Raw genomic sequence first — 72,089 nt, forward strand, 5'->3', positions numbered from 1 at the left:
GGTTCCGGTTATATCGGTTCCGGTTCCTACCAGTTCCCGGTTCCAAAAATCCACAAAAATAACATCCCGGTCCCGGCCCGACCGGTTCCATCGGGTTCCAGTTCCGGTGCCGGTTCCGGTTCCGGTACCGGTTCCGACCGATTCTCCGGTTCATTTGCTCATCCCTAATTATGGTGTTGATCAGGAGGTTGAAGATAAATAATTTCTCATTCTTACTTTTTTTTTTTTTTTTTTTTTTTTTTTTCAGGATCATTAATCTATATTCATCTTTGATTTTAGGAAACATCAACTAAGATTCATATTTGATATTAGAAACAACAACCCTGATTCATCTTTGATTTTAGAGACATCAACCCATATTTATATTTGATTTAAAAAAATTATCCTTTTATATCTTTAGACCACTTCATTCTTACCTCCATCAATAAGAGCATTGGAACCAAAATGACTTAAGAACAATCATTGATGTTATCACATCTTGTGGAACACTATTCTTAACAAACACGAAGATCACATAATGGAGACATGGTAGAGACCAACAACCTTCGATGGATCAGGTACACGACGAGGGAAGACATATGGAAAAGACCGAGAATAGAGGCACGACAAAGCAATCGAACCAATTTAACCTTACATGTTTTGAAGGAAAATAATGAAAAAGGAAGAGATATACATAAGTATTTTGATAGTGGTAGGGGAACGGATGCATGAAGTCCAATTGATTTTCCGACAAAGAGATCTAGCATATAGGTTAGTTCATCCTTTATTTTTGCAATTTGGTTGTTGTGAAGCTTGATTGAAGGTCCTTCAAAGTGCTTGGTTCTAGTATGCCTGAATTATCATAGTTCTCATGAAAGTTTGAAATAGCGATGAGCAAGACTAAAATGGAAAAAATCCACCTATGTGTTTGAGAGAGAGCAATAATGTTTAAGGGTGGGGTGAGTAAAGTTGGGATTTCCAAAAGGCCTCGATTAAATCATACCACATAATTAGTTTATTAGAACCCAAGTGAAATGTTATGGCATGCTTTGGAACTTATGGCGATTTAGAAACAAAATATTATTTCACATGGAGGGTATTTCTGTCCATTATGGCCTGGAATGTATTAAGGCTATGACCTTCTATTGGGTTAAACATAGGGGCAATAAGGGTATATGTAGTTGGGAGGATTGGTTGACATCTCCATTTTATGATTTGTAATTTGCATTCACTTGTATGTCTTTCTTATTATTGGTCCCTCTTCTAGCTCCTTGCTAGGGGAGGGTTCCTTTCTCTAATAAAATATTTGCCGTTTCCAAAAAAAAGAACCCAAGTGAAAATTAGATGAATGAGGTCACATTCGAATGCTACACCGCGTGAGTGCTATTTGGTTTTATTGAAAATATAATAATAATAATAATAATAATAATAATAATAATAATAATAATAATAAATAGGAATTGTTTAAGAGACATAGTTATTTTAGACTATGTGGATAGATCAATAAAAAATCATGGTTTAGAGAAACTTGGATGCTGTTTGTTTTAAAAAAAACATTTTCTAACAATTTATTGTTGCGCCGCACAACACTTGGCTCTTCGCAGTTGTTCGTTTTTTATAAGACTTTTGACTTAAAAACTGTTGCGCGTGTGCTGTGTGGCGCAACACTTGACCATTTGCTTCAAACATCTTCACACCTTACTTTAACTTATTGCAACACTCTGCAGAAGTTAAAAAACAAACAAAATTTTTATTACATGCTGCAGCCGTGTGGTTTCACTCTTCTGTTACAAGGGTTGCATGTAATTGTGATTAAAATCCCATGCAATCCATTACATCATTAAACGTATTTATACAAATATACATCAATGGGCCAAGGGCCACATATGGGCTAATAATCTAAATACAGAGAGTATACATTAAAATATATACGTTAACAACCCCCCGCAGTTTGAACGAGGGTAGAACCACGAACATTCAAGCTGGACCGAAAATCAAGGAATAAGACCGAAGGAAGACTTTTTGTAAAGATATCCTCATATTGAGACTTGGAAGGAAAATGAAGCACACGAACCTGACCTGTAGCAACCGCATTAGCAACACCGCGGTACTCTGCCTCGGCACTAGACCTGGAGATAGTGTGTTGACGTTTGGAAGACCAGGAAAAGAGATTGTGTCCTAAAAATACACAATAAAGAGAAGTAGAACGTCGAGTGACAGGACAGCCAACCCAATCAGCATCCGAGTAGGCAATAATGTCTCGAGAGTGAGAACTAAAAATTTGAAGACCATGATCAAGTGTACCACGAACATAGCGTAAAATGCGCTTCAAAGCTGTGAAATGAGGCTCACGAGGATCATGCATGTAAAGACAGACCTGCTAAACTAAATAGGTAATGTCAGGCTGGGTGGACGTGAGATATTGAAGTGCACCTTCCAGACTATGATATAGAGTAGGGTCTTGGACAGGAGGCCATGAACCATCAAACTTAGCAGACAAGTTAGCAGGGGTAGATACAAACTTACAGTTTAGCATAGATGCACGATCTAGTATCTCCATGGCATATTTTCGTTGAGACAAAAATAAACCGTCGACATTTCTAGCATAAAAGATACCCAAAAAATAATGGAGATCACCAAGATCAGACATGAAAAACTCAGTCCCAAATATGGATGTAATATGAGACAAAAGTTGTGCAGACTTACCAGTAAGAACAATATCATCCACATAGAGAAGTAAGTATGCAATGTGAGTAACCTGTCTGTAGATAAACATAGATGAGTCACACCTGCTGTTAGTAAAACCAATGTGAGAAATAAATGTTGTGAAAGCACTGAAACCATGCCCTCGGTGCCTGTTTGAGACTATAAACTGATATCTGAAGAAGACATACATGATGAGGCCGAGATGGGTCACAAAAACCAGGAGGTTGTTGCATATAGACTGTCTCCTGAAGATGATCGTGAAGAAAAACATTTTTCACATCAAGTTGTCGAATAGGCCACTGATGAGTAACTACTATACTCAGGATGGTACAAATGGTGGTAGGTTTAACAACTGGGCTGAAAGTTTCATCACAATCAATTCCGGGTCGCTGACTACGACCATTTGCAACAAGACGAGCCTTGTAGCGAGAAAGAGTACCATTGGCAGTCAACTTCTTTTTAAAGAGCCAAATATAATTAATAGTGTTCGCATTTGTAGGACGAGGAACACGGGTCCATGTTTTATTTTCCATTAAAGCAGTATATTCTTCTTGCATAGCTTTGAGCCAGTTTGGATCTTCAAAGGCTTGTAAGTAAGTATGAGGAAGAGGAGACTCAGATTCCATATGAAGATTTAGGCGTTGAATAGGTTTTTTAATACCACGTTGTAGCCTAGTGACCATTGGATGTGTAGAGACAGGTGTATCAAGTGGAACATCGATTTCTGAATGAGGAGATGTAACATCATCAGTGACAACATTAGAAGGAGGATACCTATGACCAGATGGAATAGGAGAACTCTCAGCAGAAGAAGAGAGAGAGAGCCAAGAGATCGAGATGGAGAGTTAGGAGGGGGATTTTGTGAGTATTTGTAGATGATGATGACTCGGGAGTTATAATCGGAGGGTTGTGATCCTTGAGAAAAGAATACGAAGGAGCAGAGTTAGGAGTAATAGAGCCAAAAGGAAACACAGTTTCATAAAACACAACATGTCTGGATATGATTATTTTCTTAGAGTGAAGATCAAGACATCGATATCCTTTATGATTGGAAGGCTATCCAAGAAAAACGCATGGTGTAGATCGAGGAGAGAGTTTGTGATGAGACTCAACATGCGGGAAACATAGACATCCAAAAACCCGAAGGTGGTGATATGTAGGTATTTTGTTGTAGAGTTTGAGAAAGGGAGTGTCATTGGTAAGAATGGTGGAGGGAAGGATGTTGAGAAGGTGTTCTACCATATGTAAGGCTTCAACCCAATATTCAGGTGGAAGACGAGCATGAAAAACAAGGGTAAGAACAACATTGTTTATGGTGCGTATCATACGTTCCGACTTTCCATTTTGTGGAGATATGTGTGGACATGAAAAACGCATTTTAATACCATGAGTGTCACAAAGGTTTTGGAAATGTTGATTATTGTATTCACCTCCGTTGTCACATTGAAATTGTTGTCGGCATTAAATTGATTTTTAACAAGAGCATGAAAGCGAAGAAATTTGGAAAAAACTTCAGATTTTGCACATAAGGGATAAATCCAAACAAAATGAGAATAATTGTCAAGAAAGATTACATAATATTTAATACCACTATAACTTGCAACCGATGAAGTCCACACATCAAAATGTATTATATGGAACGGAATAATGAAACAAAATTTGAGATATTAAATGGTAATTTAACATGTTTCCCAAGTTGACAAGGTTCACATAAAGTAGAAATTTTATTTGAAGAACAGAAAATAAAACGATTACCAACTAAATGCTTGAAGACATGATGACCGGGATGATCAAGACGTTGATGCCAAATAAGCGGAGCAATAGTGAGAAGAGCTTGAGGAGATGGAGTAGTAACAGGATAGAGATCTTCGATGCTATCACATCACATGAGAACTTGTTTGGTTCATAAATCCTTCACAGAAAAACCAAACGGGTCAAATTCAATAAAGCATGAATTTTCACGGGTAAAGGAACGAACATAAATAAGGTTTTTAATGATTTGAGGGGTGATTAAAACAATTTTCAAAACAAGAGTACGATACAGATTTTGATAAGGAAGAGTGGAATGACCAACATTACTCACAGGTATTGAAGATCCATTACCAACTAAAACAGATGAAGAAAAACTACGCTTATTGGAAGTTTTAGTAAGTATACCTGCATCTTGATAGAGATGGGTGGTAGCTCCTGTATCTATGTACCACCCTCCGGTACCTGGATAAACCATTGAAGTGGTTTAGAATGCGTGTGGAATACTAGTTGGTTGTTGAAACATATGTGGAGGGTGGCTGATTAGCGCTTGAGGATGAGAGCTATAGGGAGCAGGTGGCCTAAAAAATTGATGATGTTGGGCTTGTTGCTGTGGCCCACCTGGAAGAAGGGCATGTGGGCTGATTGATGTTGGGCCAAAGGTTGTTGCAACCTTACTAATGGACTCAGTAGAAGACCATGTTGAGCATGGGCAGGATTCGACAGAAGGCACCAACCGTACCCCCAACCAGAAGGTGCAGTCGCCGGATGTTGTTGTGGACGTGAACCCCTACTAAACTTGTTGCCATTGCAACCCCTCGACCACCACGACCATTCCAGCCACCAGATCGACCGCCACGGTAATAGTTGCGCTGATTAGTTGAGTTGGAGTTGCCATCAGTGGCGAGAATGGTGGGAGAAGAGCCGTGGTCAGAATGTATGGGAGTGAGAGTAGTTTGTCGTTGCTGATCTTAATGTATTTGGCGTTCTTCAATCAATAACATGGACCGCATATGCATGAAGGAGGGTAGAGGATGACGATGTCGTATGGTAGTAGCAATGTAATTATATTTGGCAGACAACCCATTGAGAGCATAGGAAACGAGATTGATCTTAGGTTACCGAATTTTCCATATTATCAAGCAAATCAGCAAGAGACTTGATACGAGAACACTAATCACTGATAGAAGAGTCTTCTCGAGTGATGTTTTAGATCTCAATGTCAAGTTGGATGGAGGTAGTATCCTTATTTTCTCAGAAAAGTAGTTCCAATCGGTTCCAAACTCCATATGCAGAGGAGTTTTTCTTCATAATCATGTGGAGAAGAGGCTGGGACAGCGTGTTGTAGATCCAATATTTTACAATGGAGTCCAAACGTTCCCATTCTTCAGTGGGTTCAGGAGACTTTTTGGTGGTGGGAAGAAGATGTTTGGAGAGACCGTTCCCTTGCAATGGGTTTCAAAAAGCTCACGCCATATGTCGTAATTCATTCTTTCAAGATCAAGAACTAGGGGAACTGCATGTTTGATGTTAATGGAGGAAGAAGGTTTGTCAAGAAGAGAAGCAGAAGAGGACGAATCCTTGCCAATCATGATTGATGAAGTAGAGGGAGGGAAACATAATCGATAATAGGAACAAAAGAAGAGTCGATTCAGCGGCTAGGGTTCTCTGATACCATGTAATTGTGATTAAAAAATCTCATGCAATCCATTATATCATTAAACGTATTTATACAAATATACATCAATGGGCCAAGGGCCACATATGGGCTAATAATCTAAATAGAGAGAGTATACATTAAAATATATATGTTAACATTACAGTGGTGGTTCGCAGACTATAGATATTTTCGTTTCGAAAAAGCAAACGACACCCGAATCATAAACATATTTATGTTTCAGGCCACCTACCTATGCATGCATAAATTTTTTTTTGTACCCTAGAGGTGGACAAATATCGGTTTGTTTTTTTTGAAGCGAAATCGTCTTAAAAATCTGGGGATTTTTTTTTTGGGTTGGAAAACTGATTTAGGTCGGTTTTAAAAAAACGGTAAAAAACCCGATTTCAATCTTTTACAAAACATATCCCCAATGCACAGGAAAAAAAAATAATAATAAATTCCAGTTTACTCGGAAGTAAAATTGATCTGGTTCTCCCGTCTGTTGCCTCTGCTAAATTTGCTTCCATTAATCTCATGAACGGCGAAGAAACGGTGTATCACTCCAAGGATTTTGATTGGGAGGAACTGAGGCAACGAATCGAGAATGATCCTACCCTTCAGTATCACTTCCTTCCCTTTACTAATCAATCTCTCTCTTCATCTGCCCTAGACTCCCAATCATGGAACCACTTTCACGCTCGTCACTCTACCGGAAAATTCTTCAAGGTACATCCTTTTCCTCCTCCTCCATCTTATTTAACAACCACTCCATTGATTCCATAAACAGACGCACAACTAATTTTGATTTCGAGAAACCACGGCTCATCCTTTTCTCTTATTATTTAGGCTCTTATGATTGTTGGTAGATGTTGTAGAATAGACCCACTAAACGGAATGAAACGGATGATGATTTATACAAGAAGATCTCTCCTTTTCTATATAATCTAGGTCAAGTTGCTCAAAGCATATTTGTTCGTGCAGGAGAGACGCTATTTGTTGAAGGAATTTCCTGAATTAGCTTCTTGCGAGGAGCATTTTAAGGTATTGGAGGCAGGGTGTGGTAATGGAAGTACTGCTCTACCAATCTTACGGTAATTCCAAGGATTAAATTTGGGCTGAATTTATGATCAACGCGTTAATTTGAAGTCATGTCTACTTGATTCTTTAGCCTCACAAAAGCTATTTTGCTTTTCGTTTTTATGTTGTGTAGTGGAAAAGAAAACATCATTGTATTTGCCTGCGATTGTAGCACAGAGGCACTTGACAGGGCAACCGAAATCATATATGCTTCCAATCTGGTGTTGACTAAAAGTCGTTTTCGCCCTTTTTGTTGTGATTTTTCTACGTCTCCATTCCCTAAGTGGCTGATTTGTGATTCTTGCCGTGAAACTTCATTGATTAAAGGTAATAAATTTCTTTCAGGTGTTTTTATGCACATATAAACATGATACAGACTCAGTTATTGATACAGACTCAATTATTTTTTTTCTTGGTAACTCTCTTTCAGACTTTGATAATGACAAAAGAGATTTAAGTGATATTATAAGTTCATCAAAGGAAAGTGAGTGCTGCATAGGTGGTGTGGATTATGTTACATTGGTACGAGTCATAATGTCATATCATATCATCTTCTCCATTATTTTGAATATATATATATATATATATATATATATATATATATATTAGATTTTGTGTTGTATGACAGATTTTCACCCTATCGGCTGTACCAGTTGATAGGATGCCGATGGCTATTGCTGAGTGTTTTTCTGTTCTAAAACCCGGTGGATTACTCTTCTTCAGGGATTATGGTAATGATCCATACATAAACTTAACTTCTTAACAACTCTATCAATATTCAATCATGAGTTACACGGGTCTTAAAACATGTCTCAATTGATTCAGGACTTTATGACATGACCATGCTGCGATTTGAGGCTGATCAAAGAGTGGGATTTAGGGAATACAAACGATCCGATGGCACCCGTTCTTATTTTTTTTCTTTAAATACTGCCCGAGATCTCTTCCTAGCTGCTGGTTTTATCGAGGTAATAAATCTTTTCTCTTCCTCATTGTGGTTTGATTTTTATAAAAATAAAATTGAAACAAAATTCTCATTTTTCTTATTTTTCAGGTTGAGCTTGAATATTGTTGTGTCAAGTCGGTGAACAGGCGTAAACAAAAGACAATGCATAGGGTGTGGGTTCATGGAAAGTTCCAAAAACCATTTTAAACCTCATTTCACACTACACATCATTTTTAACAAAATTGCAAATCTTTATTTTTATTTATTTGATTCATGGTGTATTCGTGTACACACTCTATTCCTCCTTATTGTGGAGTAAGAAGGTACATTCTACAAGCATGGGATTCTACTCTTGCTGAGATATGTTTCTTCACTGATTTTCTAGTTGAATGCTGCAAAAGATACAAACCATTACTTCATGTCAGAATTTTTACAAAAACTGTTTAATAGTAAATGAAAACAAATTATAAAAATCTTACAGCCCACAAGTCACGAGCCTTCACAACTGTCGATGATTTGAGCCCGATATCTGACCAATAAGCAGTAATTTCACTTGTCGACCCTCCTCTATTCCATAGAATTACAACTACTTTGTTATGTGCAAGTGGGCCCGCCCACACCTACAATTTAAACTAAGGTTAAAAACATAACAAAATCAACTCCTTCTTTATGTTTTCATGGGAATTAAGTTTCAATAGAGGTTAAATTGCCATGAACATAGAGAAATATTACCTCCAAATCTCCATCCTTCTTAACCTTTTTTCCTTGAACTCCAAGTGGATCTACATTAAGCTCAAGACTATGAACAAATGTACAAAGATTACAATTTTTTTTTTTTTTTTTTTTTTTTTTAGTTTTTTTAGTACACAAACCTTGATTCACAGCAATGACTTCTTTATTGGTAAGAATTTCATATGTTTCGTTGCTCATAGATCGTATGTCACAACCAACAAGTAGAGGTGCCTAAAACATTGTCACAAAGTAACACATTTGTTATAAAATTAAACCTACATGTTGAATGTATACATTGCTATAATATATTAAAAAGAATGTATTTAAGAACAAATGGTATACTTTTGCTAGCGCCCAAATGCTAAAATGTGAACGATATTCCTCTGTTGTCATTCCTCCATTACCGACTTCCAACATGTCAGGATCTAGAACCAAATCATAAGAATCTTAAAACTGTGTAAGATCTGTAAATTGTGAACAGTTTATAAAATCAGTAAAAAAAAATAAAATACAAACCGTTCCATCCGCCCGGTTTTGCATAAGCTGCCCATTTGTCATTTTCGTCTGCCCGACTAGTCATGCTAGAAGAAAGCGAATTATATGATTATGAATTTATGATAATCTTTTGTATGATATATATATATATATATATATATATATATATATATATATATATATATATATATATATATATATATATATATATATATATATATATATATTTTTGTAATAAATATGAAAATATTTATATCATAATGTATATGGTGCATTATTGTCGGTAGTGAACAGAGTGATACCTATCCCAATTATCAGAAATATCTCCGGTCGTCCTCCAGCTATTGCCAACTCCATGTGCCCATGTTGCAGGATCCTCTTGGCCCCTGAATGAAATGACAGTTTTGCCCTTTGGTCATTTTGGGGAATCGGTTTTTTATGCCATATATATATATAGAAGCAAGATCAACACTCACCATTCGCATAGAGAATAAAAAATGGGCCTTCCTGAATTTTGCAAAGCTTTTGTCATTACTGGATACCTTTTTGTCACAAGTTACACAAAAATTTGTCAATCATATTACAATGTTTTGTTATAACATTAAAATTATCTAAACTGAAAGTTTAGTAGTTTACCTTTCCTTGGGGCTTATATCTTGATTGTTACAGTTATCATATTTTAAGTAATCGATCCCCTATAAACAAAATAATAATTAATAAATTAAATATATTTAGCCCCAAAAGAAATAATAATATCGGGATTTGAAATAGTAAGAATGTACCCATGAGGCGAAGGTTTTCGCATCCTGTTCTTCGTGGCCTAATGATCCAGGCATTTGTTTGCTGCATGTTAGAGATCTGTTTGGGAACAAGAAAAAGGTAAATAAATATTAGAGAAAGGGATTAAACTTTTGTAATTAATGTTTAATTATGTCTTAAATACCCTGCATCAGAGTAAATTCCAAGCTTTAATCCTTTGTTATGAACATAATCAGCTAAAGCTTTGATTCCAGATGGAAATGTATCTCTTTTAGGAACGAAATTCCCCTACAAAAATCAAATAATTAATACACGACAAAATATTTATTTTACAAAAGTCAAATAATGAATGGAGGATTAAATCACCTTTGAATCTCTATTGAGTTCAGCCCAACAGTCATCTATAATAACACAATAAAAAATATACTATAAATATTTATATTTATTTTACAAACATATATATTAAAAACACCAATAGAATAAAAACATTATCCTTTACCATCGGTTTTTGACAAAATATTTGTAAGATCTGATAAGATATAAACATTATCCTTTACCTAGATTAACATATTGGTATCCTGCAGCAGCAAGTCCAGTTGACACCATTGCATCCGCTATTGAAATTCGAAACAAATATTTAAAAAAAATAAAATTAAGCTATTAGAATGTGTAATTAAATGATGGTTAAATTTATTTACCTGTTTCCCTGATTAACTTTTCTTCGATATTACAAGCAAAGTGATTCCAACTATTCCATCTACAAAAAAAAAAGGTTAAGTATGTATTAAATTAATATAAAGGATTATCTATAATAAAATATATTTGTTCTGTTTATTAATTTTATAATAAGATTTCATAGTTATTTATATTGTACAAAAACAGAATGAATGCTAACAAATCAACATTTTGCCAATTTTATGTTTCTTAAAAAGTAAAAACATGTAGAATAAATCATGCAGACGGAGGCATCTGCCGGCAAAAGAGTTGTAATGTTTTGGAGATTTTGTTGCCGGCGGGCGGCGGCAATGATGGTGTAGCTAATGCGTGGTACAAGTAATAAAGGAAAGAGTACAACTGATAAAAGCTACTAATGCATGGCTACCGACAACAAACATTAATGCACACATGACTTAACTTACCCCATTTGGGGAGTCCGGCCAAGTCCATTATCCAAAAGGCTCCTCCTCCGGTCACTTGTGCTGCTAAAGGTTGTACGTGCAGCGCCGGTGGTGGCTAATCCGGCGATACTTAGAAGCAAGGAGAAGAAGCAAAGTACAACCCTTAGATGCATCTTCGATTACTATAGCCTTTCACACAGACGAATGTATACAAGTAGTGAGCTTAGAAAATAGCAAATGGAACTCTTATTTTATATACACACTCGTTGAATTGTATTGTACGCATATGTAATTATGCGTTATGATTTTTTTTTTTTTGCCGTTTAGGATGAGGTAAGACTTAAGAGGTCATCGTCAACATGTATCCCAAAGCCACGTTTTTTACAGTGGGCCCACGATTTTGAAAGAAAAAACGACCAACATTTTGGATGGTTATATTTGGCAAAATAAGGTTAACGACTAATCCAAGTTAAAACTTACAAACGAGAGACATCAAAAATTCAAGATCGGATATATATAATGATTATCTTATAATGTGGTTAGTAGGTAAGGTTAAAGCGAGAAGATAGGTACAAAAATGAACGTCAAAGAAATCATCAAATCTAATGAAATTTAAACTATATGTTGGATAGTAGCATCTTGGAACTCATATGTTTGACAATATTTTCTTCTACAGCTGGCATGACATCCCATATATAGGTTTATAAATGACATCACATGCAACAAGAAAAGAAATTTGAGGAGGTTGCAAAGTGGTATAAGCAAACTACAACATGAAAATAGTGCAAATGTTATCATGTAGTATAGTTTTGGGTTAAAAAAGATATTATGATTATTTATATAATGCAAATGTCATCATATAGTTTGGGGAATAGGTTTTTAGAAAGTAAAAATACCGATTTAAATGAGATAAATCGAAAACAATGAATATGAACGGTAAAATATTTAAACATTACACGTTAAAACAAAATTGAATATGAACGGTAAAATATTTGTAATTTTTACTTAAATATATTTAAACATTCACATAAGCAAAGTACATACAGAAAATGATCTAATGCTCTAAATATAATAATTAAATTATATCTTGTTATTTTATAAACCCAACCTTAAAAATAAAGTATTATCTTTTAGTTTACAAGCGTGTATGGTCTTGTTTTGTCCCCCGACCTTGATGGAAACTACGCCTTTATAAATCGCTCCATCAAATTTTATATTAACAAATAACAAGTCAACATTATGCATTTACAACTTTACAAATATATTATTCACATAAGCAAAGTACGTACAAAAAATGATCTAATGCTCAAAATATAATAATTAAATTATATCTTGTTATTTTATAAACCCAACCTTAAAAATGAAGTATTATCTTTTAGTTTACAAGCGTGTATGGTCTTGTTTTGTCCCCCAACCTTAATGGAAACCACGCCTTTATAAATCGATCGCTCCATCAAATTTTATATTAACAAGTCAACATTATGCATTTACAATATTACAAATATCTTTTATTTAATACACGTGTTCCGAGATAAGATAAGAAGGGATTTTAGTTCCATCTATTTATAGATAAAAAAAATCTATTTATAGATAAACCATGCCCACCTCAAAAAGGAACCTAAAAATCAAACACACCCATATACTCAAATTCAATTTCGATTTGATCTCCCTATATATGAGTATGATGTCACTGTTAGTATACACCAAGAAAAAAAAACATTAAATTTTCCATCCCCAACACGTGTTTGCTAAATTACATCCTCTTCGATGGTTGAGAACTATAATCGATATATTATTTATTGACAAATTACTATTTTATTAAGTTGAGTTGTGTATCCATATAGATTTTCAAGGTTAAATACATAAAAGATTATTGAGTTTCATTCCATATGAACGACTTTTTCTGATGAAATAATAAAATACCATGACACATATATTATTAATTGTTACTAAAATTATTTCAAACAAATGAAAATTATAGCATTTTAAAACTAAATATTTTTCAATAACTTATTTGACACATATAAATTGCATTGAAAAAAAAAATCTATTCGGTTAGATTAATGTCCCATGGGCACAAAATGTATACTAATTTATATGTACCTATATATGTACGGATCATATGTAAACGAATTTAAAAAAAAATAAAAATTGAGACTTGAGAGGCTTCACCTTTACGCATATCGCTTGCATATTCTCTCTTTTGTCAGTTTTGATTGTCTCATTTGCTTTTTTCAACACTTTCCCGTAATTGTGACGCTACGTCTTTCTTTGATTTCTCTTGCCTCCACCACCAGCTTCTTTGTAATGTAATCATTACCCATTTTATTTTCTCTTGACGATCTTTGTCAAAGAAAAAGAAAAGCAAACCCAATCTGTTTTATAATTTAAGGTCCTGTTTGATAGTTGTGGATTGAGAAAGTGCTGATTGGAAAATATCTATTTGGGTAAGAAATTCTGACCGAGTAAGAAATCATGTTGTTTGATTCTACATCTGACTGGATGTGCTGACTGATGATAAATAACCATTTTACCCTTGTTCTAAACCAACATCCTAAAACATTAATATTTAAACTAATTTATCATAATTTTTATCATTGATCAAAAACAATTTTAAACATAAAACAATTTTCTACTAATGAAATCAACATCATCCTAAATAATAATAGCACAATTAGGTACTGTTTGCTAGATGAACTGGGTGGAACAGAACTAGATTGGACTGAACATGACAAATAATTTGTATAGCGTTTGGTAAGATTGGAACAGAACAGAACAAGTTGTTTGAAACTTTTTGGTAAAAATAGAACCGGACAGAACAAGAAGTGAAAATGACCATATTACCTTTTTACAAAAAATGTTAATAATAACTCTGTTTGACATACATAACTTCAAAATTAACATTTTTATTAAAAAAAATTATTTAAAATTCTCATATTAACACAAGTTCTAATAACAAATAATCAAAATTGCTTCAAAATAATAAAATTCTAAACCCAAATGGTTTCCGAAATCCGTCATTTTAAACATAAAATAACAATCTTCAATTGTCTTCTTTCTAATCTTCGCAACAAAATAGTTTGGTAGTTGCATCCAAGCTATTCCACATCGGTAACAAATACATGTTTTTTTTGTAATAAACAAACACGTATGACTTCTGAAGAAGACAACTCCATGGTCTTTAACTATCCATATCTACAAAGTTAAAAAAAAAAAAAAAAAAGTAAAAAAGAGCATTCTATTGATTTTAAAGAAAGATGTTTGAGGGACGAATATGGAAGATTTTTTTTACCGGTATGGGAAAAAATAATATTAAAATAAATGAAATGCTTGCAAGAGGTTGCAGAGATACAAAAGTTAATAAAATCAAAAGAAAATTACACAAAACAAACAATGTACTTAACCTCAATAACAATATTTTTTTCACCACCACTATCCAAGAGCAACTGAACAATTAATGAAGTCTTCCAACTAATAGGTAAAAAAAAAAACTCAAGGGCAGGTACAAAAGTTCAGGGGCAATTTCGTCAGAAATTGAGTATCTACAACTTGAACCGGACAAAATAACATAGACTTGACAAGTACTAAACTAGGCAACAAAAGTTTGCTTATTTTAGCCTCCCAAACACAACGATGATGTTTATCATAAAATGGGGAGGAACAAAAGCTTAGGGACAATTTGGTCAAAAAAAAAATAGAACACATTATTAACATTAACAAAGAATGTTTAGCCTCCTAAAGTTGATACTACCTTTAACTGATCTAAAGCATAACCAATAACATCTTAAATCATATTTTAACATGTTCCTTCGTATTTAAAACCAACAAAAGGAAACAAAATACACAAGGTAATTGACTTTCTTTAGGCAAGATCGATCAAGAGGGCTAAAGACATAGCATAATCGACCTTTATCTTCCCTCTATATCGTTAAAATCTTTTGAAAATTGCTGGCAAGAGTTTAATAAACATACATTACAAGCTACCTGATTAATTCTACAAAAATATTGCAAATTAGTAGTGATTACTAATAACTTCAAGCCATTCAAAATTATAAAACAACAAATGCAGTTTAAGGCATCAAATTGAAATTAAAACATATAAATTAAGATATCATTCAGCTAATTAAAGAGATGCATATTCTGAAGTTTAATCATACATGGTGATGATAAGAATCAGACGACACTTATAAGAATTCAATGGCTGGAGAAGTCATATGGCATCAAATCGAGGATGACGAATCGATAATCAGTTTGTGTTTACAATAGATTGAGATGATTATATGTAATAGTTCATTAGATTTAACAATTTGCATTAGAAGAAGAACAAGAAAAAACCAAAATAAACAACAAATCAGCAAGAAATCAGAAGAACAACAAAAAAAAATCTGAACACAAACAACAAAAATCGGAACAGGAAAGGTCTATTGAAAAATCAGAACACAAACATCAAGAAATCGGAAGAGAAACAACTAAAAAAGGCAATCGAGAAGAGGGAAGTCACACCTAATGAGAAGATATCTTCGATCGGTACAGGTGCAGTGGCTGAAATCGCCGATCGGTGGGGAGAAAAGGTTCTGATCATCGACCGTTGAAGAGAGAAGATCCATATGGAGGCGCTAAACTTGAACGCAGGGCAAGGAAAGGCAAGGGCACGTTTGGGAACTTTCTCAGTCAGTAGATATCTCATATCTTTCCCATTCTGATGTAACTTACCGAGTCAGACATGCAAAATCTGTTTCCCAAACAAGAATAGCTGACCAAGTCAGCAAAAAACGTCTGACCGGGCTGGGTCAGACGTATATCAAACAGGACCTAACTAAAAATTATACACAGAATGTAACATCCCAAAAATACAGGCCAAAAATTTCATTTTTTTTATACATCATTATAAAACCAACAGTGTAATAAAATATCTGTAATGTCATGTCATGTCAAAACCAAAGTAGAAATAATCAAACGTTTTATCATAAAATAATATCAGAGTGTAATCCCAAAGATCTCATGTGCGGAAAACCATAGTGTGATGCACTACGATCAAGCCGCCTCCTTTCCTTTAAACACGAAGTACCTGAAACCAAAACTGAAAACCGTAAGCACAAAGCTTAGTGAGTTCCCCCATCATACCACATACCATACAATACATAGCATACATACTGCCAGGCTATTCTGGGGTGCCTGACTACCCGGTACGGCCATTCTGGGGTGCCGACTACCCGTGCAGCCATTCTGGGGTGCCGTCCTACCCGTGTCAAGCCATTCTGGGGTGCTGACCTACCCATGTCGAGCTATTCTGGGGTGCCGACTACCCTTCGGTTCTAACAACCGAACCTCGGGGACTATTTCACCCCCTACTACTACCATCACATATATCATAACACAAACATAATATCAAACATATCTGGGGTGTCTGACTACCCTTCGGTCCTAACAACCGAACCTCGGGGACTAGTCCCCTCCTACTACCTCTATCACATAAAACATAACAAGCCAGCATGCAACATATCATCACATACTGTCAGACGTATCTGGGGTGTCTGACTACCCTTCAGTCCTAACAACCGAACTCTACTACTATCACATACAACATATCATGCTAGCATATAACATATCAGGTAGTAGCAAACCTAGATGATATCACAAAGACAATCATCTATTATACATCTCCTACTGGTGGGCCGGCATTGTGGCCTTAGACCCACCGATACTGGAAGGTAACTCACCTCATACTGCTGAAGTCCCGTAGACATAACCCCACATTGCTGAAGTCCCGCAGACTTCACCCCAGTTGCTAGATGACAGATTCCCGAACTGTCAACACAAAAATAACACCCAATTAATAATTGGGTCTCAACACATAATCATAGATACTCACTTGGATAATTACTACATTACCCCAAGGTTGACTTTATGCAAGCCTAAGGCCCAATCCTTAAGCCCAAAGTCCACTAGGAAATCAAAGCCCAACATATGGTCCATCTATGGCCCAATTTTACAAATTGGTCCCAACCCCTTACATGAGACTTACCCTAGGCCCATTAAATCATTTTAGTCCATATAATTATTCTTGGATGGCCCATTATTAATCCAATCATCAAGACCCAATAGAATGGCCCAACAATAAACCCAAGTGAAATTAGGGTTTCACATAAAATGATGATTAGGGTTAAGTTTCCTACTTAACCCATTAAGGACTTAATCCAATAAGGACTTAATCCAATAAGTCCATTATCGCTTAGATTAATCTTTGCCAACGCTTATTATTTAATATCTTAAGTTATTAAATAATTCTTGCATGACCCAAATAATTCTTAAAGTTAGGGTTTTAATGGCATTAGGGTTTTCCAATCCAAATATTAGCCCATTTATCAATTTGTTGGCCTTTTATGTCAATTAGGGCTTTATCGGGACTATCAAGCCCACTAAAATATTATTAAGCCCATTAGGGTTTTATTGGGTCCATTAGAGTCCCTTAAGCTTTGTTAGGCCCAATAGGGTTTCAAGGCCCATTAGGGTTTTAGTCCCTTGTCCAATCATCCAAACGAGTCCAAACACCATCAAAGCACACCGCCACCCGACACGGCGGCCGGTGGCGGCAGGAGGCAGCAGCCACCACCTCACGGTGGTGGTTAGGGTTCTTTCTCATTATTCCATTTTGTTACAATTACAATGCTCATCTAATCAACACACGCATACCCTAATCTAATTACAAATACACACACACGAAAGAACACCCACCCATGGTGGTATACAACGGCAGCCACCACCTCATGGTGGTGGCAGTGGCGGCCCTAGGCTTTCCGGCCAACAATAGATCATACACAACACTCCCAAGACCGAAAACACACATACACACCCGATTGAAGCCGGTAGCAACAATTTCACACGAACATTCACCCATGAACACACCCACAGCCACCAGGTGGCGCATGGCGGCGACGGCAGAAGCTTCGAGATGGTGACAACAGCACGGCCTAAGAAGGAGAAGGGGAAGGAGGCTGGTGGACGCTCAATGTTCGCTTGGTGGCTTAAAGCACACGATGCCGGAATATTCCGGTGCTCCCCCGACCATCTGTGACCTCGACAATGAAGTAGCGGTGGCCAAAAGGTGGCAATCGGACCCCGGGGATGCAACGGCGGCTGGGGAGATCGTAGAAGCGAAGTGGCAGCAGCCACACTTGGTGAAATGGACCCGCAAAGGCGCTATCCATCTTGAGATCCAACCACGACCCTTCGACCGGTTCTTTCCAATGGCGGTGACGATCTCAGCGGTCCTTCTCGGCATACCGACATCCAGCAACGGTAGAGATGGCGAAGAGGAAGGCAGGCGACGGCTGGAGTTGTAGCACCTGGTTTCTGGTATGTAAATCTTATTCGAATATTTCCTATTTTAGCCTTGGACTCGGCGAGTCATAGGTCCGACTCGCCGAGTAGAGACGCGACCCAGGTCACGTTTTAAGTTGGCGACTCGGCGAGTCCATATCCTGGACTCGGCGAGTCGCCGCTGTTGGATGAAACCCTAAGTTTCAGGGGTTTGCACCCTATTTAAACGACTTAACTGCCCCAAGCCAGCCCCCATTCACCCTTAGAGCCCTATATCCCTCGTCCTAAGCCGTTCCTTGAGAGTTTGAGACTTTTGTGGTTTGTTTTTGAAGGTTTTGAAGGAGGAAAGAAGTAGATCCAGAAGAAGGAAAGCCATCCAAGCAACTATTGTGTTCTTTCAGCAGTTCCCTTGAGGTATAACCCGTTTTCCCCATGATTCTATGCTTAAAACTTCATTTGGGTCTTTCTTGGTCAAATCCCCAAGCTTGTATGTGCATTATATGTCGTAATAAGATGTTTGGCCTCTGGATCTAGGCAAGATTGAGCTCCAGGAGCTCAGATCTGTTAGCTTTATGGCCCCATGTTGCTTGTTAGCCCTAGATCTACCCTTTTAAGGTATTTTGAGCCCTAAAATCCATATTGGTGAATATCCACACGTAAAGTTGGAAACTTTACGTGTGATTTGTGTCCTAGAAGTCCAGATCTATGAATGGCATGGACTGAAATCGAGCAAATTGGTGTATTTGGTGGATGCATGGCGGCGACTCGTCGAGTCTGGTCGCGAGTCACCGAATTGGTCCCTTTATGATGTATCGAGTTGAGCCGTGAGTCACAGGGGGTGACTCGGTGAGTTGGGAGCTGAACTCACCCATGTTAGGACTCGGTGAGTCAATGCCCTGACTCGGCGAGTCCAAGGCAATCTTCATAGATCAAGAACAAACTCGGCGAGTTGTTCATACAACTCGGCGAGTCCTAGCATAAGTGTTCTTCGGATGAAGATGAACTCGACGAGTTGTTCATACAACTCGGCGAGTAGGATGAAGGAGTTGAATGTCAGTTTAGAAGATGAACTCGTCGAGTCATAGCCTAACTCGACGAGTAGAATCAGGGACCCAGGACAATTGTCTGGGCAGGGACTCGGCAAGTTGGAGATCCACTCGGCGAGTCGGGTCAACTAAAAGTTGACTCCGATTTGACTTAGGGCTAGACCAGGGGTAACATGGTCTTTTTACCCAAAAGGACAGTTAGCAGTGTATGATTAAGTATATTGTGGGAATTACAGCCGGGGAGTTTCCGGAGCAGCAACAGCAGTAGTAGGTGATCAATTCCCACACAGACCAGCAGCTATTTCGAGGTGAGTTTCCTTCCAATAGTAACGGGTCTAAGGCACCAAGGTCGGCCCGTATAGACGAGACGTTAGTATTAGAGTGTGGGCCAAGCCCGTATCTCTTAGTTGAGTTGATTATGATATATGCCAGTATGATAGAGTTGTCTACACTTGTTGTCTATGTGATACTTGTATGATATGAGTTGGCGGTTGAGTGTGGGCAAGGCCCGTATCTCTCCGAGAGTGGAGTGTGGGCTAGGCCCGTATCTCCCAGATAGCGAAGTGTGGGCAGGACCCGTATCTTCACGAGTGTGGGCGTGGCCCGTATCTCCCAGAAAGCGAAGTGTGGGCGGGGCCCGTATCTTCACGAGTGTGGGCGTGGCCCGTATCTCCTAATTGAATGTTGTTTGTTATATGCTTGCATGGTATGGGGTATTATGAGGGAACTCACTAAGCTTTGTGCTTACAGTTTCAGTTTTGGTTTCAGGTACCTCCTCAGCTAGGGGAAAGGAGCCGGCGCGGTAGCAGCATGTCACACACACACACACACTCTCCGGTTTCCGCATTTACTAGCTTTTCTGGGATTGATACTCTGATATTCTGATTAGTTGTATGTTTTGGTTTTCAGACATGGTTCAGTTTATATTATGGTTGATCAAATGATGTTTTAGTTATTAATATTTTCCAAAGTAACGTTTTTAAACAAAAAATTTTGGATGTGAAAATTGGGTCGTTACAGGAGTCTTCATCAATGGTAACGGCTAGTGAAGCATTAGGGTTAGGCGTGTTTAGAGAGAAAACGGGAAAGAAGGGAATGACGGGTTTAAGTCCCGTGTTCCTTTCAAACTTTCATCCTTTTGACAAGTTTAGTCCCCCAACATCATAATTATGACATAATCAACCCTTCCACCACATTTCCTTCTTAAATTAAATCCAAATAGTTACCACGGAACCCTTATCTTCATAAATATTTACAAACTGAGTCCAGAACTCACACTTTTAACCCCTGACTTCTAAAACTGTGCCAATTAACTCCTCGAGACCAACACCCTGCATATATAATTATTTGTTTTAGGGCTACGAGCCATTTATTTATTTATTTATTTATTTAATAAATAAACGGGGTTTTACACAGAACATGCCAATATCAATGCAAATCGATAACAGTAATAAGATATTGAATAACTTTGTTTTAGATTTTTTTTAAACGGCAAATACTAAACTATACCTAAATTATTCTACCTATGTCCGCTAGGCTAGAAGCTTTTTAATAAAAATTATGTGGTATATTAAAAACATGTGGATTATAAGTTAAAATATAGAGAAAATGACTTATAAGCCCAACGAAGTTTATAAATCATTCAAAAAACCTCAATTATATTTGTTTGTTCAAAAAAACACAATGAACTTAACATTTTGTCTAAAAAAACTCAACTAACTTACATTTTTGTTTGATTCTCATTAGGGTTAACCGACTAATGAAAGTCGACGAATGACATGATTTATGACATGAAATTAAATATCAGGAAATAACTTGTAAGATCAACGAAGTTTCGAAACTGTTCAAAAAAACCACAATCATATTTTGATTGTTAAAAAAACCAACGAACTTAACATTTTGTCTAGAAAACCCAACGAACTTACACTTTTGTTTAATTCTCAATAGAGGCAACCAGATTCATCCGGTATACAATTAGTTGACAAATGACATGACATTATATTTAATGACATGGAATAAACATATTAGCTTGCCCTTTGTATATCGGTTTAGGGCTTGAAGAAGAGAAAAATGAACGACGTCTATGTTTGATCTCTTGTAATTGCTACTTCTTCATCCTCTCAGTCGTTGATACCTAACTCAAGATCTATAAAGAAGATATTTGATGATGCAAACCCTTGTGGATGTGGATGCCGTTCTCGGATATGGACATCTATAATGGAGGATCATCCAGAGAAAAAGTTCAGAGCTTATTCGAACATATAGGTAAGTATAATTGAAAGCTTTATCATGTCCATCTTCTCTCTATTTGGTTGATTATCTTAATAAGTAATTGTTTTTGAAGGAACCAAACAAATAAATAGAAGATGGACATGATAAAACTTTCAATTACACTTACTCATCTGTTCGAACAAGCCCTTAACTTTTTCTCTAGATGATCCTTCGTTCTAGATGTCTAAATCCGAGAAAGGCATCCACATCCACAAGGGTGTGCATCATCTAATATCTTCTCTGTAGATCTTGAGTTGGACATCAACGAAGAAGAAGAAGAAGAAGAAGAAGAAGTAGCCATTACAAGAGATCAAACGTAGACGTTGTTCGTTTTTCTCTTCTCCAAGCAATAAATTGATATATAAAGGACAATTCTAATCTGTTTATTCCATGTCATTAAATATAATATCATGTCATTTGCCAACTAATTGTATATCTAATAAATTAGGTCGCCTCTAATGAGAATTGAACAAAAATGTGAATTTGTTAGGTTTTTTTAGACAAAATGTTAAGTTCATTGAGTTTTTCTGACAGACAAAACATGATTGAGGTTTTATGAATGCTTTCGAAACTTCATTAGTTTTAAAAATCATTTTCCTTAAAATATAAACAAATAAAAAGCATATAAGTGTATCTTAAGATGCACCATACCGATGTTGTGCATGTGGTGGAAGACAAACAAGGATGGATTTACGATCTCACTTTAGTAAATGATTGTATGGTGCTTCACCCAAAAAAACTTATAGTTATTATAGTACTGAAGATATTTATTTACAAGATCAATAGATCACGTACATAATAAGACTGCTTCATGAATTAATTTTTGAGCTTCATAACACTATCATATTATGTCATTAGTTTATAACACGTCAAAATTACGGTTATAAAATTAATTAAATTTTTATAGTAGAATAATCAAAATTATTAATCAATTATTTTAAATAAATCGTTAAATAAGAGATAATTTTTTTAGTTATATAAATTTATAATCGTTGATTTAAATAAATACGTGACCTTATAATTTGTATTAATGTTATTTTAATTTTATTTTAATGTTATTATTTTAATCTAACTAGAGTGGAAAATTTTGAAATTTGAAAAATAAAACGGAGAATTGATAAGTTGACAAGTGATATGATATTAATTAGGTGACCTAATAAGGGGACACATGACAAAAGAAGAATAAACCTGTTTTTTATTAGAATTAGAATAAAAAAATATATTATATTATACACACCATTAGATCATCAATATATAAAGTTTAGTTTATACAAATATCTTCATAATACATAAATATTTTGCATATTTATAAATGAGGACCATCACATATCTTATTTATCTAATCAATAACAAATACATTAAATTCTAAAATAAAAAATATTTTTAATAAACTAAAAACAAATTCGATATTTTTCTTATTTTTATAATATAAAAATAAAACTTACAATGAATACTTTTCACCAAACATATTCAATATCAGTTTCATTTAAATGTAACACTAATATCTTTTTAATTGCATAACTTATTTTATATATTTCTTATGTTTATCATGAATTAAGTTAATATAAAACTATTAAATAATACATATACCAATAAATAGAAAAAGAATTCAAATAGTGCGACGTGGAGTCCACAAGGAGTTAAACCCACTTCTACTGTGGTTATCGGTCCAAAAGGACCTCTTCAACAAAAAATTTGGACCTCTCTCTTGTCCATATTAGATGTTTTTTTTTTTTTTTTTTTTTTTTTTTTTTTTTTTTTTTTTTGCAACATTATCGCTTTTTTGCAATCTTAAAAGGAATATATGTAGAAAATCACAATTAATTATATATTTATAACTTATATTGTATTTTGATGTATAAACTTATAATGTATCGCAATTAGTTCGGTGATTTACATCAAAAGAAAAAAAAATGGTTTTGGAATAGTGGCAAAATGATTAAAAAAAAGTTGTTCCTTGAAGTAAAGGTCTTGGATTAGGAAATGGATAATGAATGTGTACAATTATATCAATTACCCAATTTTCTTTATCAAAATATCATGTCTGGAGTTCATACATACTCTAGGTCCAATGCGAAAACAAAAAATTGACCTTGACGACATATTTATATATAGATCACCGAAACCATGATATTATGATTTTTGCTAAATTTTAAAATATAAATAACTAAATCCCACAATTATTATGATTTTTTCCTATATTTTAAAAAGTAAATCTTAATCGCAGGATTTAAACCAACAGTTTCACGTGAAAATTGAAACAAATAATCATATGAATATCCTAACAAACTTTAGAAAAGGAATAGTTGTAAATGAAAATTAGACTCACGTATTTATATTGGACAAGAAACAAAGACACATACCAAGTCAATAATGCCGATTTTGTTAAGATTTATAACCAAATTTCCATATACACATTTCAAAGAAAAAAAAACCTTAGAAAATTATGGTAAAAAATATATTCCAAGTTAAGAACTTGGTTGGTAACTCAAGTAGAATGATGACTTCTAAAATAAGAGCGTTCAAAAATAAGTTAACCAACCAACACGTTCAATTTTACGAATCTAAAATACATTAATCTAGAATCTAAATAATTCTGTTAAACCAATCTCTTTTTATATATATTTTATTTTTAGTCTTGTTTGTACACCCTAAACCCCTTTTGGGTGGTTCCCAAGTCTAGAATGTGGACATTTCGAACTATTTTGGACTAAATGATTGTTACATTAAAAATAATTTTTTTTGACAAAAAAAGCATTTCATATTCAAATTTCTAACTCAAATTTCCAATTTCGAAGAGAAGAATATATTCTAAAATTTCAAAACATATTTGAAATCGATGAATAAACCTGAAATTTCAAGATAATGCTTTATTTTTTGCTAAATACTAACAAAAAGTTAAATAAACATAGTACATTGAAAATTGATACGATAAAAAGAAATAAGAATATTGCTAGAAAATCGGTGATATTAGACATTTCAAAATAGATAAATATTGGAAATGGTAGATAGAGTCTTTAAAAAGTAGCTCAAAAGTCAACACGCCTCAAAACCCCACAACATGTGCTAAACGTCACCTACATAATCCTACGAGGAAAAACCTTAATCTACCTATTAGGACATTAATAGCTTAACAAAAATCCACAAGTCAAAAGTCAACCCTCAAGGTCAAAAATCAATGTTAACTCCAGCGACCGCCACGTCGTGGTCTTTCTTGGCCACATCATTGCCCGCATACGACCAAACAGTCGGGAAATTCCCAGTCGCCACGCCGTAACTTATGACCACACCGTGGTAGCCGAGGTTCCAAACACCTTAATGCATTAAGCTATTTTCTTCGATTCCAAGAGATCCAAAGCTCAGATCTGGTCCAAAAGGTCCAAAACCCAAATAAGTTTCTAACTTTATCCATTAGGACCACCCAAAAGATCCAAAACCCAAATTCTTAAGTCCCAAAAGGCTTAACAATGCAAGAACTTAATCAATAAGAACTTATTCCATAAAGTCTTTCCATAAGTGATTCTAGCACCAAAACCAACCTAAAAGTTGGTGCTTTATAGACACGCATGTCCAATGCATTTCTTGAACCCATATTAGGTCAAAATGAGGGTTTATGACCCAAATCTCATGTATGGATTGAAAACTCAACCAAACTCCAGATCCAAGGCACAAATTACACTAAATGTCCCAGAGATTCATAAAGTTGCAAACTTTAGGAGATCTCACCATCCCAACAAACAAGAATAAGAAGTTTATGGGACAAAACTCAAGATCTAGCAACCTAGCATGATAAAAATCGAGTCTTCGACAACTACAAAGGTCCATAAGAGTGCTAAGGTGAAGAATGGAGACTTGCTTGCTTGATCTTTTCTTTCTTCTTCCTCATTCTTCCTTCTTTAGCTTCAAGGAACACCAAAACTAGCTCAATAATGGAGGAAAGTGATTAGGGTTTTCTTTAGGGCTTGAGGGGGCTGAGGATGAGCAACCCCTAACCTCCTTATTCCTTTAAATATGGAATAAACCCGAAAAAAATAGGGGTTTCGCGTCAGCCATCCACCATGTCGTGGCCAATATTGCCACACCAGGGTGGCTTAAATGAAACACACAAACCCTTCTCGCCTCGCTACGTCGTGGTGATGCCTCTACCACGCCGTGACAATCCTCAAAATGATAATTTAATTATGAATAATGTACCTCAAGGTTTGGGCGTTACATGACATGAACATTAGTTAGAGGTAGAGTATGATATACTCTAAAACTTTCCCATGAGAAGTACCTCAAATGTTAAAGAAGTTCAATATAACAAATGCAAAATCCAAAATTTCACATGTGGGAAGTCTATTAAGCTCCTAAAGAAAAACAATTACCAAAATCAAATAAAGACAAGAAAGAAATGGCTAGCGTTGCTCATGTTTCAAAAAGCATTAAGAAGGAATCAAATGGCCACTAAACTACTTAAAAACACTTTAAGGTTGCCTTGTGTTTCAGAAGAAAAATGAAAAAGGGTTAGCTTTGAAGGATTTCTAGATACAGACCTAGGTGGTTGTACATATTTATGGATGATCACTACATGTTATGTCTTCATAGTTAGGGGTACAATAGTCAGTTGGATGTCGATATTACAAAAGAGTGTTTGTCTTTCACTATAAAAGCATAGTACATGACCATTACAATGCAGAAGCTATCAAATAGATTATTTGATAGAAAATTTTCCTATCATAATTAGGTATGAAACAACAAGACAATCTCCTTTATTGTGACAATCAGACTGATGTTCATTTACCAAGAGATATAGTGATTCATAATACAAAATACATTAAAAAAGATATGACTTTATCAAGAAGTTGATATGTGATATCCCCAAATTCACGGTCATTTAAAAAAAATTATTTATGCTTATTTGAAAATCAGAGTTTTCATTTTAAAGAATGATATTATTGAATTTGTTCCCAGAAAACATGATAAATATTAGCAAATCATTTCCGAAGAAATGCATTTTTTGTTTATATTAAAACTATGGGATGTCATCGTTAATATAGAAACATAAGTATAAATAGACCTTATATTCATTTACACTAGTGATTTACATCTCCTTTAATCTCTCAGTGTAATGTAGCTTCGTATCGACACCTATGATACAAATAAACTGAATGGGTCAGGTTGGGAAACCTGGTTAGTACATAGGGTTTTCAACCCATAATAATAAAGTTATTACGTTTCATCATCAAACAATTAACCCAATTACCCATCCTCATTATCTTCTTTATTTCTTAAGGATGTACCCTAAGAATCATCTATCATTCACTCATTCATTCCCAAGAATTGTCCAAAGGAATAGACACGGAGACCATCCTTTCCAATGTTATCTATTAGGCACAACTGTAGATATTATCATTTAGGCGCAGCTGCCAGGATTATGATGTTCTCTATTAGGCATTGTGCCGATATTATCCTTTAGGCGCATCTGCTAAGATTATGATGTTCTCTATTAGGCGCACCTGCTGATATTATCCTTTAGTCACAATTGCTAGGATTATGATGTTCTTTATTAGGCGCAACTGCCAATATTATCCTTTAGGCGCAACTGCTACGATATTTAGAGTACATCGTAGTTCAAAAACATCTACAGGTTGTGACGCAATTGCTAATGGTCATCTATATCATCTTTCATCCCTTATTATTCATCTACCCATCTTCACCCAATTTTTTATAGGTATAAAATATATATATAGTTTACATCAAATAAAACATGTATATTCGGTTCATCTAGCATAGATATCAAGAACACATGTAATATGCACACATAACACATAATTTATATTAAATGCTTCATATCCATGTGTAAGATGAAAATAACTATACACTAGGGTGTTCAAAAATATCCGTATCCGAAATTTCGATTCGAAATTCCGAATCTGAATTATCCGAAAAATTGGATATCCGAAATTTCGGATACCCGATTTTCGGAATCGGAATTGGATAGTGCTTTTCAGATTTTTCGGATAATTCGGATATCCAATATCTGAAAATTTTGATTTTATTTTATACATTATTTGTTATTTTAGTCACATATGTCTTATGATATGAATTTTAGTAACTAAAACATGTTGATAATACCCGTAATTAAATATCTATATTACTTCATATGCCTTTCTAATTTAAAAATATGTATTTTTAACTTAAAAACTTCATATGTTTTTCAAATTTTAACAAAATTTCAAATTTTCGGATATCCGATTTGGTATTCGATTCCGTATCCGAAATTTCGGATATCCAAAATTTCGGATACAGAATCAGATACCAAAAATCAACTATCCGAAATTTCGGATATCCGAATTTTCGGATATCCAGTTATGAACACCCCTACTATACACTCAATTGTTAAAGTAATGATTCCAAAAACGGGCAGCTCTTCGCTTCTAACATTTCTATTTTCCTTCGACGAAACGTAGTATTATTACCACTAGATTTTAGTCTAATATTTATTACGACTATTTACGAAGGATATTGTTTTATAAGTGTTAAACAATATTTTTTAACCACTATGTATAGACAGAGACCATACATGAAACACCGGAGGGCTGGACCATTTTGGCATTATAGCATTTTTGAAATCCAACAACCATATGCGGTCCTTCAAACCAGATTCCCTGTACCGCAAGTAGTTAAAAAATATTATAATAACAGTTTGTATATATATATATATATATATATATATATATATATATATATATATATATATATATAGGTTCAAGTTCATTTGAGACCATTCTAATTTTGTGAGACCGTAAGATCAAATCTAAAAATAATTTTAAAATGCAAAATAAATGGAAAAATCCAAAAATTCTTTTTTTAAATATTATTTTTGGAACTTGAATTAACTAAAAAAAATACCGTTTTTTTTTTTAAATACGTGAAATATTCTTATAGAATATTACACTGTACATATTCTAAAACTAATTTTAAAATGCAAAATAAATGGAGTAAATTACTGAAATCGTCCCTATACTTTAATTAAAATTGTACGTTTGGTCCCTAACTTTTATTTTGCACTAGGAGCGTCTCTATGGTTTGATTTGGTTGCGTTTTTCGTCCCTATGATTTGGTCAAAATTGCACATTTGATCCCTAACATTATGTATCCAAGGAACGAAAACGCAACAAAATCAAACCATAGGAACGATCCGAGTGCAAAAGAAAAAATTAGGGACCAAACGTGCAATTTTGACCAAACCACATGGACGATTTTAGTAATTTACTTTTTTTTTTAAATATTATTTTTGAAACTTGAATTAACTAAAAAAATATAAAAAAAATCCCGTTTTTTTTTAAAATACGTGAAATATTCTAATACAATATTACACTGTACATATTCTAAAAAATAATTTTAAAATGCAAAATAAATGAAAAAAATCCAAAAATTCTTTTTTTAAATATTATTTTTGGAACTTGAATTAACTAAAAATAAAAAATAAAAAATAAAAAAAATAAAAAAATGCGTCTCACGGTCTCACAAAATTAAGCCGTCTCACATGAACCTAACCCTATATATATATATATATATATATATATATATATATATATATATATATATATATATATATTATAGTTTATACGTTCATAATAACGATGATAAATTTAAACATAAACTATATTTAAAGTAGGCTAAGCATAACTCACTTAGTAGGAGGTTTGGCTAGAAATCAGGCTCTACGGGGGCAGAACTTCCGAGCCGAAATTTCTTCTTCTCGAAGCCTTCTGACGCTCCGAGACTTGCTTCTAACACCTAGGAGGTGTTAGAGAAAAGCTTATAAGGTTTGGGAGTAACTGGGAGAAGAGAAGTGGAGAGGTGTGAAGAAAATGAGAGATTTGCGCCTCTATTTAGGTTGAGTTCGATGCGAACGCAGGACGTTCAAGAGCCAAACGTAGGGCATTCGTGAATGCTGGGCATTCATGGCCAGGTTTCACCATCTGGTGGCAAGCCGTGTGAGGAAGCAGTGACTCAGATCGCACCACGTGTCGCCTCCTGGTTATTCCAAAAACTAATTGGCTTCTAACATCCGTAACGTTTGCATACGAGCTCCGTTTTCGACGTTATTTATATCCACACGTAGGCAGCAACGGGAGCTACAACTTTTCATTTGACCCCATCGGCTAATTCTTTACCGATTTTAAATTTAACAGTATGAGAAGATTACACTGTTAACGACCGTGTAAAATTCATAACTTTTACATACGGACTCTGTTTTCTACTGTCTTTTTAGCGTTGAAATCCTATTAATGAGATCTTCAATTATAATTTATCTTGCATCGGCTAAAAATCGATCGATCTAAAATTCGATTTTCAGGTTGTGCACTGCTAGGTTAAATTTAGAAAAATCGTAACTTCCTCATACGAAGTCAGATTTGGACGTTCTTTTTATGTACGTTCTCGATTTAACATATAATATGACTTTCGTTTAGATCCCTAAGGCTAAAAAGTAATATATCAAAAATTCACTTTTTACGTTATGCAGTGTCGTGTCGGTTGAGCCGTAAAACTTCAATATGTCATAACTTCTTCATTATAACTTGGATTTCAACGTTTTTTATATGTACGGAACCCTTGTGACATATAGTATAACTTGGTTAAGATTATTTATTCTAAATAATCATTTATCAAAAAGTTATTTTTAACTTTTATTTGTCTCTAAATCGACTAGCCCGAATCTACGGATGTTACATGATAAGTGTGAAATTGTCATTAAGTGACAAATTGTCATTAAGAAAGATCCTAGGTATGAAGAATCTAATTAATTAAATGTATAAGATCCTAGGTATGAAGAATCTATTTAGATGTATTTGTGTGATGGTGACAATATAGAAGTTGAAGCTTTGTCTAGCTTCAACTCACCTTGAGGTGCTAGACTAGAAAGATGACTTTACATAGTTTTGGGTTTACAAGAAGTACATGCCTTGGAGGATAGTTGGTTTTTTGATCACTCTCCAAATGGAAGATTATTGAGTTGTATTGATTGATGAATTTTTTTTAGACTTGGCCACATACAATCTTAGGGTCGAAATCAAAAACCTATTACAAAATCAATACAAAATTTCTCTAATTCGCTTGTTGACATAACACGATTACCCTAATCATGTTAACCATGTAAACCGTGTGTGTTGTTATTCTTCTTTGCTTCTTATACTTTTTGTTAGTTGATCAAATACGTAAATGTACATATTGATAGCATGGGGGATATATCTTCAACTTTCTCGTCTCTTAGTTCAATGTATATTTGTGCTTTCCTTGTATATATATTGTTTTCTTCTATATACATTGTCGGCTTCTGCTCATGTTCACCCTCTATATTGATACTCAAAGCAATCATATCTCAATTCTAACAACAACGAAGCTTTATGTGCATTGAAATTTGAGTTTTCTTGGGGACTGGAACTTAGAGACTCAATTAGAGGTATGATTCTTCTTTAAAACTCTGGTTAAAATGGTGCTTGTTTTGTAATTTATCTAGCGACAGAAGATAAAACAACCATGAAATGGTCTTCAGGAATTTCATCATCACGATTCACAAGGAATCCAACTTTTCCAAAATCACATCTTATTATATGGGTCGTGAATTCAAAATGGCTTGAAGATAACGAGTCTTGTGTAGCCATTTTGAATTGTGTCCGAATTCCGATATCAACTGAGTGCAAATTTTATAATATCATGAACATCTTAAGACGAAAAATCGAAAAATATAGCATTAAGCTTGATGTAAAAACAGAGGTATTCAAAAGTCCAAGAAAAGCTTTTATTGCTAATCACTTTCCACTTTTAAGGTTATTCATATTACACAGAAAAATAGCATTAAATTAAAACTCGTTGTACTTCTACATGAAACACCAATTATAGATTATAGATGGTACAACATATAAATAAATACAAGTGTATATTTGCAGCTAAAATGAAAAAAAGCATCAATACACACAAACCTCAAGGCCAATGAGAAGAAGAAGAAGGATCAACAAAATCTCCTCCATTGAAACTCATCTAATAATTCAATTCCATCTATGGAATTAGGGTTTCATTCCCAATCCTCTTCTGCTAATTCACTGTCATTATCTTCTCTTGGTGGCCTAACAACAATAACCACAGTTCCAAGACTTTCTTGAATACCTTTCTCCTTCAATGTCGATCCTCTATCCACCTTCAATTCATCTTCACTCAATACCAGATAAAATCCATCATCAGCTGCCACCTCTTTCCTACTTCGATCAGCCACCACCAAGATAGCTTCCTCCTTGTACCACCTATTAACTCTCCATGGCAAAGCCCTCGCATCAGAAAATGCCACCACTACTCCGCCTCTCTTCAATCCTATCACTGGCTCCCACGCCGGCAACACCACCCATCTCCTCCAGTCTTTCTCAGCCTCCACTATACCAAAATCCCCTTTGCACCCGCTTTCCCATGGCGCATCCTTCACCCCTTTGTCTCTCTCATTAGCTCCACAAACCGGCAAAACTGCAACCACCGTAGCCTCTGCAATCTCCCCCAGATTTAACCTCACTACAGGAACTTTCACTCCATCAACAACGCCTCCATCTCTTCCCTGTCCTTCTCCATCACCATCGTTTCCATCCAATTCCTTTGTCACCCACGCTTTTGCTGGCTCAGACACAGCCACAGACAAAGCCTTTTGCAATACAGATATTTTCGACTCTGTATCCCGATTTTCAAGAGCTTGTCTATAGTACATAAATGCCAAACAATCAGCAGGAATTGTGTAATCAAAATAATCCCACCCACGATCACCGCGTCGACGGGGGAAATCCTTGATTGCCCTAGCAAGTTCCTGAGCATCACTTGGTTCAAATTTATTTTCAAGCATGTATCTCGCAGCTGCGGCACGCTGGTTCACACTCAACAACCTTATCTCATACAGCAACTCCGCACCACCCTTATCGTAAAACTCGAGGGTTTCCTCATCAACACCAGACTGAACCAAGGACTCCCTAACCTGAGCAGCTACAACGAGTCGATTCTGCTCAACACCACTGATGCCGGTAACTTCTTCGAGGGTGGATGGGGCAAATCCTTCCAGAATCAATGGAGGAATGAGAGGGGCGTATTCGAACCACAGGCCAAGGCGATTTGAAAGAACATCGAGGCGAGCTTCTGTGTCGAGGTTACGATATTGGGGTGGTATCGGAGATTGCGATGTCGGTGGGCGAAAGGGTTGGTAGAGTTTTTGAGACGGTGGCTTAGAGGCGGGGATAAGTGTGGCTGAGATGGGTTTTCGGAAGGGTTTATTGGGTCTGTGGTGGGAAGTGAGAGGAAGCGGGGAGGAAAGGAATGGTGAATGGAGGAAAGTAAGGGTAGGTTTGGGAGAATTCAGAGCTAAAGAGAGCATTGTGGAAGGTTGAAGAAATGGAGGGAATTGGGGAAACCTTATCCTGTGTGATAGTTACGAAGAAGGTGATCAAGAGGAGTAGGATGAAGGGATTTCATAAATAATTTTGAATCGATCTTTTCTTCCTTTACATTCTCCCCCTTCATCTTGTATTCCAACAAGATTTATACCCCCAACTTCGATTACTAGGACTAAGGGGTGTTTACGATTATTTTTTGGATAATGTCACCAAGGATTCTATGAAGTCTCTCATTAATTACTTTTTAGTAGTATAGAGAGGTAATTTTAGTAGTATAGAGAGGTTAAGTCCATTTTCACATGTTAACAACATCCCTTAACTCATTATCATAGGTTTGTTTTTTTTTTTTTTTTTTTGGGTAACCTTAGTATAGCTGGCTAGGTGTGTATGGAGCCACTTTGATTCTACACCCTCCAACAAAATCATTTACGACCCACAAAACTAAATCAACATCCAAGAAAAACACCTTATGAAAGATTCTTCAATTAAGTCAAACAAAGAAAACAAACATCTTTGAATGCATAAAAAGCCAATTGTTTTGGAAAAAATTGAAGTCCAAAACTTGCAAAATCAGGTACACATAAGAGCACAACTTCGGTAATCATTCCTACAAACTTAGACTCAATTAATTTGTAGATCTGAGCATCAAAGAATATTGGTTAGGAATTCCTAAGCAGAAATCTAATAAGGTGATGAGTGATCGCTACTCTCCTCTTTACGGCGATGTCCTAACTGATTTCATTGATTGGAGGTGCAAATGTGTTGTTTGTAAACTAACAAGTGGAAGACATATAACGATTATGGTTTCATATTATTATCAAAAGAAAATACAAATACAATGAAAGGAAAAGACATAATATATAGACCAGCTAATTAGAGTTTCCTGGCTAAAAGGCCCAATCATAAAACCCAATATAATACAAAGCCCAAAATCTAATTAGACTAACATTCCTTTTCAAACTCAAATGCAACAGCAATAAGTATTGAGAGTTTGTCAGACAGAAAATGGAACCTAGGAGCAGTCAACGACTTCGTAAGAATATCAACAATCTTCAAAGAGGAAGGAACATAAGGAAGGGAGATAATGCCCTTATTCGTTGTTACAACACAAAGGGGTAGGCTGAGAGATGTGAACGCCCATATATGCAAGAAGCCATCTCAACCAAACAATCTCACAATTGGCGATATCCATTGCTCGATACTTAGATTTTGTAGAAGATCGAGAAACAACATCTTGTTTTTTTCTTTTCAATGATATCAATGAATCTCCAAGAAAAACATAATACCCAGTAATGGACTTACGATCATATATATCACTATCCCAATTTACATCACTATAGGCATGCAACTCAAGAGAGGGTGTAGATGGAAATATAAGAGTGTGGAACTGAATACCATGTAAATATCTCAAAATACAAAGAACAGCCACCCAACGAACAGTAGTAGGAGCAGTGAAAAATCGGCTAACCACATGAACTGCATGAGCAATATCCGGTCTAGTGATAGTTAGGTAAACCAAACTCCCAACAATGGTACGATAAAGACTTGGATCTGATAATAGGACAACATCAGTTGGAGAGTACTTTGCATTACTCTTTATAGGTGTATCAACTGTTTAATTATCCGTGAGTCGTGCACGTTCAAACAAATCTGAAATATACTTCGTTTGAGATAAAAGATAACCCTTTGGAGATTGAGCAACTTCAATCCCCAAGAAATAACGTAGAAAATCCAAGTCTTTCATAGCAAAACGGTGAGCCAAATCACGCTTTAAAGACTCTATACCATCATGATCATCACCAGTAATAATCATGTCATCGACATACAAGGAAAGAATAATCCGACCTACATTTGTACATCAAATAAATAGAGCTGAGTCATGGTTACTTGGTTGTAATCCAAGCAAAGTAATCACCATAGAAAATTTCTAAAACCAAGCACGAGGGGCTTGTTTTAGGCCATATAGTGCCTTCCAAAGTCGACAAACTTCACCTGGTTGGTGAGCAATACCAAGGGGAAGAGACATGTATGCTTCCTCATGAAGATCACCATTCAAGAAAGCATTCTTGACATCCATCTGATAAATCTTCTATTGGCGAATGGAAGAAACTACAATCAAGGTGCGAATAGTCGTCATTTTTGCAACAGGAGCAAACGTCTCTTGATAATCCATAACATACTTTTGTGCGTACCCTTTCGCAACAAGTCTGGCTTTATAACTTTCAACGGATCCATCAAACTTTGTTTTGATTTTATATACCCAACGACAACCAATCGTGAGTTTTCTGGGCGGAAGCAAAACCATATCCCATGTATGAGTTTGATAAAGAGCTGCAAGCTCCTCATCCATAGCGGTTTGCCAAATGGGATTAGAAACGACCTCTTTGTAGGATGTTGGCTCAAAGAGACAATGTATATTAGAAATAAAGGAGGTAAACACCGATGAGTAAGAGGAATAGACAAAGTCAGGAAGCTTTGTGGACTTCTTATTACAATAAGGCCTCGATGGAGGGGGGTCTTGATGATTTGTAGGCAGAGGATCAGCGACATGTGGTGGATCAGGAGCAGGTGGTGGATCAACAACAAGTGGTGGATCATTAATCTCAATGCTAAATGGATCAATAGTATGAAGCTCCTCTCGTGTTGCATCATGTGACTAAACACGAATGCTATATAATGGAATATGCTCCAAATAAGTGACATTACGAGAGACATACAGTTTCTAATTTGAAGGATCATAGCACCGATAACCTTTCTGACCAATACCATATCCTAGAAAAACACAAAGAGCTGATTTTGAAGACAACTTATCTCTCTCTACATGAGGCTTTAAGACAAAACATGTACACCTAAACACTCGTAATGAAGAATAATCTGGAAGTTGTCCAAACAACATTTCATAAGGAGACTTCCCCAAAGTGTATACAGTAGGAATTCGATCAGTAACATAAGTGGTGGTATGAATAGCTTCTCCCCAAAACATATTGGGAACTTGAGCAGAAAGTAGTAAGGATCTGGCAGTTTCTAGGAGATGTCGATATTTTCTTTCTGCAACACCATTCTACTGAGGAGTTTCTGTACAAGATGGTTGATGTATTGTGCGATTAAATGCCAATAATTGTTTAAAATCATTGGAGGTAAATTCTCCTCCCAAATCAAACCAAAATTTTTTTTTATGACATTAGAGTGTTGAGTCTTGACAAGAGCTCTGAATTCACTATATATGGTGAAAAGGTCAGACTTGCGCTTCATAAAATAAACCCACGTATAACGAGTGTTATCATCAATGAATGAAACATAATAGTTAGCTCTCGATTTAGAGGTGATTGAAGAGGGAACACACACATCAGAATGCACGATATCAAAGGGAGCAATAGAATGAGTGACACTTTTATTAAACGGTAAAGTAGAAAATTTTCCCAATTTACAACAACAATAATCAGAAATATTATCAAATTTCAAAGAGCCTAACACCAGTGGAAACCAAAAACTATAAACGAGATGCTAACACCTTTCCTAAACGAGAATGTCAAAGATAAAAAAACAGATGACGAAGGGTTTAAACAAAAAGACGACAAATCAACACTAGATGCAACAACATCAAAAACATGTAGCTGCTCCAAAACATAGAGCTCCCTAAGTCTACGACCTATCCCAATCACCCTCCGCGACCGAATGTATTGTACACAGCATAATGAATCAGAAAAGAAGACCCAACAACCAAATTTATACAACTGACTGACCGATGCAAGATTCAAAGCAAGTGTAGGAATGTAATACACATTTGTTAAAGATACATAAGGAGTGACAATAGAACCCTCTACTGACATGGGTGTAACACTAGCAGACATAATAGAGACAGGTGTACGAGAAGATAATGAAGCAAAATATGTCAATGTGGTGACATGTGATGAGATGCACCGGAATCTAATATAAACAAGGATGAAGGAATACATGACGTGTTGGATGAAGAGAGACTTGGATGAGACATGGAACTTGCAGTTGGATTGGTAGCTAAGAATTGTCTGAACTGCTCAATAATCTATGGATCCAAGGCTGATGGTGTTGTGAAATCTGTTTCATTCTCAACTAAACATATAGCAATAGCGTACCGTGGTAGCCTAAAAGATGGAAACGAGGGACGTGACTGTCCATAAGACTTGTTCTGTTGTGAAGACCAAGACTGTGCTGGTGGTCTTGTTTGTTGTTGCTACTGATTTCCCTTGCTTGTCAGCAAAGGACAATTCGCCTTCCAATGGTTCTTCTTCTTACAGAATGCACACTCATCAAATGAAACTCTGGGACAATTTTAGTTTGAAGACTAAGGTCTTTGTGGAACAGAAAAGATAGCAGGAGTGGCCATCTTGGGAGCTTTGTCAACATGAGACTTGATACGAGTTTCTTCAGCAATCAACTCGTGAACAACCAAATCAACAGTGGGAAGAGGTGTGCGATGAAAGATTGATCCACGCAGACCTTCAAAATCTGAATGTAATGCCATCAAGAACTAAATCAAACGCTGCTCTTCTCTTTTATCAATATAAGGCTTAAAAGCCTTCAACACATCAGGTTCTATAAGAGCTAACTGATCCCACAAATCTGACATAGTTGCATAAAATTCTTGAACACTAAGATTGTTCTGTTGGAGGGATCGAATATCAAACTCTAACTGATACTGCTTTGCAAAGTTAGACTGAGTATACAGCCTAGCCAATTGATGCCAAACCTCCTTTGACGTGTCACACTTCGCCAACTGAGTACCAATAGATTGGATAACAAAATTATTAATCCAAGTAATGATCTTGGAATTATCAGTCTCCTATGAATCCAGTAAGCTTGCATAATTAGAAACCTTCTTGTCTGTTGGTTTCTTCCTATCACCTGTAACAACCCCCCATATAGTCTTGCCTCGCAAGAAATTCTTCATAACATAACTCCAAGTTGGATACTAATGGAATAAAGAGAATCATCTCTCGGGGCCATATTCTAATATGAGTCAAATGAGAATAACCAAAACAACAGCAAATACGAATAGCAGCAGCCACAATCAAGATCTCAAAATCAACAAAACCAACAGACGAAATGAAATCCTCGAAGTCATTGAAAAAAGCAAATCAAATCAAACTTTGATGAAGAGTAACTTCGATGAATAGTGATTTGATGAATAGTAACTTCAATGAATAGTGTCGTGCCTGCTACAACTCGCCCCTAAAACGAAAATACATATGATCAACCAAGCTTTGATACCATGTAAACTAACAAGTGAAAGACATATAATGACTAGGGTTTCATATTATTATCAAAGGTAAGTAAACATACAATGAAAGGAAAAGACATAATATATAGACTAGCTAATTGGGGCTTCCTAGCTAAAAGACCCAATCATAAAACCAAATACAAGATAAAGCCAAAAGTCTTATTAGGCTAACATTTTTGTGCCGTCAAAGCACAAGAACAATGTGGTGCGCTATTTTATAGAAGTAATCGATACTTGATAAGAAAAGTAAACTAAAAATTGTAAAAACAGGAATGAAGATTTTTAGACCGATATTTGAGGAAAAGTTGATTAAATATTATTACAGTGAATTCATGTTTGTTGAATGAAAAGGGCTTCGAGACTTTTCTTTAAGAAAATTTTGGATTCACTTTAATTAACCCAAGGTCTAAGATATGATAGAAATGCCCCCTTAAGTGGCAAAAAAGTTGGTTGATTAGTGATGTGTTTAGATAATATGGACAATGGAAACGGGTACTTGATTTCAGAACGGGAACCGTCTCGAAACTGCCGGTTCTGGAACTGGAAAAACCTTAAGCGGTTCCGGTTCCTAAAGCTTCGGAACCTCCTAAATCGGTTCCAATACCGCGTATCCAGAACTGGCGGTTACCTCGAACCAGTAGTGACGGGTACCTGCTTTTTTCTAACGAAAATATATATTTAATTATTTATATATTGGTGATTTTGTTTTTTGAAAAATAGAAATAAATTTTACCTAATTACCTTAGTCGTTTTTAGGGTTTTTGTTGATTCATTCTTACAAAAAAAACGCCAACACCAACTTCTTCCCTTCATTGTCTTCTTCTCGTCACTCTCGTCTCTCAGATCTGTCGTCGCCTTCCCTTATCACATTACTGATTATCTAGAAATACCACAACGATTACAAGTAGGTGGAGCTCCAGTCGATTTTGTAGTTCGTATCTCGTAACCCTCTCGTCAAATTCGTAATCCACGTTGTTCAATTGCCATTCATCTCTACTCGGTCAGCCATCTCATTTTAATCGTAGACCATCCTCACTCAATTGAAGGTTTAATCTGCAACTACAAGTCTTCATCAAATCAGATTCTTATTGTTATGTAACTATGTGGTTTAATTTGTCGATTCTTTAGGTTGTTATATTATGTTTAAATTTGTGAAGTTTTAGACCGTTACTTGAAATTTCGAGTATTGAATCTATTATTGTGTTAGCATCTCGAGTTTGTTGCATTGAAATTTTGACTCACTCCTGAATTTTGCTTAATCTTTAAGTTTTATGTGATCTGTTACTGTGTTAATTTGTCGATTCTTTGAGTATTTCATATGTTAACATCTATGTGAAGTTTAATTTGTCGATTCACTCCTGACTTTTGCTTTCCAGATTGCTTAATCTTTGAATTTAATGTGAATATGGCATCTGCTAACATCTAATCTATTAATATCTTAATTTTTTTCATCTATTACTTTTATTTATCTGTGAATATCAATAAGTTTCATCTTTGTTATTGATTAATTTTTCCGAAATTTTAGGTTCAATAATGGAAAATAGTCGAAATGACATAGACTTAGATGGTAAAGTGAGACCGTTGATCAAAAGAAAATGTCAATTGTTGGGGACAGAAGGACACCATATGCTTGGCGCAACTACACATACGTTAGAGTTCCGAAGACTGACAAGGTTGTAAAGGCGCAATGCAAACATTGTTCCAGACTATTGATAGTTACTACTAGAATGGTACATCATCTTTAAATAAACATAATGTTACATGTTTACAAAATCCTCAAAATATTGATAAAAATTAGCACTATTAGAACAAGTCAAAGTGATTCCTGAAGGGTTTTGAGCATTCTAACACTTCTAAGGTGTACATGCAACCCTAGAAACCTTGGATCTATGTTTTACTAAGATACATGCAAAAATGATTTTCCACAGTTCTTAACTTAACTAGCATGTCATAGGGAACTTTAAAACATAAATGCTAGTAGAAGAACATACCTTTTAGTTGTTTGGATTCCTTGAGAACCTTGTGAGCCTAGCACCTCAAGTGTGATGCCTCAAATGTCTCACACAACACCACAACACTTAGAATAACTTTGAGAGAAATACACTTACACCTCAAAATCGGCTAGCCCTCTATTACTTGCTTGTAGTGCCGATTTTGGTCATCCATGGGGTCTTTATATAATTGTGTCACAAGTAGGGTTACACCATGTAAACCCTAATTGCCATGGCTCTTCATATTCCATGACCCATGGGTTTGTAGCCTCCATGGACTATCCATGGAGAACCTTATGGATTTTAACCCAATCCATACAAACCATGGATCATTAGCCCAACTATACAAGAATAGATGATTTACACAATCAACCCCATATATTTAATTAGTCTCCTTTTGATCACTTAATTAATTCCAAATTGATTCTTTGATCAATACTAATTAAATAATATTATTAATATATTAGAACTTATAATATATTAATAATCCTTAAGTGTCCATTCTCTCATTTAGTCTATCCAAATGTTGCAATGACATGCAACCCAAATGGACCATGCCAACCGGGTCAAGTACATTCCAGAAATAGTTATGAACTTAGACACCTAATCCAATAGTCTCCCACTTGGATAAGTCTAATAACTATAACTGCAAGAATGACTTCAGGAACCGATCAACAATCGTAGCTCTTTCAAGGTCTCCTGGAACTGAGATGATGATGATATGTCATTTAAGATAAGTGATCATATATTCCTTTGGTCTAGATATCAGTCGGACAAATACATGGAACAATGTCTTACTAATTGTCCAACAGTTTGTTTCCCGATTTCCGATTTGTTTTACATAGAACATAATCGAACACATCAATTTAGTTCATACCGGTCCCGGTACATAGGTCGAAACAAAATCATCGAGGGGCTCATATATCGTTTCTAATCCAAGAAGAAACAGATAAACTTTGACTCATATGCTTTTCTACTACTTGTTGAATTATACACAAAGGCACGTTTTATAACATCGAGTTACCAATGCGTTTTCGTACAATCAATGTATAACCAACTCATAGTCAACAACTCATATCTCTAGGTTTGAAGACTTATATGATATTACCGTCTCACGTTCACTAGAGATAAATTCCATGAAGTGATACAAGTGAGCGTGGGTTGAATCCAATACTCAGAACTTATGAGCACTCATGAGTGTTGTAGCATCTCTTGCTATGTCCAACAACTTAGACATCTACAAGCCAACTCATGATAGTCTTGATTCATATCTACTGCCAACATACGACCGACTGTTGAGAATTTGAATAATATGATTTACCATAACATAATTATTCTGGAAGTCAAAACATGCAAAATGAAATGATAGTAAACGATTGATAAAAGATAGCAGCACTTATACTTCTAAATAAACAAAAACTTTTATTTATCATCAAATGTCAATTACACTTTACAAATTTCAAAGCTATCTAACTACTAAAACTAATATCATCCTTCATCCCTATGTGCCTCGCATGCTAGAGATGCTTAACCCTACCCAATCCCTTCGTGAGGGGATCTGCTGGGTTCTCATCCGATGATACCCTCTTTTCCACGAGGAGTCCTTCTTCTATTCGATGTCTGATGAAATGATATTTTCTGTCGATGTGTCTCGATCTCCTGTGATCCCTTGGTTCCTTACAAAATCATCGAGGGGCCCATATATCGCTTCTAATCCAAGAAGGAACAGATAAACTTTGACTCATAAGCTTGTTCTACTACTTGTTGAATTATACACAAAGGCACATTTTATAACATCGAGTTACCAATGCGTTTTCGTACAATAAATGTATAACCAACTCATAGTTAACAACTCATAGCTCTAGGTTTGAAGACTTATATGATATTACCGTCTCACGTTCACTCGAGATAAATTCCATGAAGTGATACAAGTGAGTGTGGGTTTGAAGACTTATAAACTCTCTCTCTCTCTCTCTCTCTCAAGACTCCTCTCCTTGTTACAAAGACCACATTATCAGTGGGTCTGTAGAAGAGTTAACCAAAGGATTTCTGTAGGTAGTCGATGAAAATACACCTCTTACTTTGAGGTTCGAGCTTATCGTGAGTCTTGTGCCTCATGAAAGCCTCACAACCCCAAATCTTGATGTGGTCCAGATTGGGAACTTTACCAGTCCACATCTCATGAGGTGTTTTGTCAACCTTTTTTTGTAGGGAGTAGATTAAGGATATGGGTGGCAGTCTCTAAGGCATACCCCCAGAATGAGATTGTTAGCGAAGCTCGACTCATCATGGAATGAACAATGTCCAGCAATGTTCGATTACGCCTCTCAGCCACACCATTAAGCTGTGGTGTCCTGTGAGGTGTCAATTGTGAGAGAATCCCACACTCCTTAAGATAGTCAAGGAACTCTGTACTAAGATACTCGCCACCTCGATCGGATCGAAGCATTATAATGTTCCTGCCTAATTGATTCTCCACTTCTTGCTTAAACTCTTTGAACTTTTCAAAGGTTTTTGACTTATGCTTGATTAAGTAGACATATCCATATCTACAAAAATTATCAGTAAAAATCACATAGAAGTGGTTAGCATCCCTTGTAATAGTTCTGAAGGTCCACACACACCAGTGTGTACCAGATCCAACAAACCTTCACCCCTAGCACAAGAACCAGTGAAGGGTGATTTTGTTATTTTTCCAAGTAGACAAGATTCACAAGTATCATCCGACTTTAGGTCAAATGACTCCAAGACTCCATTCTTTTGGAGTTAACCTATGTGTTTCTTGCTTATATGTACAAGACGATAATGCCACAATGATGCTTTATCCAAGTTAGTGGAAGAGTCAATGCAGAACACATTATTTCCTAGGTTATCTACAACAGACATAGCTTCATACACACCATCACAAGGTAATGCTTTAAAATAAAGAGCATTAATAAAGGAAGCATTAATACCACCACATTCATTATCAAAAGAAAAGGTAAACCCTTGTTTGTACAAAGCATGAAAGGAAATAATATTTCTTGCCATTTCAGACGAGTAACAACATTTATTCAAATCTAATGTTAACCCACTATTTAGTAACGAAGCATAAACTCCAATCTTGGTGACAGGTGATGCTTTCCTATTCCCCATGATTAAGCTTATCTTCCCATGCTCCACATCCTTACTTCTTCTTAGTCCCTGCAAATCAGAACAAATATGAATACCACAACCGGTATCAAGGACCCAAGAATTAGAATGTGGTGAGTTATTAGACAATATAGTGTAAATACTTGCATGGTTGGGTTTCACTTTCCCGTCCTTAACATCTTGCAGATACTTCGAGCAATTTTTCTTCCAGTGCAACTTTTCGTGGCAATAGAAGCATTCAGCCTCTTTAGGGTTGGTAGAAGGAGTGACGGAACCTTTCTTGGTTCCACTTGAAGAGGATCCTTCAAGGGAATTTCCCTTGGTACCCTTCGAGGGGCTCTTCCTATTCTTCCCTTTGCCTTGCCCGATTGCCAAGACAGGGGCCGCGGTAGAAGTAGGAGTGGTAACAACTGATTTACGCTTAAGGCCACTTTCGGCGGTCTTTAAGAGTCCTTGAAGTTTGTTAAGTGTGACTTCCTTCTTGTTCATGTGGTATGTCATTTGGAATTGATCATAACATGAAGGTAAGGAGTGCAAAATGATGTCAATTGCCAACTCCTCAGGTAAGTTCACATTTAGCTTCAGCAAACAGTCTACATACCTTTGCATTTTCTGTAAGTGGCCCGTGATGGGTTCAATATCCTTCATTCGGGTTGTTATCATGGAGCAGATGATGTCATACCTCTCTTGGCGAGCACTTTGATAGTAGGGGTCCATCAAGTCTTGGTGCATCTCAAAAGGATAATAGTCCTCAGAGGACTTTTGAAGCTCAACTGTCCTTATGGCTAACATGATACGTTCACTTTCGTGGCATCTCTCTCATGTGCCTAAAGTCAGCGATCTCCTCTGGAGTAGCAGTGGAGTCATAAATTTCCTTTAGCTCCTTGTCGAGGACATATTCCTTGTCCTCATAACGAGTGATCATCCTGATGTTTCGGATCTAATCCATAAAGTTGGAACCATCGAAGATGACTCTCCCACAAAGGTTCATGAGAGAGAAAGAGTCGGTAGGGTTTGAGCCAGAAGCAACATTGTTTGAAGACATCTAAAAAAGAAAAAAGATAGGTTTAGATTAGATATAAAGATAGTCCTTAATAAAACACCCAAATGTAATATTAAGGCTAGGACCCAACACAATATTTTATAACTTAGAAGAGGGATACCGTAATCCAAGTTATAAAATATTTGAACGTAGGTGAATGACGATTCACCAATTTTCACCATGAAAAACGAAATAAATTATTAGGTTTGAGTTGGTTTTGAAACTCCTAGATTCTTTGAGATTCATTGAACTTTTCAATGACATGTTTCAATCATGAGTGTGCCCTTCAAGTTTTGTGACTGGGATATCGATGATCACAAAACAAGGTGTGAAGTAACCATGCAAATTACTTGGTATCCTTAATTTTATCACTCAATCGTTGTGCCGGTTAACCACATGCGATCCACCATAAACATTACGGTTGTTGGGATTGGTGCTGGGAGAGCCTTTTAGTATCGGGACTTTGAAAATGTGAAGCCCCCGGCCATTGATGGAGTTCCGGATCTAATCATAGACATGAGGCTTCTGTCTGACATTGAGGGATGCTTTTTCACTTGCTCTTTCGCAGTTGACCAGAGGGCTAGGTGCGCTTTGAGCCTTCTTAGGTTTGGAGTGAAGGATTGCTGGAGGCTTGTTACCAGCTTGTATTCTCTTGAGCAGGGGACTGTAGTGACTTGGAGAAGTTCTCGGAGATGTTACATTCTAGATATGTTCTGTTGGTCGAGCGTGAGAGGTTGGCCCAGGCATATTTGGACTTGAGACAGGGGACGAAGTCGGTGACAGAGATCACCAAGATGTTCACAGAGAGGCCCATGTTTTGTCCTAAGTTTGTTGCTTTTGAGCAAACTCAGATGACCGGTTACTTGAGCATGCTTAAGATGGACATCAGGTAGTTTGTATCCAATCAACGTTATTGTTCATTTTTGGAGTTGCAGGAGACCACCAGATGACATGATATTGAGATGAAGCCCTAGAAGAGGGTGCAAAGATCGGCCCCTACACATTCGTAGCCTGCACCAAAGCAGTTCAGAGTGGTTGGTACTAGATCGGGGAGTCAGAGGGGCTAAATTTGTGGAAAGTGTGGCAAGGTTCATGATGGAGCTTGATCTGCTTCGGGATGCCACAAATTTGGCAAGCAGGGTCGTATTTCGATGGACTCCTAACAATAGGCTCCAGCATCCGACATCATACTTTGTTATCATTGTGATTATGTGGGCCATATGAAGCCTAGTGCCCTTTGCTTGCTTTCTGGATGATGTAGGCTCGAAACCCGACTACTTTGAGGATCACATTTTGGAGTCTGGATAGGGCGGAGCCCCTTAGGGCTTGAGGTTGCACTTTCCATCTTACGACATAGGAGGCCAGGTCGGCACCAGACATCATAACTAGTATGTTTCTATTTATTATTTGGTTGATTGCGTTTTCATTATGCTCATGTTTATGCTCCTAATACATATATTCTTAGTGAACTCGTTTCCTGCCCTTATATTATTTGACTCAGGCGTGATTCGGTCATTTGTATCTTGATCATTCAGTAGGGAGTTTGATATGCCTATTTGGGAGTTAGAGTGTCTGTTGCGGGTTTCTATCGCCAACGAACAAGGGTTTATGCATCTGCGGTGTATCAGGATTGTATATCGGAGATCTTCGGAGTGCCTTATCCGATTGATCAGATCCCTATCCCCATGGGAGATGTATGCGTGATAGTCGATATATACTGGCTGAGTAGGTTTGGTGCCATGATTTACTATAAGGGCCAACGAGTGGTAGCTCAAACCCTAAGTGTGGGAGAACATGTTATCTATAGAGAGAGCACCAGGGTTGGTTCAAGGTTTTATTTGGTAGCTTGGGCTCGTCAGTGTATTCAGCATGGGTACGCAGGTTATTTGACTTATGTGATTGATACTTGATTTGGGGACCAGACTTCAGTTTCAGAGGTTCCAGTCTTCAGAGATTTTTCTGATGTGTTCCCGAAAACGTTACTCGGTGTGCCTCCTGAGAGACATTTTGAGTTCAAGATCTATCTTGTGCTAGGTGTGGCCCCGATTACCAAGGCATCGTATTGCTTGGCAACGCCTGAGATGAAAGAGCTATCATCTCAGTTGTAGGAGCTGCTAGGTAAGGAGTTCATCAAACCGAGCAGTTCTCCGTGGGGAGTGTTGATACTGTTCATCAAGAAGAAGGATGGTTCACACCGGATGTGCATTGATTACCCAGAGTTGAACAAGTTAACAGTGAAGAATCGTTATCCCCTTCCACGGATTGATGACCTCTTTGATTAATTGTAGGGTGCATCTTGGTTCTCCAACATAGATATGAGGTCTGGGTAGCATCAGGTAAAAGTGCGTTCCGGACTAGCATTGGGCATTACGAGTTTGTGGTGATGCCATTTGGGCTCAACAATGTGCCTTACGTGTTTATGGATTTAATGAATCGGGTATGCAGTTCGATGCTCGGCCGATATGTCATTGTATTTATTGATGATATTTTGGTATATTCCAAGACCAGAAAGCAGCATGAGTAGCACCTTCGAGAGCTTTTGTAGGTTTTGAGGCGAGAACTACTTTATGCCAAGTTCTTGAAGTGCGAGTTCTAGTTACAAGAGGTCCAGTTTCTGGGGAACCTTGTTAACCAGGACGGGATTTTGGTCGATCTGTACAAGATCGAGGCTGTGATGCAGTGGGAGGTTCTGAAATCTCCCTCAGAGATCAGGAGTTTCTTGGGTTTGCCAGGGTACTATAGGAGATTTATTCAGGACTTCTCCAAGATTGTGGTACCCCTCACTCGTCTGACGAGAAAGGGGATGGATTTCCTATGGGGCCCTGAGCAGCAGTCGGTGTTTGAGACACTTTGGCAGGGGTTATTTGAGGCCTCGGTATTGACCCTCCCGGAAGGGGTCGAGGATTTGTGGTATTCTGTGATGCATCCATCATCAGTTTGGGGTGTTCCTCATGTAGAGAGGACGAGAGATTTCTTATGCTTCGCACCAACTGAAGCCGCGTGAGACACGATATCCCACGCATGACCTGGAGTTTGGGGTAGTGGTGCTTGCCCTCAAGATTTGGAGACATTATCTATATGGGATCCTTTGTATTGTCTACACGGATCACAAGAGTTTGAGATACCTGATATACCAACTGAACCTGAATATTATGCAACGCAGGTGGCTGGACGTGGTCAAGGATTACGACTACGAGATCCTTTACCATCTGGGTAAAGCGGATGTGGTAACAGATGCTTTAAGCCGTAAGTCAGCTGGGTCTTCGGTCGGGGAGATGTGTATAAGGATATCTATTGATTCTCTACTTTTAGTATTGATCAGAGAGGATCAGTTTGATGGAGTTTGGAAACAGAACAGGAAACAGGAAAGGATCAGTGGTGAGATTGATAGATTTATAATGGATAGTCGAGGGTCATTGACCCTATGTGGTCGGGTTTGTGTTCCAGTTGTTGGTGGGGTCAGACACATTGTGTTAGAGGAGGCTCATAAGTATCACTTTTCTATACACCGGGGAGCCACCTAGATGTATCAGGATTTGAGATTGAGCTACTGGTGGCCATGTACGAAGAGGAAGATAGTCTGGTATGTCAAGAGATACTTGACATGCAAGATGGTCAAGGCTGAGCATCTGAGGCCACATGGCAAGATGCTGTCACTAGAGGTTCCCATGTGGAAATGGGAGTAGATCACCATGGATTTTATGACCAACTTTCCAAAGAAGACAAAGCGTTTTGATGCCATATGGTTCATCGTGGATCGATTGACCAAGAGTGTCCACTTTTTGGTTATCCGGGAGAGTTTTTCGGCCAAAAAGTTGGTCAATGTTTATGTCCAGGAGATTGTCACTCACCATGGGGTTCTGGTTTCCATTGTTTATGACCAAGATTTTCGGTTCACCTCCTATTTCTGGCAGAAGTTCCATGAGGAACTGGGCACAAGATTGCATTTCAACACTGCATAGCATCCACATACCAACGACAAGAGTAAGCGGACAATACAGACCCTTGAGGATATGTTTCAGGCCTGTGTCATTGATTTTGGTGGGAGTTGGTATTCCTACCTACCTCTTGCAGAGTTCTCCTACAAAAATAGTTATCACTCCAGCATTAGTGCCCCGCCTTTTGAGATCTTGTATGGTCGGAGATTTCGTACCCTGGTTTGTTAGGGAGAGGTTGGTCACAAGGTTATGGGAAGGATCGAAGTAGTCCGTCAGAACATGGAGCTTATTTATCAGATCAGACAGAGATTACAGATCACTTAGAGTCAGCAAAAGAGCTATGCCGACCGGCGCCAATCAGAGTTGGAGTTTCAGGTCGCTGATATGGTACTCCTGAAGGTCTCACCCTGGTAGGGTGTGATCCACTTCAGGAAGAAGGGGAAATTGGTTCCCCGGTATATTGGACCTTTTCGGGTGATTCCCAGGGTTAGCTAGGTGGCATACAAGTTAGACCCCCCCTAGGGAGCTCAGTCAAATTCACAACACTTTCCATGTTTTGCAGTTACAAAAGTGTGTATAAAATGAGGAGGCAGTGGTTTCATTGGATGATATTCAGGTCGACGAGTGTCTGAACTATGTTGAGAGACTCATGGCTATTCTAGAAAGGAAGATGAATTTTCCGCACAACAAGGAGATACCTCTGGTAAAGGTACAGTGGCAACATCAGAGAGGCTCCGATAGGACCTGGGAGCTGGAGGCGGAGATGCGGAAGCACTACCCGAAGTATTCATGGCGGCAGACTTTGAGGATGAAGTCTAGATCAAGTGGGGGAGAATTATAACATCCTGATGATAAGGCACTTCTAGTTTTAACCCTATAATTTAATTATGTTGCATTTTAGTCCCTAAGTTCAAGAAAGTTTGCAACAGGAGCCCTAGTGTCATTTTTGTAATTGGGACGTCCAATATAGTAGCTGAGTACACATGGCGTACTCAGCCAACTTGACTTTCCTTGACCTTTTGACTTTCTAACTTTGACCTTTGACCAGGGGTTTAACCAAGTTTGACCTAAGGGTATTTTGGGTACTTTTAGAATGAGTTTGATATTAGATCATTATTTGTTGCATATCTCAACTGTAGAGTTGGCATTTGGCATAGTGTTCTTTCCTGCTATCTTTTCTGACTGTAAGATGAGTTTTCCTCACTTTACTTGTGGGTCAAAGGAACCAACACCAGCCTACTAGATTATGCATCCTTGTTTAGGATTTTGCAATGTTGTATTGATCTGATGAGATCTGCATGTTTATCTATTGCATATGTCGACATAGTGTGGGTGGGTTGAAGTTGTACTGCTTTGTGTTGTTGGCTAACAAACCCAATGGTAATCCAATCGGGAGATTGTGGGCTAATGACAATAGAATCAAGAGATTGTAGGCCAGGGTAATCCAACTAGGAGGTTTTGGACCTAACATGCAATATGTATATTGCTTGGTTGTGTGTGATACTTTGGGGGAACTCACTAAGCTTTGGCTTATAGTTTGATTATTGTGGTTTCAAGTATTTTAGAGGTCAGGGACAAGGCCAGGGCTTGATCGTGCATGTCATCATGGATTTCATGTGTTTTATGATTTTAGGATACTCTGATTCATGATAACAAATTTTGGAAACTATGCTTTGTAAACGCTTATGGTTTTTGGCTTGGTTTTGAAAATAAAAATTTTACCTTGATTTTTGGGTTGTTATGCAATAGATTTTGTAAGCATTATCAATTAATCATATTGTGATATATCTTATTACATGAAAAGTAAGTAGGTCCGAGTAAACTAAAAAGAGCATGTCGATGATGTATTTTTTTATCAACTACTTAACAACATAGATTATATATCTACAAGGTGCTAGTAAAGGAATATAGTAAAAATAAAAATAGCTAAACTAGGATTTTGAACCTGCCAACAATCATCTCTTCTTTCTCCTATTGAAATTCAAAAATACCCATATGAGACCATGCTATAAATTATCTCCAATAGTTGTGGCTTAACTGATCCAAAAAAATGTTGTTTTGGAATCTCCGAAGTTATGTCGATGACTGCAACAAAGCTTTTTCTAGTAATCTTCGCCCTATATTAGTTTTGTCCACCAAAGTTAGGAAATCTTCAAATATGTTATGAGAAGAAGGATGATATGAATTTATTTAACTATATATTTTAGGACATTATCTTAATAAGTTTAATACTAAATGTTATATTTTAAGATATATGACATATAATATACTTTGAAATGTTAAATTGCAGTTAAAATCGGTGTTGAGATGCAAAAGGAGGAGAACAGAGCTGAAAAAAACGAAAAACAACAAAGACATGAAAATCAACATTTTTTTAGATTACGAGTTCAGGTGCAACATAGAAACCCGATCACCACACTGTAACGAGACATATGTCACAACGTGGTGTAGCAAAAACTATAAAAATACAAGATTCTCAACCCTAATCGGTGTGCATCCTTTAACAGACTTATACTGAGAATTTTATTTTGTTTTCGACACCAGAGTTGATTGGAGCATGGATTTGAAGATTCAAGCGCTATTTGGAACAAGATTTCACTTCGGCTTTTCTTGATGATCGTGTCTCGCAATCATTTGGTGATGTATTTCTGCTTTAGGTTACTGATTATGGTGTAAAACCTTTACTTTCATTAGATGTAGATGAACTCTTGTTAATATGATGCGATTTTGTTAGTTGGATTATGTGAGTTTGGTTAGAACTAGTGTTCGATTGATTATTTATATTTCTTGTTAAAAGTTATGATTTTATTGCCAATTGTTGAGTTATGTATAGTTAAGAGGACTAATCTAATTACATTAACTTGAAGCTTAATTGCTTTATGATCATTAAATTGTTAGGACTAGAGATCGATGAAATCCTAGGATTAGGTAATATTAATCGTTAACTCGATTGTGTTAGAGAAACATAGATATCCATGGTATGCGTTGATTTATTGTCATGATAATTAATAAGAATTGTTAGATCATATTGTTCATAGTTCGAAATTTTTAATTAATTATTTGGTCACTAATTACATGATTTTTTTGTTAGTTGTTCATTAACTATTACTACTAGGAAATTGGACCAAGATAACTTGTCATATTACAATTCGGTAATCAACTCATTAATCCATTGAACTTCTAATAAATCAAACATATAAACATAGGGAATTTGTATTCTAGTGGAAGTACTTCTTATCCATTGTTTTAATTTAGTTCTTTACTTCATTTGATCAATTGAGTGTTAAAGCAAGTTTAATTTAGTTTAAACAAAAATCCCCCTTTTACTTTACTATCATTAATTTAATTAACATTTGAATTATTTCATATAAACCATTCATATTCCCCTAGTGTTCGACATCCTTTCTTACCATAATTATACTGTTATACAATTAGGTTCACTACCTAGTGTGTGTATTAATTAAGATGTGGTAAATTAGGATTTATAAATTTAAAACTAGTGCATAAATAAAACATCAAAGGAAAACAACACCATATACCAATGTGGTTGCAAATGGATTTGACAGTCAAATGAGCAACAAAATGTGATTGATAGTATTGATCAAAAAATCACACATGGGGTAAAGCATCAAATTGACATCAATCCCTTTTTCAACCAAGTTCACATGTGAATGCATCTAATTTAAACATAACCTCTTAACCAATAAATTAAAGCATTAATAGAATTAAATGATTCCATCTCGTTGGAATATTTGACACCACCAAAGTATCATAATAAACATAAGTATGTAATGACAACATTTGGATCCAAATCCTACACATATTTGCCTTGTTATTCTGAAAATAAATGACTAAAAACCTTGAAACTCCACTCATTGGACATCCTCACTAAGAAATCTATCAATAAGGTCACTCCTTTGAATTTGAAGGACGTGTGTGAAGAGAAAATATGGTCCCCTAAATACATTTTTTATATAAGCAAAATTCATTAATACTAAGATAATTATTTTACCAATAATACTTATGAAAACATAAACACTCGATGATATAAGGTCGAAGATTACCTGTAATTGATACTAAAACTATGTGTTATGTAACATCTGGATCATTGAGGTATGAAATTTGAAGCAAAATAAGAGTTTTAGGTGGGTCACGACCTGAGGGGCGCACAGTCACGTCGTGACATGCCCATGAAAAACATGAATGATCATTTAAATATCACAATGTGACACTGTGTTGGTCCCAATGTGACACCTAATCAAGGGAAAATCCTAATTTTTTGTAACGCCCGTAGATCCGGGCTAGTGAATTTAGAGGCAATAGGGATCGAAAATGACTTTTTTACAAAAGATTCTTTAGAATAAATAATCTTAACTAAGTTGTAGAATATATCTCAAGGTTTCCGTACATATAAAGAACACCGAAATCCGAGTTATAACGAAGAAGTTATGACCCATTGAAGTTTCGCGACGAAACCGGCACGATACCGGGAAGCGTAAATAGTGAATTTACGATATAGCGAGATTTAGCCTTAGCGATCTAAACAAAAGTCGTAGAATATGTTAAACTAAGAGCATCGATAAAAAGAACGCCCAAATCTGACTTCGTATGAAGAAGTTATGATTTTTCGAAGTTTCGGATTAGCAGTGTACAGCCCGAAATTCGAATATTAGATAGAGTGATTTTTAGCCGACACGACCTAAATGAGAATCGAAGATCTCGATAAGAGTAGCGTAACGAGAAAAAGATGGGCGAAAACGAACGTCGGATGAAGAAGTTATGAGGATTTAACGGACTAATCCTGTCCCGGCCTATTAATAATACAAAATTTATAATCGAGTGAAAATTATCCAACGAAGTCTAAACGAAAGTTGTAGAGTACTTTCCCACCTTCGCATGGATATAAAGCACGTCGAAAACGGAGCTTGTACGCGAAATTTACGAATTTTTAAAAATTGTACTCGATTTTGCGAGATCTGATACGAAATCGCTGACGTGGCGCTTTCCCAGCTGTTCGATGATGATCGTTGAAGTCGCCTCGGATCGTGACACGTAGCCCCCTCGCTACGCCCAGCGTCCGGTCTCGTACGCGCAGCGTACGCCTAACGCTCCTTGGTCCAGGATAAGCCACGTCGCACCACCGAGCCTTCGCCACCTGTAATCTCTATCCGAATTACTCCCCGCGTAAGGGCCTCGGTACGCCCAGCGTACTCCGAGGCTGAGGCCAATATAAAGGAGGCGAAGCCTCTCGGATTTTTCACACCTTTCCACCTTCTTTCTCTCACTACTTTCTCTCTCTAAGTGCTATAAACCCCCTAAGCCCTAGTTAAACCCCTTAGCCCCCGAGGGAAGCTCCGAGGCTCCCGGAATCCCGAGAAAAAGAGTCTTTCGGTTTCGAAACACTGCTCCAATTAAGTTCCGATTTTCGATAAAATTCACTGTAAGTGTGCTACGCTTACGTAGTTTTTAATATAGCTTTCAAATAATTATAGGAATGTTATTAGGTCCTTAAAATAATTATTTGGGCTATTATTATAAGTTATATTGAGTGTTATTAATGCTTATATAATAATAATAATAATAATAGTCAGACTAATTAATTTGTCGCGGTTATCGTTAGACTAAACCCTAGTGGTATTGGTACTAGGTTTTATCGAAGGAAATTGTTTTGAGAGTATTGAAGCGCTGTCCGAGTGCTGAGTCACCACCTTTCAGGTGAGTGCATAGTTCTCTTTCATCTTACACATAGATACGAAGTATTTTATATAAATTACGTGCTATGCGTGCATATTATCTGAGTACTTGTTGTCTATGCTAAATGAACGATTTTATACATGTATTAAATGATTTTAAGTGTATATGTATTTTATATCTACGATAATGTTGGGGTAAACATGGGTAGATATAATAGATGGAATATGAGTTGAATGATGAGTTGAGAGGTGTTATAGACCACGAGGTGAGGGTGAGAGGTGGATGATGTGAGAAACCTTTTCCCAAATGATGGCCCCGTCATTCAGCAGAGTATGAATGACAACCACAGACTATTCTAGACAGTCAGTGGAATACTAGCAGGCTCGCAACCTGTAGGTGTTGTGAACGATGTGTTCACTCGGTGTACTCTAAACCCTGGTGATCATGCAGACTTGATGCCTAAACCTTGGTGATCATGCAGAATTGATGCCTAAACCCCGACGACTATGCAGACTTAGTGCCCGTTGTAAACCGTGGCAACGATGGACTTTGTGACGATTCCTTAGGATGATCCTTAGGAATAAATGAACGAGGAATAGTTGATTCTTAGGGTAGATCCTTAAGATTTAAGAAGATAATGGGGATGGGTAATTGGGTTGATTGTTTGATTGTTTAAACATAATAATTATATTATTGTGGGTTGAAAACCCTATGTACTCACCAGGTTTCCCAACCTGACCCACTCAGTTTATTTATATCATAGGTGTTGATATGAAGTCACATTACACTGAGAGATTTAAAGAGATGTAGATCACTAGAATAAATAAATGTAAGTTTTGTTTATGCTTATGTTTCTGTATTAACGATGACATCCCAAACGTTTTGAAATGAACAAAATACGTTTCTTCAAAAATGTTTTACTAACGTATTTATCGTATTTTTCTGGGAACAAATTCTGCAACATTTTTATTAAAAGAGGTACCCTGATTTTTATAAAGCATGAACAAAATCGGTCTTTTCTGGCCGTGAAAATGGGGATGTCACAGTTGGTATCAGAGCATTAGTTTAAGCGAACTAGGAATATGGATTTATTTGTAGACTTGAACTTAAAATGCTAAGCGATGATTGTGAGGTGTGAGCACTAGCTTAATTTAGGAATGATACCTAAATTGCTTTTATGTGCTAAATGATTTGTTATGCTATAGTTTGATCGGATCTATGGTCTGTTGCCGATCGGATCTGGAAACCTTATGTGTTTAGGATTTTAAACGTACGAATACGATATTAGAACTAGCATATAAACGTTTCGGAGTGATAAGGATGATTTAAACGTCAATCCTAAGTAAAGGTCTAGATTCACCTTATTCGGTGTATAGATCAAAATGGCAAGAACCCGTAGCAGAAACGTGAATTCAAATGGGAACCGAAACCAACCCCCAATGATTGAGCAAATACCGGTTGTGGTAGCCGCTGCTGAGCCAATAACGATGGCTGGAGTGCAAGCGATGATCTAAGTGATGTTGGATCGTCAAATGGAGTAAACCAGACGTTTGCTCTAGCAAAATCGAGAGGAAGCGACCATACAGATTGAACAACCCGAGTTGAACGAAGGGCAGACTGAGGAGGGAAACTACAGTGGGACTGTTGGTCAAGCCAACCCACCAATAGTTAGACAAAACCACCAGGATGGAGGAAATGATGGGCGTGGATGCAAGTACAAGGATTTCATGGCGTCCAAACCACCGAGTCTATCTGGAAGCCCGACGCCGGTGGAAGTCATGAACTGGATCTCTGAGATGGAGACGATGTTTGAGAGTTTCGAGTGTAGCAACAGGCAGAAGACCGCTCTCACGGTTCCCTTGTTGAAATCTAGAGTACTAAGTTGGTGGAAGCTACTAGCCGATTCGATGTCCAAAGGAGAAGCGAGCAAGATGTCATGGGAGGATTTTCTGGTGCAGTTAAAAATGCAGTACTGCTCTGAGCAGGATCTTCTGGAGATCAACAACGAGTTTTAGAATCTAAAGAAGGGAAAGATGAGTGTCATCGAGTATGCTGCAAGTTTTATAGAGAAAATGAAGCCTGTTCCTTATCTAGTTCCAACTGAGCTCTCCAAGGTCAATAAGTTTGCCCATGGATTACCAGCAGACTTTGGACCAGTGGTTAAGCAAGCAACCACTTTGAAAGGAGCCATCTGGGCAGCCAGGAATGTTGAGACCCAGATTAGGGAAAAAGATCTTGAGAGAGCTGAAGTTGGCAAGAAAAGGAAGCATGAAGGATCTTCAAAATCCAACAAAGAAAGGAAATTCTCAAAGACTGAAGAAGGAGGAGGAGGTGAAACCAAGTGGTGCGAGAAGTGTAAACAGAAGCACTTCGGGAAATGTAGCGAGGAGGTGACTTGCTATAAATGTGGAAAGACAGGGCATTACGCCAGCGTACCGGCAACAGCGGACTATGCCTAATCATAAATGATTATATGGCAGAGAGGTATAATCATATATGACTATGCATGTTTATACATATAAACCTAATCATAAATGATTATACATATATGTCTGTTCACAAACTGAGTCATCACATATGATTATAACAGTTAGTGGTAGAAAAGGTGGTGGTGACAGAGATATCGGTGGTATAAGTATCGTATGTGACAGTGGTGGGATCGACTGGTATCAGAGGTGGTGGTAGGAGTAGTGGCGTTGGCGGTTATGGTGGTGGGGGTGGTGGCGGAGGATAAAGGAATGGGTGGCGCTGTGTAATCATTTATGATTATATCAGACCTGCCGCGCCAATACGCCGGAAGGTTATTGCGGCAGATGTGAAATACGTGGCTGAGGTTGAATCTCGAGATCTCTATTTTATTTTTAATCTCAACGGAACCTGCCTCTCTCTCTCTCTCTCTATCTATATATATATATATATATATATATATATATATATATATATATATATATATATATATATATATATATATATATATATGTTCAGGTTCATTTGAAACCATTCTAATTTTGTGAGACCGTTAGACCAAATCTAAAAATAATTTTAAAATGCAAAATAAATCGAAAAATTCGAAAATTCTTTTTTTAAATATTATTTTCGGAACTTGAATTAACTAAAAAACAATAAAAAAATCCCTTTTTTTTTTTTTGAAAAATACGTGAAATATTCTAAATAGAATATTAAAATGACATATTCTAAAAAATAATTTAAAATGCAAAATAAATGGAAAAATCTAAAAATTCTTTTTTTAAATATTATTTTCGGAACTTGAATTAACTAAAAAAAATAAAAATAAATAAAAAAATCCTTTTTTTTAAAATACGTGAAATATTCTAAATAGAGTATTACACTGTACATATTCTAAAAATAATTTTAAAATGCAAAATAAATGAAAAAATCAAAAAATTCTTTTTTTAAATATTATTTTCGAACTTGAATGAACTAAAAAAAATTAAAAAAATAAAAATAAAAATAAAAAAATGCGGTCTCACGGTCTCACAAAATTAAGCCGTCTCACATTAACCTAACTATATATATATATATATATATATATATATATATATATATATATATATATATATATATATATATATATATATATATATATATATATATATATATATATATATTGGTTGAAATTAAGATTTTGAAAAATGTATATACAAGATTTTAGAAATATCCAAGTTACATTTCATATTTGATTATTCCTCTTTGTTAACATTGGTCTAGTTGCACGTATGAACACTTTTGTTTGCATTATAAACTCAAGCGTGTAAGATACTTCTAAGCACAATTTTATTCATGAAATGGTGTGAACGAATAATGTTTTCTTTTTCATATAGTTTTTTTTTTTTTTTTTTTAATTTTATTTTTTTTATTTTTTTATTTTTAAGTATAAGGGATGGTAGATTTTGACATAAAAATATACCGGGATATGATGGGCGTTTGTTTAATAACTCTTAAGTGTAATACAAAAAGGAAAGATTATCTCTTATTATTATTATTATTAGAGAAAATGACAAAAATAGCTATTTACACTAATGACATTACAAAAATAGTTAAAAAATTCGAAATTACAAAATTAGCCAACGATTTCACAGATAGAGATGCCCCATCTGCGGAATGAGCATCTCATCTGCGAATGTACAAGCACCTAAAGACAGCTGTGCTTTAGGTGCTTGTACATTCGCAGGTGCTTTTAATTTTAATTTTTTTTTTAATTTTTTTTCTGTATATATAGGGGTAAAATCGCAGATGGAATAGGTCAATCTGCGATTTACTCTCACTCTATCTGCGAAATTGTGGTTTTTTTTTTGTTTTTTTTGTTTTTTTTTTTTTAGTTTCACTATGAAATTAATTGGTTTGACTACGAAATCATGTTGCTATATAAAAAGTTTTGTAGATTGTTTACTTTCTCAGTCAAACCAATTCATTTCGTAGTCAAACTAAAAAAAAAATACCAAAAAAAAAAAAAATACAAAAAAAAACCACAATTTCGCAGATAGAGTGAGAGTAAATCGCAGATGGACCTATTCCATCTGCGATTTTACCTCTATATATACAGAAAAAAAAATTAAAAAAAAAATTAAAAGCACCTGCAAATGTACAAGCACCTAAAGCACAGCTATGCTTTAGGTGCTTGTACATTCGCATATGAGATGCTCATTTCGCAGATGGGGCATCTCCATCTGTGAAAACGTTGGCTAATTTTGTAATTTTGATTTTTTTTTTGCTATTTTTGTAATGCCATTAATGTAAATGACTATTTTTGTCATTTTCTCTTATTATTATTATTATTATTATTATTATTATTATTATTATTATTATTATTATTATTATTATTTGCATTTTGATGTATTTATGATACATGAAAAAACATCATAAATGGTCCCTGTGTTTTATCAGATTCTGAAGTTTAGTCCCCATGGTTTAAAAATCTAATAAATGGTCCCTGTGCTTTAAAAACTTTTTACAGATGGTCCTTATTGCTAACTCCGTTAACTTTTATCCATTAATTGAGGGCATTTTCGTCATTTCACACCACAGGGACCATTTATGATCTTTTCAGTTATTTTTTTTAAAAAAGAAAAAACTAAATATAATTATTTAATATATAAAATCTCTCTCTCTCTCTCTCTCTCTCTCTCAGAACACATATACAGACAATCAAAATCCTCTTCACCTCCTTGTGTCACACCGATGTTTACTTCTGGGAAGCCAAGGTAACTATTATTCCCTATTTTGATCTTGTAAAAACCCAAAATTAAAATCATAAATCTTTGTTTTCGAACTTTTCAGGTCAGAATGCTTTGTTTCCTCGAATTTTTGAACATGAAGCTGGAGGGTATGTTTGATCCTTGTTAAAACCGAAAAAGGGTTTCTTCTAATCTTTGATCTGAAAATAATCTAATAAGTTTTTAAACATGAACAGGGTCGTGGAGAGTGTTGGGGAAGGAGTGACTGAGCTTCAGCCCGGAGATCATGTCCTCCCCGTTTTCACCGGAGAATGCAAAGAGTGCGTCCACTGTAAATCCAAAGAGAGCAACATGTGCGACCTTTTGAGAATCAACACCGATAGAGGAGTCATGATTAACGATCAAAAATCTCGATTTTCCATCAACAGAAAACCCCTTTCCCATTTCATAGGAACTTCACCATTCAGTGAATACACCGTCGTTCATGTTGGCTGTCTCGCCAAAATCAACCCTCTTGCTCCTCTTGACAAAGTCTGCATCCTCAGTTGTGGGATCTCCACAGGTATAAAAAGAAATCATAGTATCCTCTGATTGCAGTTCAATTGGTGTTTTCTTGACCTAACTAATCTTCATGTTTTCTTCAAGTCCCTGTGTAGCTAATTAATCTTCGCCCCAATCAGATCTATGTCGCCAAGCCCCTTTCTCAGGGTGTTCTTTAAAAATGCAGAGCGTAGGATTTTATGATTGGGTCGATTTTGGCGTGAAAGAGAAGAAGAAAAGAAATTAATGACTTCTGATTCGAGTTTACTGATAAATTTCATTGGAACACCGTCATTAACAACCTTGTAGAGAAGTTGTTGTTTGGTTTGTAGGTCTTGAAAAAAACACGACTTGTGGTAGTTCTTCAATTGAACAATGGGAGTTTTGTTGATGTGTTTGAATCAGAAAAAAAAGAGGCATACGAACACAGAAGTTGGTTGTTGTTGCTTTAGAGAGAGAGAGAGAGAGAGAGAGAGAGAGAAGAGAAGAGAGAGAGAGAGAGAGATTATATATTAAATAATTATATTTAGTTTTTTCTTTTAAAAAAAATAACTGAAAAGATCATAAATGGTCCCTGTGGTGTGAAATGACGAAAATGCCCCTCAATTAACGGACAAAAGTTAACGGAGTTAGCAATAAGGACCATCTGTCAACAGTTTTGAAAGCACAGGGACCATTTATGAGATTTTTAAACCACGGGAATTAAACTTCAGAATCTGGGAAAACACATTGGACCATTTATGATGTTTTTTCATGATACATTCTTCTAAATAACTTTTTCAACATATGCCACATATATAGTTTTTGATTTATTTGTTTTCCATATGTAATTTGCTTATTAGTTTCATTTTATTTTTAATGAAAATCATTGATTTAATTAATTCAGTTCCTTCTTAAAATAAATTATAATAAATTCCATCAAATGTATGTCTCAACATATTCGTTTTCCTTTTTTATTTTCATTATTTACATAAAAGTAACTTTTTCAATTTAAACTTATTTTTACATAAATTTGTATTACTTTGTATTCATGTATATACTTATTCATTAAAGCTTTTTATAGATATAAAATTATTACTTTTTAAATTGCCTAAGGTTTACAAGCTTATATATATTTTTTTAATAAACTCATGTAATACACAGGTATCACAGCTAATAGTTTTACTAAATCTTGAGTGTTGAAATCAACTTCGTGTATTAAATGGCAATGAATCATTTTACCTTCTTTTATATATAACTCGTTATTGTATATGCCAATGATTTGTAACTTCTATATATAAGTGGTTATTATATATGCCATATGATTTGTACATTATAATTTTCTCTATACACAACAATTTGTATTTTAAAAAGTTATTTTTTACAACTCTATAAACATAAATTGTTGTGGATGAAAAAAATGATTGTGAACGAATCAATTTCCATTATGTATTTTAGTTTTTTGTTTGGAGTAGTCTAACTAAGTTTTGCGTTTGTTACCGGGGAAAAATTCAAATTTAAACAAGATGATTTTGCTTAGGCTTCAACCAACTGAATAGATGAAGCTGAATTTCATGGTTATTGTTCTTAGCCTTTCAGACATGCTAGAATAATAATAATAATAAGGGAATATGACTTATCAAGGTAATTAACTTTTCGGTATGTTCACATCTGGGTAACTATCTTTTTTTGTACATATGTAGGTAACAAACTTTTTGGAAGTGTTCACATATGACCATTATGATCTGCTATAGCAGGTTAAATCCTAGATGTGAACGCTTTCAACGAGTTTGTTACCTAGATGTGTACAAAAAAATTAGTTACCTAAATATGAGCAAAATGAAAAGTAAAAATTAAATTACATGAATGGTCCCTGTGGTTTGGGGGAATTTGTGGTTTTGGTCGCTAACTTATTTTTTAACTTAAATGGTCCCTACTGTTTATTTTTGTTGCGCGTTTGGTCCCCATCTTACCTAAAAATACTATTGTGCCCTTATTAATTTATTTTTTAATTAATTTTCTTATCTATGTATTTATTTTTTACATATTTATAAAAATTAATAGACCACACATATTTGTATGTCCTCGGAAGATCCCTACTATTTATTTTTGTAATTAATTTAATTTTTTAACTCGGATGATCCCTACTATTTAATTTTGTTACCAACTTAGTCTCTGTCTTACCTAAAAAGACTATTGTGTCCTTATTAATTTTTTTAGATTAGTTTTCTTGTTTATGTACTTATGCTTTATATGTTTAAGAAAAATTAGTAGATCTCACATATCTATATCTCCTCACCATCCCATCTTTCATCATTCTCAACTTCCATTTATTTTTCATCTTTAGTGATATCGACGTCTTCATCATCACTTCTTTTTTCGGTCCTTCAACTTCGTCGAATCAACACCACAACCAACTAAAGATGAAGAGACAGTAGGTTATGGTGTTGGTTCGTCAGAGTTGAAGTACCAAAAAAAAGACGGTGAAAACGTCGATATTACTAAAGATGGAAAAGAAATAGAGGATTGGGAGGATTAGAGATGAGATGGTGAATGGTAAGACTCAACTTAAATTTCTCAAATGTGGTTTCAGGTTTACGGTGTTGAGATACATATATGTGGGGTATATTAATTTTTTTTATAAAAAATAAATACATAAATAAGAAAATTAATTAAAAAAATTAATAAGGGAAAAATAGTATTTTTAGATAAGGCAGAGACCAAACGCGTACCAAAAATAACAGTAAGGATCATCCAAGTTAAAAAAAAAATTAATTAAAAATAAACAGTAGAGATCATCCGAGGAGATACAAATATGTGTGGTCTATTAATTTTTTTAAATATGTAACAAATAAATACATAGATAATAAAATTAATTAAAAAAAATAAATTAATAAGGGCACAATAATATTTTTAGGTAAGACTGGGACCAAACGCGCAACAAAAATAAACAGTAGAGACCATTTAAGTTAAAAAAAATAAATTAGCGACCAAAACCACAAATTCCCCCAAACCACAGGGACCATTCATGTAATTTAATTTTTAATTTTCGTTTTGTTCATATTTGGGTAATTATTTTTTTTTGTATACATCTAGGTAACAAACTTGTTGAAAGCGTTCACATCTAGGATTTAATCTGCTATAGCAGGTCGTAATGATCATATGTGAACACTTCCAAAAAGTTTGTTACGTAGATATATACAAAAAAAAAGATAGTTACCCAGATGTGAACATACCGAAAAGTCAATTACCTTAATAAGTCATATTCCCTAATGATAATAATAATAATAATAATAATAATAATAATAATACTCAGATTGAACAAGAGTAGAGAGCTACTGATTTCTGGTTGTTCATAGTGAGAGGAACCTCTTTGAGGCTGTGTATAGAGGTTTTAGGCCCACGCCAGGTTACACCATCCAAAAGCCCAACTCACTATATCACTATCAATTGGCAACTCAAAAACAATTGTCTATTGGTATATTAGGTTAAAACCGGTTGACATATTAAAAAATATTATTATTTTATTTTTAGTAGAGAAATAATATGGAATTAACCATATTGCTTGTATTGAAACAGAGAATAAAACGTATAAATTTTCTCATATATCCAATGTAAACTATACTCTACAATAAAGAAATAAAAATTCAAAAAAAGCTTACCAGATTCTATTGTTGAATTTAGGAATATATGGCATACAACAATCCTACAAACCTATAACTAAAAAAGAAGTTTACAATATAACATGAAATCGTGTGTCAAATGTCAAGCTCTTCATCACCACTAATTGCATGCTACAATTTTTTGGATTAAACCTCTTCACCTTCAAACCTTTACATGTATTTCCGTCCAACTCAATGGTTGTTTAGTACTAAAGTTCATAGAAGAGTAAAGATCAATTATGGAATCATTTTAAAAGATGACACATACTACAACCAAGGAATTGCATTTTTAAAAGAAACAAAACATAAGAATTTAGAAAGAGTATAAAAATTAAATTTTCAAACAACAGTCTGATCAAAGCAAAATAATCCAACTTGTGTTTATATATCAATTATTGAAGTTGGTAAAACATAGAGATTAAGTTTACAATTTGGAATATTACCTCCTTTGAGCATCCTCTAAATTAGATAACATGTGATATAGATAGTTGATACTTTGTTTGCCACATGAAGTTGCCAGCAATATTGATGGCACTTTGACCAGAGAAAAGTTTTTCTCATACCCGCATAGACATTGTCCAAAAAAAAAATGGGTCGTTGTAGTTTTTATACTAACTACACCTACAATTGTCCAAAATCATTGGTGTACATTTAACTATAACTAAAGATTAAAATATTAAAATGATGTGTCTAATGATTAAAACATTAAAATGCATCAAATGATTACGGCGTCATCAAAAATGGTGAAAGATTCATATCCCATAAAGAATTTAGTGAAGTTTCTTGCAACTAAATTAAAGAGCTTCTGAATCAAGGTTAAATGGTCAGATATTGAGTGACGTTGCTGTCATTCAACAAATGTAGAATTTTGATAAAATGTTGTCTGAATTTAACGACACCTCTTCAGGTCTGCAATGACCTTCTTATGGAAAAGCAATTTGGCGTAAATAAAATTAGTATTATTGGAGTAACAATTATCTTAGACATTTGTTAGTTAAACTGACCGAAGAATTGCTAAGAACATGATATAAGTAAATAACAATATTGATTTCTTATTAGAATAATAACTTAGTCCGTATCAAAGGGTGAAAAAGTTTGAGGTTGATCTTTCTTATAATCATATATGGATTTTTCTTCTTATTTTTCTTCTTAAGTAAAAGATTCTAATCCAAAGTCAATCGGTTAAATCACCATACGAGGAAATAAAATCATTGTGAAAGCAAAGATTTCATGTATGAGACACTTCTAAAAAGCTAAAATCAAACAAAAAGCAAAAGCAAACATGAAATTTGATATCAGGAATACTATGAGACGATGAAAAATTACAAAGATGCTCTAGAAAATACAGTCGAAGTTACCTCATGTAATAACCTTTGCGAGCCTTAACTAACATAGAAAAAAATAAGAACCTAAAGGGAAGAAAGTTTACAATTTTTCAAAAACTAAGACAAAATCAACAGACCGATGGACTGAGGACCGAGGACCGAGCAGGAATCCGACGAAAAAATAAGTGGTCAAAGAGATGAAACTGTTGATGCAATCAATACATTGGCTATTTTGTAGGTGAAAAACTCCAAATAGTTTTGAGGATCAACACAAATATATGAAAAAAACCATAATCTTTAGGCATGGATTAATGTTATCTTTTAGTTTATATAATTTTTAATATATATATATATATATATATATATATATATATATATATATATATATATATATATATATATATATATATATATATATATATATATATATATATATATATATATATATACTAGTTTATAACTCGTGAGAACCACGATTATAAAATTAATTAAACTTTTATAGTAAAAACTTAAAATTAATAATCAATTATTTTAAATAAATTATTAATTAAGAGATGTTTTTATTAGTTATATCAAATTATAATCGTTGATTCAAATAAATATGTAAAATTAATTTTTAATATATATTAGATATTTTTTATTTGTGAATTAATGAAAACAATAATATATATTTAAAATTTAAAATTTAAAATTTTAAATTAAAATAAAGAATAAATACATTGACAAGTAGCATCACATTAATGATGATGTCTAATAAATTTAAAATAGAGAATTAATAGATTGACAATTATCAATACATTAATTAAGAGGTCTAATATGATGATATATGACAAAACAACTACATTTTTATTAGTATAGAGATTTTTATTTGTGAATTAATGAAAACAATAATATAAATTTAAAATTAAAAATTAAAAATTTAAATTTAAAATAGAGAATAAATACATTGACAAATAGCATCACATTAATGATGATATCTAATAAATTTAAAATAGAGAATTAATAGATTGACAAGTGTAAACACATTAATTAAGAGGTCTAATATGATGATATATGGCAAAACAATTACTCTTTTATTAGTGTGTGTGTCTATATATAGATAGATTCAGGTTCATTTGAGACCATGTTAATTTTGTGACACAGTGAGACACAATCTAAAAATAATTTTAAAATGCAAAATAAACGGAAAAATCTGAATTTTTTTTTAATTATTATTTTAAGGGAAATTGAGTAAACTAACCCCCTATAAATGATTTCGGGTCATGGTCTCGGAATACATTTTACTTGGTTTTTTGAAGTAAATATTACAATGTTCAAATCATCTTATTCCTTATACCACAAAATATTTCCGCCAGTCGTTTAAGATATGACATAGCCCCTGGACCATTTTGACCTTCTATAAAATACGACTTCCCGGTGATCAATGCTTCTAGGAACCAACACAAAACCACCCCACAATCCCCTATACTGTCAATCAGTTGTGGTACTTGTGCCGTATTTTCAAGACATCACCATACATAGTATAATGGTATATTTGTACAGTAAAAAAAAAGTAGACTGCTATTTAATGTATTTGGAACACTTAAATCATGTTATATCTTGTCATCAGATGTTTCATAATTACAAGACATAAATCATTTTAAAGTACATTGTCATATTAGGGTAGAGAAAAAAATGAAAAAAAAAATTCACTTTACTTAAACAGAACACATAAACAACAGGAAAAAAGTAGTGTACTCTATTCAAATGGAATATATATATATATATATATATATATATATATATATATATATATATATATATATATATATATATATATATATATAAATTGCAATTTACCCTTTTATTAAAACTGAATATATAAATATAAACAAAAGTACTTATATACCATTCTTTAATCTATTACATTCTTAAAAAAAAATCTAAATTTGCCACACCTTAAGAAATTTATTGTTTTTCCTACTTTAATTGTAGTTTTCAATTTAGTATAACCAGATTTATGATATGTGACAAAAACTTGTTGTCAAACATTAACTAAAATTACTTATATAACCTTCTTTATTCAATATTTCTATATACGTACAAAACACACATCCACTGTAACGATGTAATTTTTAAAACAAAATTTCATTTTTCAACAACCAAATCTATATATAAAATATTCTCAAAAAGTATTCCACAATAGTTATCAAATCAAAACATATCCCAAGATCACAAAATCAAATCTCCTCTCTGTGTGTATGGGTCACGCCGACGCCTTTCCACGGTCCTCGCTAGTACCTGAAACACATAACACAACAACTGTAAGCATAAATGCTTAGTGAGTTCCCCAAAATACCACATATAACACATACGCCACTCGAGGCTACTGTACGACCCTCCGGTCGATGTGTCTCAGCGGGACCCACCGGTCCCGTAACTCGTTGGACCCTATGGTCTGGTCATATCTCGTTGGACCCTCCGGTCCGGTCTGAATCGTTGGACCCTCCGGTCCGGTCTATACAATTATATAACATACATATATCACATATCACACAACTCATTCGTAACACATAATCTCATACATAGCACATAGGACCCTCCGGTCAACATATAAATACCACTCTAGGTAACGTATAGTGAGAAAACTCGCCTCGTGTAACTCGGTAACTCGGAAATCTCGGACTCCGTGAAAATAGGATCTAGTCTCCGCCTAATCATACGATATAAACACTCGGCATCAACACATTTACCAAGGCTAGACCATTCCCTCTCTTAACACTCTCAGGAGGGTAAATGAGCATTTTACCCCTCTCAAGGCTCAAATACTCTAAAGTTGACCAAACCCTAAAAGTCAACCTTATAGGGTACGCGGCGCGTACTAGATCTGTACGCTAAGCGTACCCGATGGCTTCACATAATCGGGGTACATGGCCCCTTACGCCGCGCATATTAGGGTTACACCCTGCGTAACACCCAACTTTCTCCTCCTCTTCATTCAGGTCTTAATTGGTTTAGTCGTGCATCCAAAATCTAGATCTGACTTCTCTAACACGGCTTAATCCATAAAGTTGGCGACTTTAAGCCTTTGCATGGCTGTGGAAGTCACAAACACCCAAAACACTCTATTTACAACCTTAAAAGGTCCATATCTCATGCATGAACAACCTTTAACAACCAAGATTGGATTTTTATCACATAACAACACTAAATGAGCTAGTATGGGACAGATCCCGGCTTCTAAGAGCTCATCCACTCAAAAAGCTATGAACTTCTCTCTAAAAAGTATGAACAGAAAAGATGCAAAGCTTGAAGCTTTTTACCTCAAAATGAACCCTCTTTCACTGCTAAACTTGGATACAAAAGCTTGAGCTCCAACTCTTCCTCCTCCAAGGCTATCACTTTGCTCCAAATGGCCAAGAACACAATACTAAGCCCTTCTAGACACTCCCTTGCTATATAAACGAGATTTAGGGTTTTGAAATTGTAAAGCTCTGGAAAAGGTGGCCAACAAAAGGGCCTTAAGGTTGCTTAAATAGGGAGGCTCAACATATTAGGATTTCTCTTCTGGGCTGGGTACGCCCCGCGTACCTGGCGACCCTTCCCGCTCAAGACGCGGACGAGTACGCTGAGCGTACACCCCAGTACGCCCCGCTTACTCGCCAAACATGCACTTCCTTAACAAGGGCCAAAAGTGCATTTTTCTCAAAGATGAAGGATCATAAGGTATACCTACTTTTTGGGATGTTACAATTCTCCCCCACTAGAACCAGACATCGCCCTCGAAGTCTCATGCTGCGAACAACTCCGGATGCTGTTCCCGCATCTCCGACTCCGGCTCCCAGATCAGCTCAGACCCTCTCCAATGTTGCCACTGGACCTGCACTAGGGGTACTTCCTTACTCCTCAGAACCTTGATCTTCCGATAAAAGATTGCGGTCGACTTCTCGGCATAATTCAGACTCGTGTCCACCTGAATATCCATCAATGGTACCACTACCGACTCATCGGCTATACACTTCCGCATCTGCGACACTTGGAAGGTATCATGAATCTGGTCCAACTCCACAGGTAACTTCAAGCGATATGCTACTATACTCACCCTCGCGATCACCTTAAACAAACCAATATACCGGGGCCCCAGCTTGCCCCTCTTCCTGAAACGCATCACTCCTTTCCAAGGAGACACCTTCAGGAGCACAAGATCCCCGACCGGAAACTCAAGCTCCGATCGACGCCTATCCGCATAACTCTTCTGGCGACTCTGAGCGGTCAATAAACTCTGTCTGACCTGTTGTATCTGCTCTGTCGTCTGAAGCACTACCTCTGTACTACCCATCACACGTTGCCCTACCTCGCCCCAACGAATGGGGGTCCGACACCTCCTTCCATACAATAGCTCAAAGGGTGGCATACTGATGCTTGAATGATGGCTGTTGTTATAGGAAAACTCAGCCAAGGGAAAATACGTGTCCCAACTCCCGCTGAAATCCAGTACACATGCCCGAAGCATGTCCTCGAGCGTCTAAATCGTCCGTTCGCTCTGTCCGTCCTTCTGTGGGTGGTATGTAGTACTAAAATGCAGCCTCATACCCAATTCCTCATGAAATTTCTTCAAGAATCTGGAAGTGAAACACACATCTCGATCTGAGACGATCGAGATCGGTACTCCATGTCGCGATACCACCTCCCTAACGTACAACTCTGCTAGCCTCTCCGTGGAAGAGCTCTCACTGATGGCAAGGAAGTGAGCGCTCTTCGTCAAGCTGTCCACAATCACCCAAATTGCATCGACACCCCTAGCAGTCCTCGGCAATTTGGTGATAAAATCCATGGTAATCTGTTCCCACTTCCACTCGGGAATCTCTAACGGCTGCAACTTACCATGCGGACGCTGGTGCTTGGCCTTAACCTTGCGACAGGTCAAGCACCTCTCTACGAACCATGCAACATCTCTCTTCATACAGGGCCACCAATACTCCTTCAGGTCCAAATACATCTTAGTGGACCCGGGGTGGATCGAGAACTTCAATCTATGCGCCTCCTCCATCAAGATGGTACGCGTTCCACCCACAAACGGTACCTAAACCCGACCCTGAAAGGTCATAAGTCCTCGACTATCGGTAACAAACTCCGATACCGTCCCGATCACTCGCTCCCTTTTGCGGTTCTCCGGTCTCACGGCCTTCGCCTGGGCCCCTCGAATGGTGTCCCACACCGGGGTCATCACTATCAATCTTATGCAAACATCACGTATTGGAGCGCCTTCCGCCCTACGGCTCAGGGCATCGGCTACAACATTAGCCTTGCCCGGGTGGTACAGGATCTCACAGTCGTAATCCTTTACCACATCCAACCATCTCCTCTAGCGCATATTCAGGTTGGGCTGATCCATCAAGTAATTCAAACTCTTTTGGTCTGTGTATATGGTACACCGAACCCCATACAGATAGTGATGCCAGATCTTGAGAGCGAACACCACCGCCCCCAACTCCAGATCATGGGTGGGATACCTCACCTCATGAGGCTTCAGCTGCCTCGATGCATATGCTATCACATGCCCCCTCTGCATAAGCACCACTCCCAACCCTGATATCGATGCATCACGATCAAGGTTCTAAAAAGCTCGCCATGGCTCCGCCATGGCACGCCACGACTCCAAGGCTTGAACCTGCCACCAAGCTTTACCAAAATGTCGCCTTAACTCATTTATGTGTATAAAAATAAATAATAGTTGAAAATACATATAAAAATATTAATTATGTAGAAAATTGCTGCCTTAAGTCACGCCTTACAAACGTCATCACTCGCCAAGGCTCAAAAAAGCTTGAGGCTTGATATTGCCGCCAAGTCACGCCTTACGTTATTTAGAACCTTGATCACAGTACACCACAAAATCCTCCATCCCTTCCGGGAGTGCAAGCACCGGAGCTTCGCACAATCTTTGGCAAAGTGTCTCAAATGAGGTCTGCTACTCCGGACTCCATGAAAAAGCAACACCCTTCTAGGTCAACTTGGTGAGTGGCACGACAATCTTAGAGAAATCCCTGATAAATCTCCGATAATAACCAACCAACCTTAGGAAACTCCTGATCTCGGTAGGTGACCTCGGCACCTCCCAACTCATCACCGCCTCGATCTTTGCCGGATCGACCAATATCCCCTTTTGATTAACGAGGTGCCCTAGGAACTGGACCTCCCGTAACCAAAAATCACACTTGGAGAATTTCGCGTAAAGCCTCTCCGATCTCAGAACTTCGAGGATCTCCCTCAAATGCTCCTCATGCTGCTCTCTGGATCTCGAATACACCAAGATATCATCGATGAATACGATCACTGAACGATCCAACATCGGCCTACACACCCTGTTCATGAGATCCATGAACGCTGCGGGTGCATTGGTGAGCCCGAAAGGCATCACCACGAACTCGTAATGCCCGTAACGAGTCTTCAACGCTGTCTTCTGGATATCTACATCCCGAACCCTCATCTGGTGATATGCCGACCTCAAGTCTATCTTGGAGAACCAAGACACTCCTTGTAACTGATCGAACAGATCGTCGATCCTTGGTAATAGATAACGGTTCTTGACCGTCAACTTATTCAACTCCTGGTAATTAATACACATCCGGTGTGAACCATCCTTCTTCTTGACAAAAAGGATCGGTGCTCCCCAAGGTGAGCTACTCGGTCTGATAAACCCCTTTCCCAGCAGCTCCTGAAGCTGTGAGGATAACTCCTGAATCTCGGGCGGTGCAAGGCGATAGGGTTCCTTGGAAATAGGTGTCGCCTCTGGTACCAAGTCGATACGAAACTCCACCTGCCTTTCGAGAGGCACACCCGACAAATCCTCGGGGAAAATATCAGGGAAATCCTGCACAATCGGAACCTCATCAATCGAACTTGGCCTCCCAGCGGCCACTCGCGTGTCCATCACATAGGCCACAAATCCCCTACAGCCCTGCTGCAAACTCTGTCTCGCCCTATCAGCCGAACAAAATGCTAACTCAGGACGGGTACCCTCACCGTACACCGTAAGTACTCCCCCATTAGGGTCTCGAATCGTCACCAGTTGACGCTCGCAGT

The 72,089-nt window shown here is 36.2% G+C and overlaps 3 protein-coding genes and 1 pseudogene across 3 annotated transcripts; 1 reads left to right on the top strand and 3 right to left on the bottom strand.

Annotated features, from left to right (window-relative positions):
- The first annotated feature begins 6,543 nt into the window (after window positions 1–6,543).
- LOC145032625 (Methyltransferase family protein) lies at window positions 6,544–8,453 on the top strand. Its single transcript, XM_078981501.1, has 7 exons — window positions 6,544–6,820; window positions 7,076–7,185; window positions 7,305–7,498; window positions 7,602–7,693; window positions 7,800–7,902; window positions 7,997–8,139; window positions 8,226–8,453. The coding sequence occupies exons 1-7, from the start codon at window positions 6,629–6,631 to the stop codon at window positions 8,322–8,324; spliced, it is 933 nt and encodes a 310-aa protein (XP_078837627.1). The 5' UTR covers window positions 6,544–6,628; the 3' UTR covers window positions 8,325–8,453.
- On the bottom strand, window positions 8,348–11,462 carry LOC145032624 (alpha-galactosidase-like). Its single transcript, XM_078981500.1, has 15 exons — window positions 11,243–11,462; window positions 10,802–10,860; window positions 10,661–10,717; window positions 10,470–10,504; window positions 10,288–10,391; window positions 10,127–10,202; window positions 9,981–10,039; window positions 9,821–9,886; window positions 9,647–9,730; window positions 9,366–9,430; window positions 9,192–9,274; window positions 8,990–9,080; window positions 8,850–8,899; window positions 8,597–8,737; window positions 8,348–8,509 (listed from the first exon to the last, which is right to left on the bottom strand). The coding sequence occupies exons 1-15, from the start codon at window positions 11,392–11,394 to the stop codon at window positions 8,423–8,425; spliced, it is 1,209 nt and encodes a 402-aa protein (XP_078837626.1). The 5' UTR covers window positions 11,395–11,462; the 3' UTR covers window positions 8,348–8,422.
- Window positions 11,463–31,725: 20,263 nt separating this feature from the next.
- Window positions 31,726–33,365, bottom strand: LOC145032626 (rubisco accumulation factor 1.1, chloroplastic-like). Its single transcript, XM_078981502.1, has one exon. The coding sequence runs from the start codon at window positions 33,248–33,250 to the stop codon at window positions 31,922–31,924; it is 1,329 nt and encodes a 442-aa protein (XP_078837628.1). The 5' UTR covers window positions 33,251–33,365; the 3' UTR covers window positions 31,726–31,921.
- A 994-nt stretch (window positions 33,366–34,359) lies between these two features.
- On the bottom strand, window positions 34,360–35,346 carry LOC145030351 (secreted RxLR effector protein 161 pseudogene; annotated as a pseudogene).
- Window positions 35,347–72,089: the final 36,743 nt, after the last annotated feature.

This window comes from Lactuca saligna, chromosome 2, assembly GCF_052625555.1.
Source record: "Lactuca saligna cultivar CGN05327 chromosome 2, ASM5262555v1, whole genome shotgun sequence".
Classification (NCBI taxonomy): Eukaryota; Viridiplantae; Streptophyta; class Magnoliopsida; order Asterales; family Asteraceae; genus Lactuca; species Lactuca saligna.

Excerpts from the sequence above, each read along its gene's own strand:
- LOC145032625 (XM_078981501.1), top strand. The coding sequence starts at position 6,629 with ATGAACGGCGAAGAAACGGTGTATCACTCCAAGGATTTTGATTGGGAG. Across the intron at positions 7,499-7,601 it reads TGAAACTTCATTGATTAAAG|ACTTTGATAATGACAAAAGA; the intron begins GTAATAAATTTC and ends ACTCTCTTTCAG. Across the intron at positions 7,694-7,799 it reads GTGTGGATTATGTTACATTG|ATTTTCACCCTATCGGCTGT; the intron begins GTACGAGTCATA and ends GTTGTATGACAG.
- LOC145032624 (XM_078981500.1), bottom strand. The coding sequence starts at position 11,394 with ATGCATCTAAGGGTTGTACTTTGCTTCTTCTCCTTGCTTCTAAGTATC. Across the intron at positions 9,081-9,191 it reads GCATTTGGGCGCTAGCAAAA|GCACCTCTACTTGTTGGTTG; the intron begins GTATACCATTTG and ends ACAATGTTTTAG. Across the intron at positions 8,900-8,989 it reads AGTCATTGCTGTGAATCAAG|ATCCACTTGGAGTTCAAGGA; the intron begins GTTTGTGTACTA and ends AGCTTAATGTAG.
- LOC145032626 (XM_078981502.1), bottom strand. The coding sequence starts at position 33,250 with ATGCTCTCTTTAGCTCTGAATTCTCCCAAACCTACCCTTACTTTCCTC.